The following is a 68,274-nucleotide window of genomic DNA, read 5'->3' on the forward strand; positions in this document are numbered from 1 at the left end:
CCTTGAGAGCCTTTGTCTCGGGGTCATAAATCACTGGGCACCTGTCCCCACAGTTGGCTGGGACTTCCTTTCCCTGGCTGGGTTGGCCGAGGGAGGGGCTGAGTAGGGCACAGGCCGGCTTTTCACCATTGGTTTTTAAATCTCTAATTGGGAGTCTTCCTTACTCAGCGATTCCAATGGTTCCCTTTGTAGAGGCCTCTTGTTGGCCTCAGGGCAGGCTCTCTCCCTTCCTCTCTACCCTGCTGCCAGATTAACATTCTTTAAGTGAGCAGAGCATTTTCACTAGACAAGCTGTATACAGACTTCCCCAATACTATGCCTTGACAACTAGTAGGAGTATCTGCCCGCTGGCCCAAGGCCTATGTCTCTACATGACATGTTCTGTTTATGGGGAGAAGTTTCTCTTGGTTCCAGAGCAGTTGTTGACACCCTAGGTTTCCCCAGCCTTCAGGTCCTCATCTCTTACTTTTTCTCTAGCCACCCTCCTGGACTTAATATTCCTGAAAATCCCTCCTGCCCCAGGACATTTGCTCTTGCTGTCCTCTCTGCCGGAATGTCCTTCCCTGGGCTCTTCACATGGCTTTCCCTTCTCATCATTTAAGTCTTGGCTTAACTGTCACAGAGAGTCCTTCCCTTGACCATCCCTCACTCCAGACCAAATCATGTCTCCCCATGTTAAACATCCTGATGGCATACAATGCACTTCATTCTTCAGACTTTTCGTGGTTTGTGAAGATATATTTTGTGACGGCAGATTTAACAAGTTGAATCCCTTGCCCACTCCTGACTGTCAGCCCCACAAGAAGAAAGAAGCTCACCCTTGTTTCAATGCCTCTCTTAGTGTTTGGCATATTGTAGACTCTCTTTGAGCAAAGAGGTGTGTTGACTGAACAAATGAATGAATGTGTGGATGGATGAATGAAGGAGTGAATGAATGAATGAATGAATTCCAAGGTGGTGTGCAAAGGCTTGCTTTTCCTTCTTTGATGGTCAAGGGACTGGGGATTCTCCCCAAGTCCTTCCTGCTGCCATGGGGCCAACCCTCACTCCAAACCAGTGTTTCTGAAATCTGTACTAACTCTTCCTACATAGTGATCTGCCTTCGTCTTCTTTTTCTTTTAAACTTTTTACTGTGAAAATTCCCAACATACACAAAAGTTGAGAGAATTATAATAAGCCCTTCTGCATTCCTTACCCCACCCCTTGACTGGCATACTGAAATTAAATCCTAGACATCATCTCATTCCAAGCATGAATATTTTAGGGGGTATTGCTGACACATAAGAGCTTTAAAAAAGTTTTAAACATAACCACAAGACTATTAGCATACTTAACAAAATAGAACAAACCCAGTTCCTTTAATATCTAATATTTGGTTGATGTTCAAATATCCTTGATTGTCTCAAAAGTGTCTACTTTACATTTAGTATTCAAATTACATGGTAAACAGTACATTTCATTGCTTTGTCTCTTAAGTTTCTTTGACTCTATAAAAATGTCTCCTCTTCACCCCACATTTAAAAAAAAAGTCATTTATTTCTCTCTCTTTTAAATGCCATTTGTTTCTTGATGAATCTGAGTCATTTGTCCTGCAGATTGTTTCATGTTCTGGCTGACTGCCTCCTTGCGGTGTCATCTAACCTGCTCCTCTGTCCCTTGTGTTTCCTGGAAACCAGCAGTTAGATTCAGAGGCCAGATCAGAGTCCATTCGATTCTGGCCGGAAGCCTTTGTGGAAGCTTCTGTGCCCTCCTTGTTACATCACATCCTATGTCTAGTCATCTCTCCTTTAAACATATTAGGATTGATCAATGGCTCACACTATCCTTCTTAATGACCTCCCTACTCCCATTTCTATTTCCATAGCACTATGAACTCGTTTGGCAAAACAAGTCAGTTGAGAACATTGATCATATTGAGCAGATGTAGGAACAGTAAGGTCTGATGGCAAACACACTGATTAGAGCACCAGGCCCAGATAAGAGGTTTCATCTCTCTGCATCTCAATTTCCTTGACTGCAAGAGGGGCCAATAATCAAAGCTTTGAGAACTAACATATGGGGGAAATGTTTGCTGCATAGTTGCCAACATACAGCACTAAATGCTTACTGTGTATTAGTTCTCTTAATCTTCCCAATAATCCTATGAGTAGAGGCATGATTAGTTCTATTATACCTACGGGTGAGAGGAGACACAGAGTGGTTAGGTAACTTTGCCAAGGCTGGCACAGCTAGCAAGCAGCAGAGCTGAAGTTTGAATCCAGGCAGCTGGGCTCTAGAGCCTGAGCTCTTCAGTGCAATGCTAGGTAGCCCAGACTGAATCAGTGAGAAGGTCCCTATTTTCCTCCATACTAGATGTTTGTTGAGTCATTGCAGGAAATGGGCACCTGTTAGTTCCTACACTAGGATGTATACACAGGGTGGAGTGAGGCAGCCCCCAGTGGCCGAAGCAGGTTCTCTCTTTGAGCTTTAGTCATAATTTCTGACCCTAGTGGTTCTGAGATGGGCCAGAACCAGCTCAACAAAGTGACAGGAGAAGGGTCTGGAGACTTAAGGTTCCACCCTTATTTGGGTAGGGTTTAACCTCTCCAGAAAAAAACTCTTCTGAAGCACCAATAGGTTAAGTGACTTGTCCAAGATCATGTAGTAAGTTTGCCACTGAGCTTGGATCAGAGCCCCAGACTATCTCAAGCCTTGGGCCATTGTGTCTAGATCTGCAGGTCCTTCCACGCCCACGCAGGGGGCTCTCCCTCTACTCCCCACCCCCACAGCCTCTGAGTCCTGTTCATTTGGGCAGAAGTCCTCTGGGAGTGAAAACGGACAAATGTGCTTGCCAAAGTCGCTGTAGTCATTTAGGGCTTTCCTCGCATGTCACAGACATTCCCTTCTGGGTCACTATTGGAGATATCTAGGCCTGCTAATCTCACTCTCCTACAGGAATTCTGGGAACCAACCTTTTCCTCTCCCTTGGCCTCAGTCTTGAAGAAAGAGCAAATAAACGTGCTAAGCCAGGATGTGAACCCAGTTCTTTTGAATCCGAGTTCAGAAGGGCCAGAAGGGATGCCAGCATATCTGCCATGGCTCCATCTCCTAAATAAAGGAAATGAGGCTCAGAGAGGCGCTGTCACTCAATGGGCTCACACAGCCTCGCCTATGGTGTGAGCTGGCCTGTTCCTCCTGAAACTCAGGAGGTCCCCCCAGTGGTCTCCCTGGAGGGTACCTGGTGAGCCCAAGGGTCAGAGCCAGTGGCCAGGGTGCTTTCTGAGGCTAGTGAGCCAGTCCACAGTTGGTAGGTCCAGTTTGTTTGATTACAAAGGTTGAGATAGTAATTAAAGGTGGCTTTGGATTCTCTGAGCAGGATCCAGCACTGACGCCCGGTGGCTCCACTGGCGCCGTGAGCCCTGGGCACTTGCTAATGGATGGTGACTGATCCTGGGACTGATTGGCAGCCGGCCCCACAGTCCTCAGGGGAAACCTGGAAAGAGTGGCCTCTAGTCTGGAGACACTGTGCCTTCTGGGAGACACAAAGGGGCTTCTGGTTGGCCCAAAGCTGGAGTGCCTCTGAGCCCACAGGATGAGGGGAGATAAGCTGTGTCCGCCCCCCCCGCCTCAGCCACTGGGATGGAATACTAGATGAGCCTTCCAGACTGTAAAATACAGAAAGCTGTCAGAATGCTGACTTCCCATTTCCTCTCCCTGCTGCCTCTCTGCCCTGCCCTCCTGGGCAGTCTAGCACGCCATTCGCCATCCCAGCCAGAGTGGTAGTGAGACAAGTAAGACTGCTCGAAGGTGTCCTCCGATAGCACACTGGGAGGCAGTGTGGTCCCAAGAAAAGCTAGGCCACTGTCATCCCCAAGACAGAAGAGAGAGGAATTAACCCTTTGGGAGACCTTTGAGAACACCCCTGTTTTCTATGCCTAGGGCACAGCACAGGCATGAGCATGTAGGGAACAGCATGGGGGAGCGGGAAGGTAGAGCATTAGGGTGGGAAGCTGGAGGGGTGGGCGTTGAAAACAATGCAGAAATCTCAGTCTTTACTTGGTTGGCAGTAGGGATCCATTGAAGGCTTCAAAAGGAGAAGAGAAGAGAGGAACTTGAGGTCTCCTCAGAACCACAGATCTTTCTTAAGTATGTGAGACAGGGTAAAAGGCAAATACAGAGCTAAAGCATCTGACCTTTTTCTAGGACACCCAATATTTATGCGCTTTGCTCATCACCCACATTTTATTCATTTACCCAAACAGTGTGAAAAGGCGCTTTAGGAAACTGCTATAAATCCAGTGTAAGTCACCATGGTAACCTGATTAGCAGCTAAATTAAGTTCATGATTAAGAAGAAATAAATAAAAATAACTCTCCTCTTTGGCTGGGGCTACTGCTGGGCCACTGGCGGCCAAGCAGATGCTGAGGCCTTAGAAAGCCTGGGTCTCACCCACGAGATGCTGGAATAGGGGAGGGAGGCATGGATTTGCTGCAGAGCAGCAAGCAGCCTGGTGTGAACACCGCCTGGGGGTTGATGAGGCCCCTGGCGGCCAGGCTGGGGACTGCAGGCTGCACTTCAGAAGGCCAAACCTATGGTTTTCGCAAGGGGTTCATACCCTCCAAGGATATTTTCTCTTGATGCTCTGGACCAGCCTTCATTTGTCAAAACATCCCTTCCACTTATTGCCACCCCTCCAGTTCCAGATCCCAATATTCTGGGAGCTAGGGACCCCACATGGCTCAGAGCTGGTTCTGGTTCAGGAGGGACCCCGTTTACTAGAGCAAACAGATATAACAGACACTCTGGGTATAGTGTGGTAAATGCATCGATGGAAGCCAGTATAACGTGCTTTGGAAACATGGGCCAGTCAGGGGCTTCCCAGAGGAGGTGATGCTTGAGAAAAAGATATGTGCCTTCTGGAGACTGCCTACTTCACATGAGCATTCTGTTGGGAGCTGACTGTCAAATAGGCTTTGAGGCCTCTTTCTGCCACTTGCTAGCTCTGGCCTCTAGCGAATGATTTAGTTTGTTTGAGTCTTAGCCCTCATCTATAAGATGGGGATGAGAATGACAATAACTCCTATTTCATAAGGTCACATTGGAGGACTGAGTGAGATGATGCAAGCTGCAGGTAGCACGGTCCTCACATGTCAAAACAGTACTATGCTTGCTGCTGCTAATGTCACTACTTGGGGAAGTCTGCTGTGGCTGGATGGAAGAAGGAGGGTGTGGTGGGCATGGAAATGTGCTGCTCAAGTCTTCTTTAAGAGAAACTGCTAGGGTGAGGGCAGTTGATTGACACTCCCCCAGTGCGCTCCACTGAGGCTGCATTTCCACCCAGTTGCTTTCAGCCAGGGACTGAGCACAGGGGTGGAGGGGTGCTGAGGGTGCTGGCCCATTTCCCAAGCAGTGGACTCCCAGCAGGTAACTGGCTCAGGGACTCCCACTCGCTGAGGCTTTCCTAGGATAGCGCTGCATCTGAGTATGAGGCTCCTCCCTCTCTCCCCTGGCTGCCAGGCCCACACCGTGGCCTGAAGGCCCTTCCCACCTCCTCCTGCTCTGGCCTCCTTGGTCCTTCACAGCTGCTTCCGCAGTAAACTTCTTGCATGTCTGATCTCCTCTTGGCATTTGTTCCTCAGAAGACCCAAAATAACACAGAGGGTCAGAGGAAAAGTCCCAGAGGTGGGGGCAGTGGAGGTAGAAATGAGACCCAGTAGCAAGGTACACGGGGCTAGGGGCAGGGGGGTGTCAGGGTATTCAAAGACTCTGGTCTCTCCCCATGTCCTGTGCTCAAGTGTGTGTGTAACAAGATTTGTTTCCACCAGAAGAAGATGAGTTCCTCAGTCAGGGGCCAGGACTTAGCCCTGTAGGAGGCCTCATGCACAGTAGCAGCTCAAAGTACCTGAATGCCACTGGGAACTGTATCTATCTTATATATTTCTTTTAATTTTGTCTTCATTTTCTGGTATTTTGAGTTGCATCAGGTTAGCTTATTTAAACTCTTCAGTCCTTTGTTTTTATGACAGAGACATATATGCATGGACGTATGTGTGAATCTTTACACCCATACAGAAGAGTGACAGTGGCTTTGCTTCATAGAGTCCACCTGCCAGCAGACCCTTTAGCCTGCCCCCCATCCCTGCTGAGCCCTCTGCCATTCCCTTTTTAGAAAGGAGCTTGGAGCTTCTCAGCTCAGCGGGACTAGAGGACTCTTCTCTGGACACTCTCCTCCCCACCTCTCCCCTCCAGCTACCAGCTTCTCCCCCATCTCTCCTTCCCTGCTCGGCAAGATCAGGGAAGCTGCAAACCCAACCCTTACATCAAAAGGGAACTTGAAAAATACTTGGAGCAAAAACTGCTAACTGTGCATCCTTGCTCTGTGCTGGCTCTGATATTAAATCAGGAAATGGCACTGAACAGCCGCTCCAAACACAGAAACAGGGGTTGTCAACACAGAAACCAAAAGCAATCTCTAATGGGCAGAGGTGAAAAGGACCTGGCACAAGGCCGGAATGGGGGACTGAGACCCAGGAATGGATTCCTGAGCCCAGGTTATCTGTGCTGTATCTCCAGTGCTCCAAATGGAGCCAGGCTCAGAGTCCCTGGTACTGAGTAAACCTTGTCCCTGAGAGGGATGAGAGAGAAGTTAGCCTGTTGCTTAAATACCTTTGGGAAGCTCCTTTTCATTTCTATACATATTTATTGAGCACCTACTATGTGCCTGACAGCCAAAAAATATGCCTGTCCATGTAGAGATGATCTTCTAGCTCCCAAAACAGGAGCCTGACTCTTTGGCAGAGTATTTGAGGCCCTTCAGGTGTGGGCTCCTGCAGAAGCCTGCAGCTCTGTCTCTAGCCTCTGTGAAATAGTTCCCCAGCTGCCTGACGTGGGGCCTGTGCTCCATGCCTTTGTTTGGGCTGCACTTACCACCAGGTTCTCCTTCACTTCTCTGTTCGAAAAATTTCTGCTCAGCCTTCAAAGCCTTAATCAAGGGTCACCTCTGCTCTGCGCCCTTATGGGCCAACTCTTTCCCTCACCCAACAGATTCATTAGCATTTTGGATGCATCACCATTGCACTATCTCTCCAGCTGCTAGGAAGGTTTGCAGTTCCCTGTAGGGGAGGAAAGAAACCACACCCACCTCTGTGCCTTCATCTTCAGTACTGGTCATAGAATGGACATAAATAGAATTGGCATGAAAAATGAAAAATCTTGATAAAATTCTTTGTTGGTGTGACTGTGGGGAAACATGTTACTTTCATATATTTCTGATGGGATATTAAAGAGGTACAGTTGTCTTAGATGCTAATTTGACAGTATTAACATTACAAATGTGTTCACCTTTCAATCCAACAATTTCATCTTTTGCTATTTATTTTAACACACACACACACATACACAGAAGCAGGTCAAAAGCTATTTGCTGCCGCATTGTTTGCAATAGTGAAAGATTGGAAATAGGTTAAATACCCATAAATATAAGACTGGATAAAAAACTACAGAGCATCCACTGGATGAATTGCCACGCATTAGTTAAAAAGAAAGATCTCGATGTATTGATGCAGAAGTTGCTGAGTAAAAATAAAAAGCAAGCTCTAGCTCTAGAAACAGATGTTAAAATGACATTGTTGCATTTTTTTTACAATGAGAAAGTAGGCTTGTATGCTTGTATAGTTCATTTTTAACAGAAGAAAGGAAAGAGATGGAGTGACCGCAGCACTCCTGGTTGAAGTGAGCCTGGGCTCAGGTGCAGCCACACAGCATTATTCCTCTATCCGCCCCGGGGGCCAGTCCCAGCACTGGGATGTTGCCACTCAGGTCCTCTGTACCCAGAAGCTTGCTCCCTAAGTGTGAGGAGCATGTGATGGGAAGAGGGATGTCTGGGTCCCTGACGAGCATCCGGATAGATGAGGAGGAAAGAGGGGAGGCCAGTTGGAGGGATCACTCAGCCATCTAGGTTTCCTCCGACTTCCTCCTTGCTCTGAGGAGGGAGGAAGATTTGGTTCAAGAATAATGGTTGATTAAGGGAGGGGGCGGGGCTGGAGGGCATGCCGGAAAGAAGGGTTCTGAGACAGTGTGCTGCAAGGAGGGAGGCATCAGTGGTTACCTACTTGTGAGCTTCGTTCATTCATTCTACTGTAACTGTAATTGAGTTCCTCCCATTGCACTGGCCACCAGGGACACAGAGACAATTCCATCACAGTGTCTTCCTCCGGAAATTTGTGGTCAAGGTCCACCTGGTTTCTCAGAGTATGTTACTTGGACCCCAAACATCAGAATTACCTAGGGAACTGATTAAAATGCAAATTCCCGGGCTCTTCTTAGACCTATAAAGTCAGACTGTGGCTCAGGATTCTGTGTTTGTAACACATTTTCTCAAGTGGGAAACATTTGGACTAGCTGACCAAAGCATTTCCTTGACCTTCCCTGTGGAATCTCCCAAGGCCTCTTCCAAACCTGAGGACTGCCCTGATCCCACCAGGAGAGGGAAGGGAGAGAGGCGTGAGCCCTGCCCCATGACTCCAGTGTGTGCGGTTTCCCTGGAGTGAGCAGGGCCTCACCCTGCTGAGCTCTTCTCCCTTCTCCCATCTCCATTCCCAGGTAGATGGTACATCCCTCAGAAGCCTGGGAAGAACCTTAGCCCTCCTCTTCTGTCTAAGTCCTCCAGAACCAAGAGACTGACTTGACTCATTCTAGGCAGGGAGTGGCATGTGCAAGGCTGGTGGAAGAACATAGCTGGGCTGTGGAAGGAGTTATAGAAGGCAGGGTGCTTGCAGCACCTTAAGGGAGGAAGGCAGTGAGAGATGGGGAAGGAGAGGGTGGCAGGAGCAGGTCCTTCAGGGTCTAAGGCCGTGCTGAAGAGTTTGATTCTTCCTCCAAGTATCAAAGGCATTTGTTTGCAAGCTGGGGGAAGGGGATGAAGACAGGATGATCAGATTCACGTAACATGAAAACTGGATTCACTGCTCTGTGCAGGAGAAAGTCTGATTAAGACCTCTGTAGTCATCTAAGCAAAGACCAGGGTGGCTTGGATGAGGGTGAAGGCAACAGAGGGAGACACTGGGATCTTAAGGTGGAGGGATGGACACCTGGGTGATGGTTGGGCTGTGGGGGTGACAGCCTCAGCCCTAGGGAGCAGTGATAACTTTTCAGAGTCTCTAACATTGTCCCTGGTGACCTGGGGAGGTAGTGATGGAAGGGAGACCTGCTGGTCATCCCTCGCTGGCTTTGAGTGGCAGTGAACTTCTCATCAGCACTGAGCCATCTCTCTTCCCCCTTCCTTGCTGATATATAAGAGATGTATGAACGGGGGCTGAAGGTCAAATGGGCTGAAGGCCAAAGTCAGGCCGGAGGCAGGACCAAGGATCAAGGCCAAGGTTAAAGATGAGGCTGAGGCCAAGGGTAAAGAAGAGGATGAGATGACTCTGCAAAACCTCTCTCCTTGGGCTTGCATCTTGCCGTGGTTTCTCTCCCACCCTCCAGTCCCACAGTCCTGGGAGAGGAAGGAGGAGGCGGCTGAGCATGTTTGACTGCCATCCACAAGAAGGCATGTTAATCACTGCCCTTATAACTGAGCCCTTGGCAGAGCCTTGGCACTTGGTAGATGCTCATCTGTGACCTGAATGGAACCACTAAGTCTGTGGAAAGTTGGAATTCCTGACCCAGAGAGCAGCTGGAGAACTGTGCTGACACCTGGGCCTCCTGGATGCCACCTAGTCTAGATGGAGACCCCATGCCTCGTGGTATTCAGAGTCTTGGACTTGGGGCCAGAAGCTCCAGCTCATTGCCACTGTGTAACTAAAGAAATCACAGCCTCTCAGATCTTCCTTTGTGTGAGACAGGATACCCTACCCACCTGTCATGACTGCATGAGTGGATACAACTCTTAGGATGCTGCTATATATCTGTATTTACTTACCTACCTGCCTTTGTATCTCTGTAAAGTAAGTATGGTAATATTTGCTACCTTATAGAGTTGTGACAATTGAAGAAAAAGGGATGGACAAAGACTTTGCAAATCTCTGTACAGATGGCAGTGAATGCTGTTATCACATAAACCATCCGTATTGAAAGCAATGGTGTCCAGTGGTTGTCTAATAGCCCTGTCCAATAGGAATAGAATGTAAACCACATATGTATTTTAAAAAATGTCTAGTATTCACATTGCAACATAGTAAAAAGAAGCAGGTGAAATAGTAATAACTTCCAACTCCCGTGTGCGTGTGCGTGTGTGTGTGTGTGTGTGTGTGTGGCAGGAGTGGGGGATAGGGGACTGGGAAAGGGCTCGGCAGTTGGGGTAACTGGCTCCGTACTGGGACCTGCTGAGTCCTTTGGGTGCTGAAGGCCACCAGGACCCAGAGCCCAAGAATAGCTTTTTAGAAGCACTGAGTTGGAATCTGACGACCTTGCTCACGACCTTGCGTGTGTGTGTGTGTGTGTGTGTGTGTGTGTGTGTGTGTGTGTGTGCAGCCCGTCGCGGTGAGGCCACACTTAAAGAATCTGTTACTGCTTCCCGTCCCGGCGCATTCCCCCTCGCCAACCCCTGCCCTGGCTCCCAGCCACCTCCCATACATCTCGCATCGCGCTCTTGCACGCGCAGAGACGCCCATTCGCACACCAAACACCCGCAGCTCTCAGAAACGCCCAGAGTACCGCGCCCCTTGGGGCCAAAGGCTGCTGCGGGGAGCGGCGCGCTGGGCTGGAGGCGCGCGGCATTCGAGAGCGCGCCGCGGGGCCACTCTGGGGTTAGCGGGTTGGGTGAACAGGAGAGGGCGGGAGCGGCGCAGCGAACCTCAAACTGGTCGTGGCTATGGGTCACTTACCTCCTTAAGGCAAAACTTCTTCGTCCATTCCCACCAAGTGCCCTGAGCTTCCACAATGGCTCGGACCGAGCACTCCATCTATAGCTGAAGCGCCTTAAGGTGGTGCGCCCAGGATGCATTGCCTCTGGCCCAACAAGGGATGGGTAGAGGCAGTCGTTCTGGGGTGAAAACTTCAAAATGGAATGTTGGCGTCTAGAGGCAACAAACTGTTCAGTAGCTCAGGCGCTGCCAGTCCTTCCGGGCTTCCCTTCGAATGAGGCTAGGGCCTTGGGGCACTTACTCCTGTGCCGCCTGGCCTTCTTCCCTTTGCTTTTCCTCCTCGACTTTCTCCTTCTCCCACCATCCCTTCTCTTTTCTTGCCTTCTCTCCCTTTCTGCTCCCCCCTCGCCTTACCCCGCTTGTCTTTTAGGGATGGGGTGCAGCCTCCCGGTACTGCTGCGTTCCCGTTGACCTGACCGGGAGCCAGGCACGCTGATCCCTGGAGCCCCAGGGCACGGAGAAGTGGCGACTGGCGGCGGGCTGTGGGGAGCAGGAGGCCATAGAGTTTGGGGTGCCTCAACCCTGCAGCAGAGCGCAGCAGAAGGCGGGGGGCCCGAGGTGTCCGTGCCCTGCAGCAGTCTTCAGTCTGGAGCAACCTGCGTTCTTTTACTCACCCAGTTTCCATCACCTTTTGGTGGAGGTGGTTGGGAGTTGGGTGAGGAGAGGACGGATTGGCGAGGCTGGCAGAGAGGCAAAGAAACGGGTTTTGGGGAAAGGTGGAACAGGGGATGGACAGCGATGCATCAGGCAGAGCCCAGGAGAAGGGACTGACTGCAGTGGAGACGGAGGCACAGGGACAAAGAGGAGCTTGCCCGCCCAGACAAAGCCGGAGTTCTAGAGACCGTGTGACCGCGGCAGCAGGGCGGGAGGTTTGGAACCTAGAGCCTCGATGGGCCACAACAGCGAGAGTCAGGCCGACTCGCGGGGCCGCTGGAGGGCACAGACCGGCCCGGCCGCTCGGGACGCACGCGGAAACCCACAGCGTCCAGTGTACTCTCTGAGCCCCGGGTGTCTACGGCCCGCCCGGGAAGGAGGACGCTGCCGCCTAGGGCTCAGGGGCACCGAGAGAGACCAGTGCGTCTGTCCCGCCTTGGCCAGCTCGAGCTGGAGCAATAGTCACAGACCAAAGACGGCCGACCCAGCGTGGCCTCGAAACGGTCCCGCACGGAGCCACGGTCCTGGCGTACTTTCACTGCTTGCGAACGCGACAGAGACAGGGAGGGTGCGGGGGTCCTCAGCGCCCAGCTTCCGGCAGGGGCGGGGTAGCGGCATGGCCCCGACTCTCCTGCCAGACAGCCTAATCGCTTCTGCCCGAGAGCTCGCTTCTCGCAGAAGGTTGAAGAATGAATGGGCTCTTGCAGCATCACAGTTGCTGATCCAAACCTTCAGTCCAAGTTTTAGTTAAAATATATTTATTTTATTAAAAATAGGCGGCCCAAGACCACATGCCACCCCAGCCTCACCGAGGGCGCAATAGACAGTTTTCAGATTACTTGGAGGCAAACATTTTAACTTGCAACAATAAAAACATCTGGCTGCATCCGCATTGGTTTGGCCCACCTGACCCCTGCTTTCTGCGTCGGTCATGTCGGTCCTGCCCAGCGGCGGGGACCCACTCACCCAGTGCACGCTTCTCCTCCCTTGCGCTGCGCGCGCCCAAAGCTGAAGCGCAGAGAGCGACGCGGGAAGCGGGTCGGGTCTCCGGGTACAGCGAATTTGCGATTTATGTGGTTTCTGCGCCTGGGCTGCGGTCTTGGGAACAACTTCTTATTTCGGGCCGTCCTGGATCGGAGTAGGGAGGGTCCGCAGCGCCCGAGCCATGTCGGGAAGTCTAATGTGGTGCGTTCCGGTCTCGTCTGCGCTCAAGGGTGGTTTCTCTTCAGACAACCCAGGTTTCTTTGGGCCACCTCGCCGTTTCCGCCTTAGGCCACTAGCCTAACTTGGACCAGGACTTTCCCGCGAGGGAGCTGTCGATGGGCATCACCCTCACCCCGTCCACGAGCTGGGGCTCAGAGTTTTAATGGGGGGCGATCAGCGGGGAACTCGCGACTGAGTCCGAGGACGGAATCCGAGGACCTGTGCAGAACCTGTGCGTGGCTCTAGGGGAATCTGTCCTAGGCTCCTGTGCGCAGAAAGCTCCATTCTGGGCTGGCTTGGGTTGGGCCAGTTGAAGACCCAACTGGGTCCCAGGCGTCGTCCAAGCTTTCCAGCTGCGGGCCGCGCGGTTCGGCCAGCCTTTGCGAACAGTGGCCACTTGGGGTCGCACTTTATGCCTGTTTGAGCCTCTCGGCAGCGGGATGACGCCGGGATCTGCTTAATCGTTACAAAACGTTCAAACAAAAACAGGGCCCGTTCCCCAGCAGCCAAGAGCCACCCAGAGCACTGTCCTGGTCTGGCCTCAGCCCCAAGGCTCGGGGAGCTCAAGGTTCCGTGCATCTGGCTGAGGAAAGAGATTCAGAGCCTTTTGGCAGATTCTTTCCCTGCTCCTCCCTTCATCTTGTGCATTTGTGGGTGGGGTGAACGAGGCGCGGCGGGGCCAGTGGAGTCCTAGCTCAGGACTCGGCCACTGCACCCACCTGGAGGGGAACGGCCCCTGCTAGGCCCGAGGTGGGTTCCCTGAGGCTAAGAGTTGGATTTGAACACAACTTCTGGAGCCCCAGCCCCACCCCTCAGCACACAAATATGCGTAGACCTGCAGAAACACAGGCATACTCTGCACACAGGCGGCCCGTAACCGCGCGGCGCACGGAGCGTCCCCCACTGGGCGACGGACGCTGGGGAACAAAGGGCCCGAGAGGTGTCGTACTGGCGCTTATTCTGAGCCTGTTTGGGGGTGACACGGGCTGGGGGTGAGGGAGCAAAGAGTAAAGAGGGAGGCGAACGCGCGAAGGTGTGGAGGTGGAGGCCTGGCCCTGGGGGTGGGGGGCGCACCGAAGGCGAGCCGGCGCGGGCCGGGACCTGGAGAGTGTGGGGGGCAGGGCCGGGCCGGCCGTCCCACCCGGCTCCAGTCCTCAGCCAGGCCTTGGCTGCTCGCGGGCGGCTCGGGCAGCCAGTCAGCTGACGCGGGAGGCGGAGGAGCTGTCAGGCGCGCCCCGCCCTGCGCCGCCCGGCCGCGGGGGCCGTGCAGCTATTGGCCAGCGCGCTGGGCCACCCGGGCCCCCGCGCCCCGGTGACTCAGGAAGGGATAAAAGGCTGCGGCGGCCTCGGATCCAGCACAGCTGCACCGCCGGGCTGCGAGCGGCTGCGATCAAGCGAGCCCAAGAGCAAGAGAGCTAGAGAGCGAGCGGCGGGCGCTCGCCCGGCGCCTCCCCTCTGCCCAGCCGTGCGCCCCCCTAGCTTTTCCACCCTTCCCGGCTCGGCCCGGCCCCGGCGCGGCCACAGCCCGGAGCTCTGGGGCGTCGCAGGCAGCTTCGGGACTCTCCGGCGCGCCGCCGAGTCCCCAGACAAAGGCTTGGCCGGCGGCCCCGGCCCGCTGAGTCCTCGGTTCCCCGCCTCCCGGGCTCGCGGCTCTTCGCCCCCGCTTTCGGCTGGGCGCGCTCCGGCCCGCCGCAAAGTTTCCCGGGCGGCGGCGGCTGCGCCTCGCGTCAGCGATGGCCGCGGAGCTGAGCATGGGGCCCGAGCTGCCCACCAGCCCGCTGGCCATGGAGTACGTCAACGACTTCGACCTGCTCAAGTTCGACGTAAAGAAGGAGCCTCTGGGACGCGCGGAGCGCCCGGGCCGGCCTTGCACGCGCCTGCAGCCAGCAGGCTCGGTGTCGTCCACACCGCTCAGCACGCCGTGTAGCTCGGTGCCCTCATCGCCCAGCTTCAGTCCAACAGAGCAGAAGACCCATCTTGAGGACCTGTATTGGATGGCGAGCAACTACCAGCAGATGAACCCCGAAGCGCTCAACCTGACGCCTGAGGACGCGGTGGAGGCGCTCATCGGCTCGCACCCAGTGCCACAGCCTTTGCAGAGCTTCGACGGCTTCCGCGGCGCACACCACCACCACCATCACCACCACCCACACCCGCACCACGCATACCCGGGCACTGGCGTGGCCCACGAAGAGCTGGGCCCGCACGGGCACCCGCACCATCACCACCATCACCAAGCGTCGCCGCCGCCGTCCAGCGCGGCCAGTCCCGCGCAGCAGCTGCCCACTGGTCACCCCGGGCCAGGGCCGCACGCGGCGGCCGCGGCTACCGCGGGTGGCGGTAGCGGCAGCGTGGAGGACCGCTTCTCCGACGACCAGCTCGTGTCCATGTCGGTGCGCGAGCTGAACCGCCACCTGCGGGGCTTCACTAAGGACGAGGTGATCCGCCTGAAGCAGAAGCGGCGGACCCTGAAGAACCGGGGCTACGCCCAGTCGTGCAGGTATAAACGCGTCCAGCAGAAACACCACCTGGAGAATGAGAAGACGCAGCTCATTCAGCAGGTGGAGCAGCTTAAGCAGGAGGTGTCCCGGCTGGCCCGCGAAAGAGACGCCTACAAGGTCAAGTGCGAGAAACTCGCCAACTCCGGCTTCAGGGAGGCGGGCTCCACCAGCGACAGCCCCTCCTCTCCCGAGTTCTTTCTGTGAGTTGTGGCCGGTCCCGGCCCCCGCCCCTGCCCCGGCCTGAAACTCCCTGTCCCGTGTCCCCAGCCCCGGACTCCTGGACCCTGTCCCTGCCCCAGCCCCAGCCTTGACCTGTTTGACTTGAGGGAGAGGGTGGAAGGGCGCGCGGGACGCGGGCTGCGGGAGGGTGTGCGGGCAGGCAGGGTACCTTGGCCAAGGCGAGAGTGGTGCGCGCTAGCGCCGCCTCCTAGACTCGAGCAGAGCCAGAGACAAGGGGGTGGGAAGTCCCAGAGCAACTTTTCTCCAGGCTGGAGGGCGGCAAGGCATAGTCCGGAGGAGTCGCCAAGGCCGTCTGGAGACTCCTGGCTTTCTGAACTTTGCGCTTTAAGCCGAGGCCGCTGCCTCGCAGCCAGGAGCGCAGTCCAGCCCAGGAAGAGAGCAGCGAGGAGAGGAAAGGAGAGGGACCCTGGCGTCCGACAGGCGCGAGGCGAGGCTGAGCAAAGGAAGGAAGGATAAACTGACCTATTCGTCCAAGGGTCCGGAGAACACCGGCTCTCTGCCCGGAGACGCGGGCCTCGGTTAGGACGTTTTGCGCGCAAATCTCATCAGTTTTATTGCCTGCTCGATTATATAGAAAAAATACGAAAATCTGCATTAAAAATATTAATCCTGCATGCTGGACATGTATGGTAATAATTTCTATTTTGTACCATTTTCTTGTTTAACTTTAGCATGTTGTTGATCATGGATCATAACCCCCTTGTTTATTTGAGTGAGAAGGGATTGCAGTTCGGCAACTCCAGCAGCTGCCTCCGGGGTTTCAGTCCCGGCTGCCGGCTTGTAAATACCCGCCCTTCCAAACCGCGTAGAGAACGTGGCAGCGAGCTGAGTATCTTTGTTTGGGTTTTTTATTATGGCATTTTGTTTTTTGTAAGTAAAAAAAAAAAAAGTTCTGGGCATTTTGCATCAGAAAACAACTTCGTCTTGGGGCACCCTTGAAAGTTGCATGTTTTCTTCCTCTCCCCTGCCCCCATTTAGACCTCTTTTTCCTCCCAATTTAGTTTTCAATTTTGTTGGTGCTGAGAGAAAAGAGGATGCTTCATCTTCTGAGAACCAAGGCAGGGCAGGCTCAGCTCTGCACCCCAGAGGCCCCGTGGAATGTCCTCACTCCCACCTTACTTTATGGATAAACTGATGCCTCTAACAAGAAAGGAATGGAAAACAAATTTTCTTGTTTGCTTTTTATTGCAACCAGAATCATCCCAGAATCCCTATGAAACTCTCCATTAACTGCTGGAGCTGCAGTGCTCCTAGCATGAGTGGCTTCGCCAGCTGCCACACTGGTGGTGACCTGAACTTGTGTTGAGCCAACCGCCACACTCAGAAAGTACTGGAAACCCAAACATTGGCAAGTAATTTTGCAACTTTCAAGTGTGTTCTTTAGACCAACACGTTATGTGTGTCTCTTCTCCTGCTTTTGAGATAACGGGAGAATTATTGATGGTGTTCCCTCCATCCATCTTCAGTTGTATAGTAGTTATAGGGAAGATCTGGGTGTTTTTCTTTATTATTACTTTTTTTTCCCCTGCAGGTCAGTAAAAGGATTTAAGTTGCACTGACAAAAATGCCAAAATGAAAGTGTATTTTTTAGTTCCCATTTGAAATTGCTGGCGCTGCTGGCCGGATGCATTTTTTCAGTTTGTATTAGTTGATAAATTAACCGTAATAACAAGATTGTATGAACCGCATGGTGCTTGCAGTTTTAAATATTGTGGATATTCGTCCTGCATCAGAAACAAGCTTCGGTTTTTACAGATTCAACTGTGTTGAAATCAAATTTGCTGCAACAGAAATTTGTTTTTATTTCATGTAAAATAAGGGATCAATTTCAAACCCTGCTTATGATATCAAAATATTAAAACCTAGTCTATTGTAGTTTTATTCAGACTGGTTTCTGTTTTTTGGTTATTAAAATGGTTTCCTATTTTGCTTATTAAAACCATGGAAATAGTGTTTATTTAGAGGACTCTGTGTTCGTCTGAATTTGACTTTCTTTTCTTGCTGTTTAAGAGTTGCACCGGTTTTGGGTACTCTAACTGCCCTGGCCAATGGAGAAACAGACCAGCTCTGGCAAATTTCTACATTGTGTGTGTGAGCGTTTTTGTATGTGGCCTCAAATGTGTTTTTGCTTCACTCTAGGTACAGAGCCTGGTCATGAGCTGGTTTGTGAGCATAAGGGGGCACACAGCCGCTTTTGCAGGGCTTTCAGGCTTCGCCATCAGGACTGGCCTGTTAGCCTGCCGACTCTCACGTAGAGACTGGCTGATCCCAGGAGCCAGCAGCCGCTACCCAGATAGGGAAGCAGGCAATCAGGCTTAGTCAGCGCTGTTCTCGCTGTGCTGCTGCGCCCAGGCCCTGGCCTGGGCTAGAAGGCTTTTAACTTTCTCCTGCCTGTGCATCTTGCTGGGAGCAACAGAGCTGTCTAGGGCTAGAATGCCTGCCTAGGTGGAGGCCAGACTATCCCCTCCCAACCTCAGGGCTTGTGGAAGCAGGTGGGATTCAGGACCAGGTCTTGGCATGTAAGACCCTTCAGACAGGAAGCCCCGCTTACAGACCTGTTTTCTGATGGTGGGGTACCCAGGGCACACCTGCCACTCAGGCCTGGGGCCCTCAGTCCCTCAGGAGGGCACTGCATGGCTGGACCAAGATTTCAGTGACTCCCCAAACCAGGGGATGGAGGGGATTTGGGGCACTGTTCTGGTGCAGCAGCTAAGACTGTAGCCTGGACCTCCCTCCTTGACTGGGAGGTGGTCCCAGAATCTTTCCTTTTCCAGACGCTTAGAAGAATCAAGGTCCTCTGCTTAAGTTACCCCAAACCCCTCTCAACCTCCTTGGAGTTCCGTCTATAACTCAGGATTGGCCTCAGATACCTTTGAGAATTGGAATAGGACACCCTCCCTGCAACTGCAAAAGAATTCTTTCCTTCAGCATAGCTGTTTCCAAGGGGCTTCTGACCTCCTCAGATCGAATGTCTGCTGTCCATGAGACTGAGCCTTCCAGCCCTGGGGTTCTTTAGCCCAGAGGTCCTAACATGGAATTTCAGGACCTGAATGGGGAAGTGGAGCAGATATAAGCAACAGAACACCAGCCTGGAATCAGAGTCAGAAAAAACCTGGGACAAGGAAGGGGATGGTGAAACTAGCAGGGAACAGATTTTGACCTAAGTCCTTGGAGGCCGGTGGTGGGGTGGGGGGGTAGTAGTAGGAGTCTGGCAAAGACAGGCAGAACAATCCAAAAAAAAAGGATACAAATAATACCAGCAATGATTTATGACTAATAGCACTTTGGTGTTTAGTAGGATAGAAGCCAGAGATACTAGCTCAAATTAATTCCTAAACCCAGTTCATTTCACTAACTCAAAAAGAAGCCTGGCATGGAAGGAAGGCTTTGGCTGTATTCTGGGAGGAGGATGGTGGCTGAGTCGGGCTGTGGCGTAACTGCTTGAGTTCATGTGGGTGAAGGGCCAAGGGGGCATGGTTCCTTGGGTAAGTGTGTGCACAAATGTTAACGTGCAAAGAACTTGGTAAGGGCATGCCTACATGTACAAGTGTATCCCCTTTGGGACAAAAGAGGTCTCCGCCTGGTGGAGCTCTGAAAGAAACTCTGCCACTTGGCTCAGGAGACCAGGCAGGCTATTTTCATATTTCCACCTGGTGGAGGTTTGACTCCCTTTGAATCATTCCAAGTGGACTGGCATCTTTTAACTCTAGAGTCACCTGGACTCTGCTTGAGAAGCCTCTGGGCTGGGGAGGGTCACAAACTCCCAAACGTTGGGTTTTCCTTCCCCAGAGTACATAGACAGACACCTACCCAGTGACAGACACCACCACGCTGCATCCAGAGCGACATGGTGGCCCAGGCAGATTCAGAGCCACCAATTGCGTCTCTGAGAAGCTGACGATGGACGACACCGTCCTAGTGACACACTGACACACAGAATCACAGACACCCGTACCCTGCAGCCACGCTGATGCCCTTGCAGGCACTCAGTCCCGCACCAAACTCCCAGTTGAGCACCAACCGGCCGCGGACGCATGCAGACCAGCGGCGAGCAGAGACGGCCGCACACAGGAAAGCCAGGAAAGCACTGGGGCCTCCGGAGCCTCCAGGGCGGCATTGTACAGCAGGCATGCCCCGGCCACGTCTCGGCTCGCAGCCTGTTCCCCTGACCCGCCGCGGGACGCCGCAGATCGTCTGCAAGCGAACCGGTCCGGAGGCCCTCGGCGGCTGGTCCCACCCCGGCGGCGCCCTGAAGCCCGCATGCTGGTTTGCGGTTCCCACCGCTCCCCGGAACTCGCGGGCTCCTCGTGAACCCGCAGGACCCCGGGGGTAAAATCCTTCCGGCGCCGGGAGTCTTCCACGCCGGCACCGGTGGCATCGGTCCCACGCAGACAGGCTGGCGCCTGCACCTGCACCTAGGGACAAACGCCGAGACAGACACACAGACACTGGGAACACACTGGCCCCGGGACGGTGGCTTTGCTCCAGGCCGCGCCCCTGGCTCGGGGCGGCCGGTCGGTCCCGAGCGGAGGCCCGCCCGTAAGGCCCCCGGGTCTCACGGGTGTGCCGGCTGCAGTGCAGGCTGGGTCGGCCGCCGCCGCAGCCCTAAGCGAGGTGGCCGGGGAAGGCGCTCCCCCGCTGACCAGGAGCCCCGGGTCCTCACCCCCGCGCCAGGCTGGCGGCATCAGTCGCCCTGTCCTCCTCACCGCTCCTTCTTTGCCATTTCCCTTGACTTCAGCCCTTCCTTCGTCAACTTTTCATTTCAGAAAACTTTCTCCCTGCGGTTTTCCCTCCCCTTCAGCCTTTCCTCCCGCGCTGCCCGCGAGGAAGGGCGTGGGAGCGGGTTCTGCGGGGTCCGGTGGGCGTGGGGGAGGGAAGGGATGGCGGTGGCGATCTGCGTCCCCAGAGCCACCGCGCAGCGCCGGTTCCGGGCCCAGCTGCTCCCGGGCTCTCGCCTTGGCGGCTCCCGCTACCCAGCCTTTCCCTTGCATCCTTCTGCCAGCGGCAGGGCTGGGGAGGGACGGCCGGGAGCAAGGACCCCGCCGGCGGGAGAGTGCAAACTTCCGCTCTCCGGTGAAGGGACCTCTGGGGAAGCGGGGGCTGCGTGCTAGACCCAATTCCTCTTTCGGTCACAGCCAGGCTGCCTTCAATCCGGCGCCTCTGGGCAGCTCTGCGGCAGGACGACAGCCCCCAGCTGTGCCTGTCCTGGGGCCTCCAGGACTCGGGCTCGCCGTGAGAGCTGCCAGGGACCGCAGAGACACACCAGGATTGTGACTTAGAGCTACAGCTTCTGCCACACCAGGCAAACCCCCTCCTCCCTCAGCCACCCGGAGGACTCCTCGCGTCCTTTCTCTTTAGGCCTGGCAGAACAGCTGGGTTTAGAGATTCTGGGTGTTCCTTTGCACACTTTCAGATGCAAAACGAGCTTCTGAGCCCTGTTGTTTTCGGAAAGGAAAACCGTGATCCGCTTCTTGCGTAACCCTTCCCAATGCAGCCCACTGTCGGAGGGCCTGGCCTCTCTTCCAGAGATAGTAGTGTTTGGATTTGTTATGTAAGAAAGGGAGGATTGGAGATTTGCTCTGCGCCTCCTCCCCCCACCAAAATAAAAGTCCTCGACTGGCTCATCCTGTAAATAGCGGCTTTTCCAGCAGCAGCCCTCCTGAAAGAAGTCAGTGTGGTTAGAAGAGCTGCTCCCGAGCTTGTGCCCAGGACAGCTCTCTCAGGACACACTCCAACTAGCAGGGAAGGGAGAGTCCTGTGTCCAGTGTGTACCTAGTCATGTAAGCAGCCATCATGAGGGTCCCCAGGCTGGGGCTCTCCTGGCTGAGAGGACTAGCCTCCTGTTTGGAGGAGGCAGCAACCGCTGTTTCTGGAATTTTGTCTTTTCTACAGTTCCTGTGCCTGAGAGCAAGTGTCCAGACCATGGAGAGCACCCCCTTTGAGCTGGGGAGCACACATTCTCTGTAACCTGCATTCCTTCACCATGTTCTACATGCATTTTCCCTACTTTACAAGTCTTCTTAGTGTCTTAATACCCTTCTCCATTATGCTACAGCTATTATCTTAAACGATGCATTTAGATAAGAAAATCAGAGCTAACATTTCTTACTTAGAAGAAATTAAATATATGAGATAAGTTGCCACTCCAATTTGGACAACCACCTAAATTATTAGTAAGGACTTGTTCTGAAGCAAAACTCAGTTTTAGCTGCCTCTCTACATTCTTTGCATGTGAAGTTACTTTCATGTAATATAGCAGCCTGTTGATTACCCATTCCTTTTTATTTGTATCTAAAAGGGATGATGTCCTCAGGCTGGAGGGGCAGCTGCAGAGGCAGTAAGAGGAAGCCAGGTATCTTCTGGAAAGAGGCAGTGAGAAGGGAGCTTAAGTCCACAAATCTAATATTTATATTGTTGTTTTCCTTTTCGTAGCTCTGTGCATTTTACCAAGGCTTGCATTTCTGCCAGTAAATAGGCAGGGGTGGGGTGCAGGGGGTGTTGGAAGGTAGGGGTAGGTGGGAAGCTAGAGTGTGTTTATTTCAGAGCTGAAGAGGGTGAGGCAGGCATGGAAGCCAGCCTGTGACTCCACTGGGAATCAGAAGCCTGTCCTGAGCTCACTACCAAGTCTCCTTGTTTCTTCTGGTCTGTCACTTTGACTTGCCCTGCAGGGCTACGTGTACCTGTGTCCTGCTGAGGAGACGTCAAGGGCCTGGCCTGGTCTGGGGACTCAGCTCTGCCTGTCCAGGGGGCAGTGAAGGGCTGCACTTCCACATGCAGGGCTCAGCATCTGCCTTCCTTTGTGTCCCGGGACACATGTCCCTTTCCATGGATAAGGGGCAAGCAAGTCAAGGAGCATAAGAGGTATGTCTCATGCGATCAAATGTCCCATTATGCCATTTCACTTCCCCCTAGGAAATGTGAGCCACTACTCTCCACGCAAGTCAGAGATGGATAACTAGGCCCAGAGTGATCATCTTGAAACAGTGTCACCCAGTGCAAGATTTAGAACTTGAATCCCCATGTGCCTAATGGCAAAATTTGTATTGTTGCCACCAAACACCACAAGTCCGCTATCCCTTATCTGAAACACTTGGGTATAGGGGAGAGATTGGGGAGAAAGCATGGAGGGGTGGGAAATAGCCCTTTTCAGGGACAGTTTCCCTTCTAATTCCCTTTGCAGAGGGTAGTCACTTTCTTGGGGGTATATTTAATGCTCTCCAGCCACAGGGGTCCCTATGCAGGCATGAGGATGGGCCATGGGCACTTGGAGATGCTGCGGGACAAACATGACAAGGTGGTTTGTCATGAGGGACACTGTGGCAAGGTGGTCCATTTCAGCCTCTCACTGAGAAGCCGGCAGGCAGGGTGTGACAGTTTTGAACTTGTGCTGCCAGGGACGCCCGCTTGGGCATTATTAGCTTAGGACATTGGTGCTGTTTGTAATTTATCAATAGGCCTCTCTCACCTTGCATCTGTTCTCAGTTGAACTTTTCAATAAATATCATTGTTACCAGAGCATGGGTTTATAGAAGTCACAGCTTCTAGGTGAGGCGATTTTAATAGAATCATCCATAGCTTAACCAAAGCTGATTCTGGAGTGATATTGAAACTTTTGCCCTGCACATAGGTGTGTTTACACTCTTAGGGTAGACATATGCATAAACGTGTGTAAATAATTCATACTTATACATACAGAGGCAGGCAGATAAGAGCACACACACTTAAATCTGCATGTGCTTATTTGTTATGTATCATTCTCAAAGTCTTGAGATGTGCACACACAGACATGCACATATCACGCAAGTGCCACGTGCATATATCCTTGCCCATGTGCATGCATATCCAGTTGCTTATGTGCATACATTTACAAGGTGTGCTTGATTGTGCACGTACCTGCATGGATTTATACTCACATTGAAACACAATCTAGTACACATACATGTACAAAATGCACATTGGTTCATGCTCCTCATATACTCACATGCACAAGCATACATGCATTGTATATTGAACACTGGCCTTTACATTCTTTCACATGCAAGCACCTTGTAACAAGTGAAATGTGGCACTGGTGGGGTTAATGGAGCTCCAGACTCCCATAAATATTTATACAAGCCACTCAAGCTCTCAAAGTGGGAGACAGAACCTCTCCCCACAAACCTCTGTAAATCATGCAGCTGCTGTGTGTTACCTGTCAGATCCAGGGCTGTGCAATCCCGGACTTGCTCCATGAGGGCAGCCACGTACGTGCTGGAGCACATGGCCCTCTCTATGCCTAGCCAGGCATCCCAGCAAATGTGCCAAGGTCGGTTCCCACTCCTAGGATTTCAGTGTGGCTGCAGCTGCAGAGCTGGTGGGGAGCAAAGGCATTTTGTGAATATCTGAGAGTTGGCTTTTCCAATGAAGACAGAAGTTATCCTGGAGGGCCTTGGTGAGGAGATGGGCACAAGACAGAGCTGGGGGTCCTGAGCTGACTCAGGTTTGCTGCAGCTGGGACTCGGCTTCTGGAGCTGATCGGACCTGCCAAAGTTTTGGGTTCCAAGAGCCTATTGAATGGCAGCTCTCCACAGCTGCTATAATCCTCTGTTCAGCAAATACTCTGCATCTAGTCCTGCCACCTAAGACCATTCGTTCAATCACTGAACAAATATTTGTGCATGTCTTCCATATGCCAGGCACTGTGCTAGGTGTTGGCAATACAACAGTGAGCAAAACCAGAAACAATCTTGGCAAACAAATCCTCAGGGGGTTTTACAGTCTAGTAGGGGAGAGAGATAACTATAGATATTATATTGATCAATACACAATTTCAAAAGGAGATAACTTGTTATGGAGGAAAGCAGCTTGGCTGTCTGAGAGCATCAGTATTACAATGAAGCTGACACTGACTGGGGAGAGTGGCTTCCTGGAGGAGGTAATGTTTGAGCTAAACTCTGAAAGTTGAATAGGAGTTATCCAAGTGAAATGGGTAGGGGAAGAATATTCTAGGTCTAACTTTCTTTTAGTCTTAATTTTAAAATAAGCAATGAGGATCTCTGTCTCCCCTCTGATTTTTTCCTCCTTTACTCTCTCACCTTGTTCTCTCTGCCTCTTCCTGCCAGCGTGTGCTCTGTGAGGTCAATGTCTGATGACCATTTTGTCCACTGATGTTCCTAAGCACCAGGAATGATGCCTGGCACTTAGTAGGACCTCAGTATCCCAATAATTGGTTGAATGACTATGTGTTGAGTAAAAGGTGTTTAAAGAGGAAAGGGGTAATATATGTGAAAATGTGGGTTGAAGTTCTAGCATGTTCCCTCTATAATCTATCTATCTATCTATTATCTATCTATCTATCTATCTATCTATCTATCTATCTATCTATCTATCCTCTATCTATCTATCTATCTATCTATCTATCTATCCTCTATCTATCTATCTATCTATCTATCTATCTATCTATCTATCTATCTATCTATCTATCTATCTCTCATCATCTATCTACCTACCTATCTATCCATCTTCATCATCATTGTCATCATCATCTATATATCTAGTTTTTTTGATATTGCTTAAAATACATACCACTAGAAAAAAATCTTAAAAGTGTTGTTTGTGTTTCATCCTCCAAAATCTTGTGCACTTTGGGACACATTTCGTGTCTGTGAGGAGAAAGGCTGGTATCTAATACCAGGGGCAGGTGGGGGAGCACTGGGATGGGCCAGAGAGGGAAGGGGCAGAGCAGAGCTCACTGCTTCCCCCTGGATTCTTGGTGGGTCTTTGACAAGAGAAAGGTGGGGGTGGGAGGGAAATGGCGAAGGGTCTTTGGGATTCTGCGGGCAGGGAACTAGCCCCGTCCCTACCTGTTTCTGGTCACCCTCCCTCCCTGGATTTTCCCTTTTCCTCCTAATCTCACATGGGAAAAGAAAGGCTCCTCCTCCCTGTTGCTTTCTGAGCTGAGAAGAAAGCCTCCTAAATACTTTGTCTCCTTGACAAGTTATTTTTAAAAAGAAATAATGTCTCTAAATCAAACATTTGTGATGGATTTTTTTTTAAAGAGAAAACACGCCACAAATCAACAGCTCTCTTGTTTTAAGCAATTGCTAGGGTTTGGAGAGCGGGCTGCTTGGTAAACACTTTGTAAACACCCAGAAAAGATTGTATTCACTGTCCTCAAGTCAAAATCAACCTTCCCCCAGCTCCTGCCTTCTGTTTCATTGATGCAGGAAGAGGCTCTCTAAAAGCGGGACGCAGATGAAGGGAGGCTGACGTGGTTCCCGGGGACATTTTCTTTGGCTGATTGGGGCTGGGAAATCAAAGCCCATCTGTGAGCAGCGCCCACCCCCACCCGTCTGCACCCCCACTCCCTACCCCCTTGCATTCTTCATGCAACTTTAGGCTCTTTGCCTCAGACTGGAAAAGATCAGGCATGAAGTCCATTTCACAGTTAGGTAAACAGAGTCAGGGGAGCCTGTCTCCAAGCAGAGTTGGGAGAGAATGTATCTCCAGGTTCTGCTAACACACTGGGCCTAGTGGGCTCCTTGAGATTCTTGTTCCAGTTCTTGAGAGAGAACTGATTTCTTCGGGGTGAATCTATTTCCATATCCCCTCTCAGATGCACTCGGCTGGCCTCTTCTACCACCACACCTTAGTGTGTGGAATGTCCCCACTTCTTCCCTGGTCAGTTCCCAGAATCTTATAAACTCTTCTTCCAGGCCCCACCCTACTCAGAGGCTGTGAGGATCCTTTTTCAAACACTTACCTCTGGTCATGTCATTGTTTTGTTTGCACAATCAAGGAGTCATTGATTTGTCTTTGTCCCAGAAGAGAGCAATGCTTCAAATTTTAGTTCTTCCTAAACAGTGGCTCTCACAGTCCAAGACATTGAGGCAGTTTGCGGAAGGTCAAAGGGCAGAAGTGAAGTACAGAGGCCCCTGGGAAGAGTCTGTCCCGGCCCTCAGATGACTTATAAAGAGAATCCATATTGGCCTGCCTTCACCTGTCCAACTTTTGTCTCCTTCAAAGTCAACAGAAGGTGACCTTTCTCTGAATTTTATACTTTTGCATAGTAGGAAAGGTACATATCATTTGGATTATAGGCATGATATACCTAAAAGACCTTTCTTTTGCTTGAGGTTTCGAAAAAGGATGGCTCTGTTGTGCTTTCTTGGGTGGCCCACCTCCCTCTCCCTGTTTGCAGGAGGGAGGAAGGACAGTGTACCAGGAGACCAAGGGCACAGAAGGCCTCTTCTCAGAAAGTAGAAGTGTTAGGTTGACCCTTATGAAACTTGATATGTAGTAGATTCACTCTGCAGATTATAGACCCATGAGCTTGGAGGTGGTGGTTGGGAATCTGCCAGGGTGTATTATTATAGGAATGGTTTGTGTGCAGCAAAAGAACTGATGACTACTAGGACCCAGAATGGAATCGCTCAGAACACACCACGTCAGACTCATTCCAGTTTCATCTTCGGTAGGCAGATCAGGGGCTGTGGCCTCAGAGATCTTTATTTGACAAGCACTTTCCATGTGCCTGGCACTGTTCAGACTTTGACAACTATTAACTCACATAATCCTCACAATAGCCCTGTGAAGCAAGGGGGTAGGATTATCTCCATTTTCTAGATGAGAAAATGGCATCACAGAGGGGTTAAGCAACTCGCTTAAGGATGCACAGCTAGTAAGTGGCAATGCTGGGATTCAAACCCAGGCAGTCTACATGTGGAGTCTATGTTTTCAACTATTATGCTCTTCTGAAGTCTGAAGTTGGCTGTGATAGGTGAGATAACATTTGTAACCAGCTGAAAAATGCTTCTGGGATTTTATTCTGTGGAGATCTGATTCTGAGAAGAGCAAGCCGCCCCACCCTCAGACTCTCCTGCACCCTACTCTTGATCCCTGTGTGTTACACTGGGGACATGGCTTAAACATTTTTTTTTAATTGAGGTATAATTGGCACATAACTTTATATTAGTTTCAGGTGTACAACATAATGGTTCAATACTCGTATATGTTGCAAAATGATCACCACAATGTCTAGTTAACATCCATCACCATATATAGTTACAAAATTTTTTTTCTTGTGGTGAAGAAGGACATTGCTTTTAAATTAATTTTTCAGAGATACTGGCACATAGTCCTGCTCAGAAACCATCAATGGCTTCTTATCGCCTCCAGGGCACATTCCAGATTCTTTGGTCTGGCCTTCAGGGCCCTGCAACGTGAACCTTTTGCGCCTTCATTCTTCACTCAGCATCCTGCGCTCTGAGTAGATGGACCCTAGAAGCCACCTTTGGTTCTGAGCTGTTCTCCCATGAAATTTTTAGTTCCCCATCATCCTCTCGTCTTCAGATCATCTCCTATGTCAGTCATTCCTCGGCCACCGACACCAGAAGGAAGACATTTCTTCTTTCTGAACTACTCTCTGGAGCTAGAGTGGAAGCTTAGAAGGAGTTCAGTTTGTGGAGGCAGCTAGACCTGGATGTAGACTCAGCCCCTTCCTCTTACTGGCCGTGGGAACTCAGGTAAGTCACTTCACCTCTCTGAGCCTCAAGTGCCTCTTGGCAAAATGGGGAGCATCTTGCCCACTTCCTCTGGTAGCTGGAGGGATCTGCTGAGAGACAGCCTGTCGGTCTCCCCAGGAAGATGTACATTCTGGAGAGAAGGCTGGGTCTGAGCCACCTCTGATCTTAGCAGTGTCTAGGGCCTGGCCTTACAGAAAGGAGACAGGAGCTCAGGAAATGCTCCTAGAAGCAACCTGGAAGGATTAGACTTAGCCGCAAGCCCAGACTCCTGCGTTGCAGCTGGGAGACTGTCAAGCAGGTCTAACTGGTTCTACCCTCTGGCCAGGATCTCTGGCTCAATTCGCCCTGAAATTGATTGGCCCTGGGAGGTGGTGTGCAAACCCCAGCAGGAGCTCCCAGAAGGGGATTTGCAGCTGTGAACATACTGTGGGAAAGAAGCTGGAGTTTCAGTTCTGAGCGCGAATATTCTTACCCCCACTGACTTTTTCCACATCCACAGAGGCCAGGAGCCTTGACTGACAGGGCTTGCCAGCATTTACTGGCATGGTCACAATACAAACTTGCATCTACCTTGGGAACCACTTTTTAGAGAGAGAGCATCTTGAGTCTCTAGGCCAAGGGCTGGGGTTCTGAACTGGGTGACCACATAGCTAGCTTTTGTTGGCTATGTTTCTGTAAGTCTGTGTGAGGTGGGTGTGTCCTGCTACAAACGTGTTTGTGTGCACATGAGCTTATGGAAGGGTGCATGTGCCTGTGTGTACACAGACACAGAGAAAGTGTCCCTCTGGGGTTAAGATGTCAGGCTGCCTAGGTGTGTCAGTCACCTCTGCCCTTACTGGCCTTGTCATTTTGGAGAGATGGCTTTCCCCTCGAGGGTTCAGGCTTTACCTCAGCGGAATGCAACTACGATAACGTTGACTTAAAGCTCGTGTGTGCCTCTAAAGTGCTTAGATGGTACCTGATGCATAGTAGGTGCTCAGTAAATAGTGAAAGCTAATTTCATGTAATATAAATTGAATGCAAGCAATATCATAGTAGGAGTACAGACTCTGAAATTAGTGTGCCAGTTCCAACACGCTCCAGCTATATGATTTTGAACAAGTTCCCTCACGGCTCTCTGCCTTAGTATCCTCATCTGTTAAATGGTCATGATAACATTTGTACCTGTCTCGTAGGGTTGTGGTGTAATAAAGTGCTTAGAACAGTATCTGGTGGACATATGGCACTCTGTGTGTTAACTGTTATTATTGTTGCCATCAGGGTCACCCTCATCACCAATCACCACATCATCTACATCTTCACTGCGAAGATCATTGCTTCATCAGCCATTGCTGGTGCTCACTTCTCCTCTAGAGGAAAATCTGCTGGAGAGGAGGCCTCCGAGGCCCGGAGCCCACGCTCAGACCTTAGAAAAGGGCCCAGTGCAGTCTCCAGCCATCACTCAGGATGCCACCCTGAATTCAAGTCCTGCTCAGCTGCCTCCTGCCTTGGCCTCTGTGCCCACAGAGTGGTCAGCGACAGGCTGTCACTCCGAGGCGCTCTGAGTAGCGAGCGAAGAGCTAGCCCTGCGCCCTGCAGTCTGGAAGGATGCAAGTGCCTGGCTGGCCCAGACCCCTGGGCCCTGAGCAGTGGACCCTTGTCCACTCTGGCCTTCTTGTAAAGGGTCTCCTAACCAGCCCGCAGAGGAGTAGAGGCCAGCCTTCTCCCTCTGACCCAGCTGGGGAATTCTCACTGGGGCTGGAGGTGGGGTCTCTGCCTATTGCATTGGCAAGACCTCAGCTTCTGCAGACTGGCAGCTCTGGCCTGAACCTCTGGCTCCACCACCTGGGTGGCCTGGGGAGGCCAGGTAGTCTTTCTGAGCCTCACTTCCCTCATTGGCAGCATGGGTATAATCATATTCATGTGGAAAGGCAGAAAAGGAGAGCCAAGAGTGAATGAGAAAATGTACATGAAGCGGTGAGTGCAGCGACTGGGTGAGCGCCTATCGGCAAATATGGTTGCTCTCCTTCCCCTCCAGCACCTTCCCTGTCCAGGGGCAATCCCAGGGGACAGGAGATGGGAGGGGGGGAAGGACAGGAGAGGGCAAAGGGGCTCAGACCTGCTCCCACACAGGGCCTTCTGGGAGCAGGGACAGTGTGAGTTCCCCTGGGGAAGAGGACAAGCTTGGGGGAGCCTGGTTCTGTGGAGGCCTGTCCCTGCTGCAGAGCCCACTACATGCTGTGTGTAGGAGCTTGCCACATCTACCTACGGGAAAGAGGCTATAGAGCTCCGGGTTGGGGCCACCTGCCATGCCCTTCCTGGTGTCCCCAGGAACCAAAAGGGACATGGGCAGGTACATATGGCCACTGCCCAGCAGCTGGGGGTAGAGTGTGTGTGTGATTAGTGAAAATATGTTCATCTTCAGGTGCCAACCAGCTCATTCACTCAACAAGCACTCTGGAAGTACCTGGTGCAGAGCACTTCTGCACCCCGACCCTTCCGGCTCCCGCGCAGTCCCACAGTCACTGCTGTGAGCGGCAGTGGGTCCCTGCTCCCAGGTGGCACCTCATGCAGAGACTGAGGGGTGTGCCCAAATCTCCTGCTGTGTGGCTGCGCTAGGATTTTAACTGAGGTCTGTCTGTCCCCAAGGCACAGGGTGTTGGCGCCTCGCTTCAAAGTCTCTGCCTTTCAAGAGTCTGGCACCCTGAGAGGCTTATCAGAGCCTTATTGAAACTTGTGGTGCAGGGTAGGGAAGGCGGACAAAGTACAAGAAGGAAAAATGGGAGGAGGAATAGCCCGGGTGAAATTTCTGAGGTGGCAGTAGAGGAAGTTTGCAGATCAAGTGAAACAGCAAGATGTCCTATTTGGCTAGAGATGAAGGTATAGGACATGGCTAGGATTGGAAAGAGGAAGCTTCACACAGGTCCTAAGGGGCTCAAATGATGGGATGAAGGGTTTAGTATTGCCCTGCAGTGATGGAGTCCTGTGGCCATTTTACACTCCCATGTTACACACCCATGGACACTCCTTGGACTAGAAGTGGATGCCTGACCCAACTTGGGGCAATAAGCATCTATTTCCTCACAAATTAGAGTTTGCATTCTGGGGTGTGGGAGCTTGAATGGGGAAAAGGTGGGAATAGGGAGCGGGGGCAGCTTCACCTGGCCCTTGTGCATGAGGAGCCGGAGAAGAGCTCTCTGCAGAAAGGGGAGGATGAAGCAGACATGTAGAGAAAGCTGAAGAGGTTTCAGATGGCTCAGTGAAGCTGGACATGATAGAACGAGCCAGACCATATTGCCAATTAGCCAAAGGTAGGATGCAGAAAATGAAAGTAGGATGAAAGAATGATGTTGAATCAGAAGTGACATTATGGTTTACATGGGACATAAAGTCCGTGTTGAGATGGGCCACAGAACTGGCTCTGGGCTTCCTGGTGGTCAACGGAAAGTGAAAAAACATAAACATTAAGACCCAGAATGCTTATCAAGGGAACACAAACCCATTGCTCAAGGGAAACAAAAGCATTGTTGATTCTGGAGCTGGGGAGAAATTTCTCTGGCAGACTGTCAAGTAGCTGGGTAGATCTTTGGTCAGGGAGTAGGTGAGTGGAGCTGCAGTCTGTTCCGGGAGTCAGGAGACTGGATTCTGTTACCAACTTCTTCATGCGTGCCCTTGGGTAGTTGCTTAGGCTGAGACTTATTTTCCTGTAGTGTAACAGGCCGCTCGCTGTGGAGGGCTCTCAGGGACTGGCAGATGCGATGGAAGTACCAGGCCCCCAGTCGGTCAGTAAGGCTGGTCTCCCTCCTTCCCTCTGAAAGCACTCTCCCTTTAATTAAGTTTTTATTGCTTTCCTACCCTCTCCCTGCCATGAGCTGGCTCCTCCCAAGATCTACCCAGTGCCCCTGGGACCAGGGCACAGGCACGTGGCAGCTGGCATGGCACCTCCTGGGATCATCAGGGTCCACACGTCTCCTGCTGGGTCTGCCTGCAGCGGAACAGAATGCAGAGCCTGGCTCCACCAGCCTGCATTCTGCCAGGGCCTCCTCTGTGCCTGGCCCTGGTAGGGCTGAGAACTCTGTGCTTTAGCCCAGCTCAGCCCCATCACCTGCTCCTTAGCACCCTGTCCATCTTCCCCACACAAACCCCAGGAGTAGGTAAATAATTGTCTGCACAAGAAGTTGTGCTCATATCCATTCCCCAGCTAGGACACATATGTCGTAGGCATGATGTATTTTGTCTCCACTGCTATGTTGGTGGTGGCTCTTGCTTGATGCTTGAAATATATTGGCTGAATGAGTGAATGAAACCTTGTGACGATCAGTCCCATGAGGCCAGGCTCACTATCTCTATTTGAAGGAATCTGAGTTTTCCTCTCATCTTCCGACTTCTTTACCAGGTCATTTTTTACTCATTGTTCAGGCCTCTGCCAACATGTTACTCCCCTAGGAAGGCCACAGCAAAGCTCTAGACTGCATCAGGACCCCCATCCCCCACCCCACCACTGCCACCTCTCCCAGGTTTGCTGAATCTCCTTGCCAGACACTATCTACTGGGATGCTTATTTGGTTTCATGACCCTCATAACTCCATCTGTTACATGATTTTCAGGGCCCTTTGCAAAATGAAGATGAAGGGCCTCTTGTTTAAAAATTATTGAAATGTCTAAGATGGGACTAGAACATTTAAGCCATGCTGGCCTTTGTAGTTGCAGGGTCCCTGGTGGCTACTGGCCCCATGACTAGTGTGACTAGTGAAGCAGCTTTTGGTCTGTGCCTCACAGACACTGCAGGGCTACTTTTCCGCTGCTGCCTCCTGCCCCAAGCCTGACACAGTGCCTGGTCCTCATTAGCATCTCTAAACATTGAAGAAGGAATGAACCAATGGATGAATGAAGTGGAAGCAGGTATATGAACAGAAGTTACAGAGCCTCTCTGAGCCTTAGTTTTCCCACCTGCAAAATGGGAATATCTTGCTTCTTTCCCAGGCAGGCAGCAAGGCTCCTCCAACCCTTGGGTCCATGGGGTCCTGGGGCACGTATCTTGAAACTAGTCAGGTACAGGGGATCAGAGGCCAGAGGCCAGCTCCACGTGGGGCAGAGTGAGGCTGGCCTGATAAGGCCATGGACTCTGCTCTCTTCAGGCAGCCAGCCCACTCTGATGACATACTCCTACTGAGCTGGAGCCCAGGGGTGGGGAGAGGCCATGGGACTTGCTTCTTTAGAAACCCTAGTATTGGGCACCTGCATTGGTCAGGCACTGCACCGCACACTTCATATGCATTGTCTTTTATCCTCTTTCTGCAGAAGGAGACATCAAAACTCAGAGAGTAAAAATGGCATGTCTAAAGCTACTCAGCTGGCCAGGCACAGTCAGTCATGGAAGGCAGATCTGTCACCTCCTAGACTGGTGCCTGTTGAGAACGAAGAGTACACAGCACAAGGGGGATTTGTTTGCAGAACCCTGCCTGAATGCTGAGCGTGCGCTTGTTCGAGCACACAGGGCCTGGGACAATATCCCGTGTTGTCCCAGACACTGTTGACCTTCCCTGAGGCCAAGCAGCAACCTCCCAGGCAGGCCTGCTCGCCCAGGGGCTGGAGGCAGCTTCCTGACTGGCCTTGGTTAATGCCCCCATCAGGCGCACCCGGCGGTGTGAGAGTCGGTGAGACAAACCTTGCACGTTTTCCTGGGGTACCATTTTTACACAAAAGTTTGATTATTTATTCTTTGCCTATTTTTATGATTAGAGAAATACTACTTTTTAATCTTAAAACTGTACTAAGACTTTTGGTATAAGCTTGTTTTAGAAGATTAAGGAAATGCCCAATGTGAACAGGAAAGAAAGGGCCAGAGACCCTGAAACCCTTCTTTCCTACTGTAAAACCATCATGAACTTATATACTGCTCCCCACACAAACACCAGACACACACACACACACACACACACACACACACACACACACACACACACACACATTTTCACTCCCCTCTCAAAGACTCCAGAGGCTCATTACCCACTTTGAAAACTGGGGTTTGACTACGTTTCCCTGGAGGTTACAATGTGCAGTGTAACCTGGGCCTAACTAGGGGGCTAGATGCAGACTCCCTAGAGTCTTACATCTGTCCACTTCTATCTGGTGCCTTGAAAGGATTTGTATTTCCGAAACTTGGCAAGATGGACCCTTTTTTTAAAGAACAAAAATGGGTCCAACTTATGCCCAGTGTCATGAAACGCACTTTATCTTTTGCCTAAAAATATGTTTTGGACATCTTGTCTGTACAAAGTCTGACCTCATGGTTTTAACAGTTGCCTGGTGTTCCACAGCCTGAAACATTGTTCCTTATAATAAGGCATCAGTGGACAGCTTCTGGAACAGAACACGCAAAATGGGAGGCTTCAGAGAAATTTCCTACTGGGGGCAGCTCGCTGTAGTCAGGCTCTCAGACCCCTAGCTGGCTTTGGCCTTCAGTGGAACTTGGGTGGGAGGCTCCAGGCCTGTGAGAAAGAGTCTGTGGCTTGGTCCTCCACGCAGGGAGGCACACTGACCTCCACTTCCTACACACCGATTTCCACCTCCTGCAAACGCATTCACATACTTCTTCCCCCCATCCCCACAACCTGACCTTCACATCCTGAGGATGTGGAACAGGTGTGCAGAAGCTCCGATAGGGCCCTTACTGGACGCCCAGTGCTGTCATAGCAACTTCACGGGTCATTGCGTGTGGTCCTCAGAATGCTTTGTAGGTGGGGAAACCTTGAGGCTCAGAGAGGGAGCACTGTCCCCACAGCCATGCAGTGGGTCGGTGACAGAGCCTGATGGATGACTTGCTGAACCTTTCAGAGCTGGGAGGAGTTACCCAAACCTGGCCAGATGTGGGGCCTAGGCACCTGAGCTGGGATGTTCCTGAACATGGAGACTGAAGCATGTCCACAGCCACGCCGGCTCCCTCCAGCCTCTTCCAGCGCCCAGAGCCCCAGGAGATGCAGAAGGTAGACACTCATTAATGTGATTCAACCGCAACAAATTTAGAGGCAGGAGGGCCTTTCCCCCTCCTGTGAGGCAGAATAATGGCCTCCCAACCATGTTTGTGTCCTAATCCTAGGATCCTCTGAATATGTTATCTTAATGTGGCCAAAAGGACTTTACAGCAGATTAGAGTTAATGACCCTGAGATGGGGAGATTATCCTGGATTATCTGGGTGGGGCAACCGTCATCACAAGGGCTCCTAAAGGTGGTGAGCCTCTCCTAGCCATAGGGAGGGGAGATGTGAGTGGGAAGGGGGCTAGAGAGACACAACACTGGGGCCCTGGAAGAAGGAGGAACGGGTGTGAACTGAGGAAGTCAGGGACCTCCAGGAGCCGGGAAGGGAAGGGAACAGATTCGCTTCTAGAATGCCCTACTGACGCCTTGATTTTAGCCCAGCAAGAACTGTGTGGAACCTCCAATCTGTAGAAATGTAGTTAAAACTAACATGGACTGGCCATTCATCCAGGGAGACCCATTTGTTCATCCTCAGGATAATTCTTGGTTGTAGCTTTCTCTCTCTCTCTCACACACACACACACACACACACACACATGAACACACCATCAATGCTACTTGGATTCAGTTCTTTTGGATCCCAGGATGGTTCTAAGTAATCATAATAGTCGTGGTAACACTAATACAACAGTATTGATACTAGTGGTAGTAATAATAGCAAACACTTAAATCATGCCCATCATGTATATACTCTGCTAAATGCTTTTTATTTATGAATTCCTGCATTCCTCATGACAACCCCAGGAGAAACTCCTTAGCTTGCAGGAGGCAAAGCAAGACGCAGAGAGATTAAATAACTTGCCCAGAGTTACACAGCTAAAATGAGGTGGATTTGAACCCAGGCCATGTGGCTCACATTTATTTGCTCACACATTTACAGACACACACGCATCCCCTCACATTCACAAGTAAAATCACACACACACTTCACACTGCTCTGACCAGCCTTCCTTCCTCAGCTCCTGTCACTGGCCAAAAGGGGAGTCTGGGAACCTGTTTCCAAAAGGGAGTTTCACTCCAGAAGGGATTTTCAGGGATGGTTCATATCAAAGCTTCAAATAATTCATAAGAAACAAAGTTGCCAATTCCCCCCACCCCCCTGAATTTCACATCTCCTTTTATGAAACTTCACTCATTTCAGCCAGATGATTGGTTCAGTGTGTAATTAAATGTGAGTCAGTGTGTCTGGCTTGGCAGAACTCTCCAGGCTTGTCAGCTCTCAGAAGAGGCCGCATCCTTGGTTGGCATGTTCCTGGACTGCAAGGTCTGGAAACACTGTCCCTGTATCCAGGGCCTCCTCCCCTGCCTCACCCCCCCACCCCCCCACCGGGCCGCTGAGCTGGGCTGGCTGGGCAGGCCGGGGGACTGCAGGGATAATTGGTGTTTTCTGGCAGCCAGCAGCTAGGGGCTTGCTGCCCCACTTCTTACCTGCCTCTGGGGCAGGGCTGGGTCCTCTGGAACCTGTCTGGCTGGTTTGGAGGCTGTTATTACTGGGAAGGGATGGAGACCTGGAGGTGGGTGGGAATGCGGGAAGGGGGGGAAGGGAAGCAGTGGGGAGAGGTGGGCTGGGGCTGGGATAAAGAGGAGGGGGCTGAGGAGAGGGTGGAGAGGGGAGGGTGGGAGGGGAGCAGAATGAGGCCAGCGTGGGAAGGGGTGGGCTGGGTGCTCCCTTGCTCGCCCCTGGCTTAGCTTGCAGTTTCCCCATTTCTGCCCCTCAGCAATGACTTCAAGTCACAGAAAAACCAAAGCTCAGCACAGGGCCTGGCATATAAGGAGGAGGGCAAACCACTGTGAGAATTTCCCCCAAATGCCAGGGAGCCCACCAGGCGGGGGTCAGGCCTGGTTCGGCTTCCTGAGGCTCCCTACTCAGTCCAGGGTGGGGGTTGGGGGCTCTAACTGAGGCTTAGGTGCCTTGGGAGGAGGGGCCAAACAGGACATGGGACCCACTCACTGGGGCCCCTGAGAATGATTGGGGCCATCTACACAGCAGGGTTACTGTGCAACCTGGCTGAATGCAGTCACCCTTCCTGTTCCCAGCTCTTTGGGCCTAATTACCCAAATAATTAAGGGCCAAATTGTTTTCTACTATCCATCTCTGGTGTGCAGTCCCATTATCAACCCCTAACCACCTTCTTCTGACCCACTGAATTATTTTTCCTCCTTTCCTCCTTCCAGCAAGCACCATGACAAAGCCAGAGGACATTCAGACCCTCCTAGAACTCACAGTCCAGGGGACAGAGGTGAGAGGCAGACCCAGGTCAGTCTGTCAAAACCCCATGTGTAATCCTCTAGGGACCTTCCTCCATCAGGAAGAGTGTTCCAGGCTGAGGGAACAGCATGCCCAACGGCACAGAGGATGACATGGGAGTTCGAAGAGTTGTCAGTGGTTCTGGATGGAGTGTGCTGATGTCACGTGGGAGAGCGGTTGGGAGTGGACATTATAGGGTTCGGCAAAGGCCAAGGTAGGATGGCCTTGAGAGTGAGGCCTTCTCCAGGTAGTAGGGAGGCATTGAAGAACTTAATCTGGAAAGCAGCAGGGGCCTGGTGCTTGGAGCCAGCCAGGCAGGTTTGAATCCTGACCTGGCCACTCACTGCTGTGTGACCCTGAGCAAGTCTCTTAACCCACACAGCTCCCTAATGGGGTGACGATAGTGCTTTGTGGAGTTGTTATGGGCATTGAAATAAGTATAGTGTTTAGCACAGAGCCTGGTTCACGTTAAAGCTGAAAATTATTCATGCATTCTTTCAGAAGGCTAATAGCTAGGACTGGTATGAGAGCTTGTTAGGAAGCCCCAACAGAGTGATTCTGATTTCCAAAGAAACACCCTGAGGCCGCAGGAGGCTGAAGTAGGGGGATTCCCGCAGCCCAGGGTGAGCGCGGGCCTGGCTGGCTCTGGGAGGCTGGGCTGTGGCCAGTTGCGCCCCCCATGCCCACTGTCCTTGCCCAGGAGCTGCTGAGTGATGGGGGTGGGGCTAGGGAGGGAAGATGGAGATCAGAGATGCCAAAGGTCACCCACAGGCGCCCCAGCTCCTCCCCGGGAGACAGATCCAGGAGGCTGAGGGTGAGGGCAGAGGGCAGAGGGTGGCCTGAGCATCTCTCCCTCTGCAGTGCTGGGGGGAGGTTAGAGCTGGGGCTTGAGGGCGGCTGGATTTTCCTGCTGTGTCTCTGTGTGGACAAAGTTGGCCTTGGTCTGAGTCCCCTGGCAACTGATCTGTCGGCAGAAGGCATAAAACTCCCTCAAGGAGGAGTGTCATGGTCTGGGGGATGCCTTCTGGGAGGGTCTTGCATGTACCGTGAGAATACTCCCCTGACCCACTGGGTGGCCTCCAAGGGCCGCACCCCAAAGAATGACTTTGCTTAGAGGCACAGAGATCACAGCCCTGGGGCATCTTTGCCTAAAGCCGGCCTCTCCTGCAGCACAGAGAACCCTGCCTACAACCCTTACAGGGGCCCAGGGAAATGTTTTAATTTTTGTAAAGTCAAAAGAAAAAAAGTGAAGATAATCCAGTTTAGGGTATATTTTTCTGTATATTAACAGCCATAAATTATCATTTTAAATACATTTTTATGGAGGAAGGGGTCTATTAAAGCAGAAGTTCCTGGGTCCCATGAAAGGCATGCAGTACCTTGGTCTTTGCACTTCCTTCACCTGCAGGACAAAGTCCCAAGAGACAGAGAATTTAGGGGCTAGACTCACTGAAGTGGGCTTAAGCCCTGATTTTAGCGCTTGCCAGCTTTGTGACCCTGGCTAAGCCACTGAACCTCTCTAAGGCTTAGTTTCCTCATCTGTGAAACGAGATAATGCATGAATGAAAGGCCTTTAGTACGGTTATCTCTGAGCACATAAAAAGCACCCAACATATCAAAGCTATCAAAAAATAAAATCGATCAGCTGGCATTCAAGATCATTTGCTCAATATATAATTGCTGAGCACCGGCTACGGCTCAGGATCTGTGCTGGGCACTCTGACCATTGGGCTCCTGCCTGTTCTGTGGCCTCTGCAGACCCAGGTCCCCACTCTGCCCATGTCTGTGTGTCTGTCACCCTACTCCCCACTGCTGGCTTGCAGAGAGCCATATGGTTGCCGCCTGAACCTTTTTTTCCTTCCTTCCCTTCCACTCCCTTATTTGCCATCAGATCCTTGAAATTCTCTTCCTGGTCTGGCCATACCAGTGGGTCCCTCTGGACATGAGACCCCCAGCTCCCCCTCCTCCACGGAGCCACATCCACATTCAACTCTGGAATTGTTTGCTTTAACTTTTCCCCGACAATCTGCAGAAATGTGGGTCAGGTGACCTCCTGTTTGAAATGTTGACAACTGCAACTTCTAATAAAATAAAAGCCTGTTTTCTATCTTATCCCTGCCAAAGACATCATGAATGATTGATTGATTGATTTAAAGAAATTAAAACATGTCACATATTTTATAAGCAACTTAACAGCCTGAACTGGAGTCTGGGTACCTGACATAAAGATTTCAGTTTTAAATATCGAAATCAATATAAAGAATGAAAAGATGAATAATGAGCCAAAATAATTTCTTTTCTCTTACAAGAAACTGAAAATTTCTGGAGCCCCAGATTTTCCATGGTGATATCCATGGTTTAAATTAGGAGGATAACACATGAACTAAGTATAAAAAGGACCACTGATGCAGTCAAAGACACTAGGCCTATTATGTTGAAAAACGCTTACCCCATTCCCACCTGCTCTCAGGCATTTGGAACCCTCTGGACTATGGCCCATCCCTCCAGCCTCCTTTTCCCAACTGTCCTTTCACACTTGCTCCACCCAATGAACCCCATACTCTGACTCCTTCTTCCTCTGTATGCTCTTACCTCTGCCTAAGATGCCCTCTCCCTCTCATCTTCTTGAATGTAAGTCCCACGAAGGCAGAAATCATGTCTCCTTCATTGATAGATCCAAAGCTCCTAGAAGGGTGCCAGGCACACAATAGGTGCTCATTAAATATTTGTGGAATGAGTGGTCAGCCTAGAAAACCCCTATCTATATGACAAAACTTTAATCAAATGTTCTTGCTCTCTGTGCTACTCCTGCCCCTGCTGGCAGTGCTCCCACACTACTTTGTGTTGGGCTTTTGAAGGAAGCTGACCTGGGTTCTAATCTTGCCTCTGACATGTCATTCTTTTATCACTCACTCACTCAGCAGAGATTTACTGGGCATCTGCTTCTTATGTGCCAGTACTTGGAACTGAATGGTGAGCAAAGGCAGACTGGTGCCTGCTTTGCTTGGAACTTCCCACAGGCATGCCCATCAGCCTCCCCGAGCCTCAGTTTCCTCAGCTGTGATGTGGGTAGTACCCCCTTCCTCAGGGCATTATGGGGCAGATTCGATTAGATGGCACAGCAACTCCCTCCATGAGTGGGCAGGCACTTGTGGATTTTGCCCTGGCCCCTTACCAGGCTTTGAGCTCCTGGGCAGGGGAGGGTTTACTTTCTCTTTCCTTGGGTGCAGCAGAGAAGGCAGCAGTAGACATTGGCTGGTACTCTGGGTGGCTGAGTTGTAATTTGTACGTGACTCTGTGGCTCTCTGACGCACACACACAGAGACACACACACACATGCATGGTCACATCTGGCCTGGCCTGACCTCATAGGCTCTTCCAAGGTCCAGAACTGTGCCCCACCGCTGAGTGGCTCAGTGCTATGATAAGCAAGAGTGCCAGGAACCCAGGATTCCCCAGTCTGGGAGGGTGTGGGCTTGCCCCCAGGCAGGGCATGCCCAATCTCTGACCTGAGGTGGCTGAGGCCCAAAACATGGTATACTTTCACCCAATTTCTCAGAGTCTGTGGGGGCAGTGATGGTGCAGATTATAGCACCACACCTCTCCTCCCCCTAATCCCATGCCTCTGTCCTGTCATTCACACTCCAGTGCCAGACATGTGACCAGATAGCCATCAGCCGGCCCCCTTGAGCAAACAGCAGGGCATGTGAGCAGTGTCTGGCCTCAGGTCTGGACACAGCCAGCTGGTCACTCGGGACTTCTAACCCCATTCTACAGGGTGAGGGTAGACAGAGCATTTGGAAGCCTGGGTTCCAGCCCCAATCCCAAGATCTGGTGCCTGTCCCTTCTTGTCTCTAAGCCTCCGTTCCCCTGTCTGTACTAGGGTCTGCTTGGCCGGACAGAGAGGCAAGGCTTGGAGCCTTTGGGGCCCCTTTATTTTCTCATCAAGTTCTTGGGTTTGGGTGGGCTTTTCAGATTCGGATTCTGCACCCATTCTTGTGCACCTGCCATGTGCCAGCCGGAGTCATGTCTGGAATTACCTCCAAACTCATTTCATTCTGAGTTTCCACCTGCCATACCTGCTGTCCCCCTCCAGTCCCTCCAGGACTTCTCATACACCTGGGGACCTCCTGGGTTATAGGCCCCTTACCCCAGAAAGTAGAGTCTGAGAGGGAGTGGGAAACTCCATTCTGAAACAGAACAGTGAGTCTCATATCTAGGAGATGGGGCGTCACAATCCTGATCTCTGGAAGGGCAGTTGAGAGGGCAAGGTGGAATTAAAAATGTGCATATTATATAATTGTATTTGAAATGTGCACATTGTATAATTGTATTTGAAATCGTGACATAATTTCATATCAGGAATGTTATTTTAAAACTACAAACCTCAGAAAATTATGAGCGTTAAAACTTGTTTTGCTATTTGAGACCTTGCAGAAGATATTTGAAAGGGATGATGGCGCTCAGTGAAGCTGCCTCATTACGATGCTGGGGATTTTTAGGTCAAACATGGTAACATATGACTTCGTATGGTGCATCTTAAAATTTGGGGGTTATCAGCGGAGAATTACTGGAGTGTTGTGAGGAGGGAAGGCATGCAATGGCTGGAGAAGGGGGAGGAGGACAAAGAAATGGAGAAAGGACAGTCAGAGAGGTGAGACAGCCCAGGGGCTCTGAGGAGGAGGGTGGGTAGTGGCCCAGCAGGTTGGGCAGGGGGCTGGGCAGTGCAGCCCGGTCCTGCCTCTCCCCTCACTGTCCACCTCAGGGCCTTGACTCCTGCCATGATGGCCATCTGCTGGGCCCCTGAGTCGCCCTTGTGCTCCCAACCCAGGCTTCCCCATGGGCTGTATCGCTGCCTGCAGTTCCGTCTCCTACTCTTCCACTTGGATGGGCACTGCCTCTGATGTTCAGCCCTCAGGCAGTCACCTTCGTGGGTCTTTCCTGCTACCTCTGCCACACAGTTAAATCCCGCAAGGCTGTGTGTCTCCATTTCTAACTTAAAATTACTCATCTGATGTCTGTCTCTGCCACTGGACTGTGAGCTCCTGAGGCCAGGGACTGGGTCAATTTTTGGTGTCTGAATTCCCATCCCTAGCCCAGTGCCAGTCAAAATGCAGCAATGCAACAGCCACTGAGGAACGAACAGAGAGGTCACCAAACCCCTCAGGGCTCAGCCACAGTACCTGGGCTGGATGGGACATGGTCCATGTGGAGCTTCTGACCTTGAGAATGAATGTGCCCTTCCCCTGACAACTTCAGAGCGCAGAGAAATGGGGACCCACTGTCAGATGACGCTCTGACTAATGGCTGCAGAGCAAACCATCCCCAAGCCTGCTGGTGTGAAACAGCAACGCTTTCAGTGTGTTCACAGGCGCTGGGGGTCAGGAGTTCCGGAGGGGCACAGTCCCTCTCCACCATGTCTGGGGCCTCAGCTGGGGTGACTGAGCTATCCGCATGGCCGGAGCTAGAGGATCCACTTCCAAGATGCTGGTGATGGCTGTGGGCTGGGCTCAGAAGGGACTACCACTCAGAGCACCTACATATTGTCTTGAGCATTGCGGTCTCAGGAAAGCAGGATTTCTTAGTGGCTGCCGAGGACTCTAGGGGAGATGAAATGAAGTGGGCCCCATCCAGCATGTTATGACACAGCCTGGGAAATCATATAGTACCATAAGTCCTTGGTGCCTGCTACCTTCCTGCCCTATTCACATCTTCAGTGGGGGTAGTGTCAGAGAGCTTATGGCTGTGTTTTAAAGCCACACTGGAGGGTTTATGCTATTGCAGATTTTTGGAATCAGGCCCAGGGACAGATGGTGAGCCGGGTTACCAAATATGTCTCCCACACAACTTTTAGTATTGGGAAAGCACTTTCAAGTGTGCTAGCTAGAGGAAGAAAGAGGCTCGGAGCTGCACAGGCCTGAGTTCAAATCCCAGTTCTGTCTCTCGGCATCTGTGGGGTCTTCAGCAAGTCACTTAACCTGCCTGAGTCTCAGTTTCCCCACCTGAAAAGTGGAGGCAGTAATACCTCATCAGTGAAGACTAAGTGAGCGAGTAGAGGAGGATCTAATGCATGGCAAGGGGTCAACAGCGCCCCCCTTCTGTGATTAACGCTCTCATATATCAAATGAAAGCAAGAATAATACCTTATAAATTGTCTTCCTGGCTTCTGGCTGTCCATGAACAGGGGTGAATTCAACTTGTGTTCCTTGACTAGTCACTCTGTAAGAATCTGGAGAAACAGAATAACGTGACAGAGTGGCAGGTCCCTGGAGCGCCCACAGCCGGTGGACAGGGGAACGGAGGGAGGCAGCCAGTGGGTGCCTACCCTTTAATGGAGGGTTCCTTAGGTCCAGTATTTGCCAACATGTTTATCAATGATTCAGTTAAAGTCTGGCAGCTTTCTGACTTCGCTGGGAATGATGAAAGATGAGAAAAACCCAGTGAAATGAGAGCCACTGTGAACAAGGCAGAGCTATGGCTTTTAGCCAGCTTCTCATACTACCCAATGCTTCCTCAGTACTGCATGCAGGGCTATTTGTGTACAACTCCACTGAATCGCCTGACAGCTTTACGGGGTATGGATCTGTATCGTCTCCATTATATAGATAGACACGGAGACGCAGAGAAGCCAAGTGGCTTGCCCGGGGCCACACGGTGTGGGAGCTGTCAAAGTGCTATTGTAACCTCTGACTGCAGGAACAGAAGCAGAGTGTCCTAAGCGTGGCCAAGGACACCAGCCTGGTTCTCCTATGAAGTAGTGAGCTGTCAGTTGCTGGAAAGCCTTCCCTGTCACTCTGAGTACCTCATTGGGCTGCAAGCCCTGCTGAAGGCAGACCTGCCTGGGGTGGACTTCTGTATGGGTGTACCACTTCTGGCCAGCCGCTCAGCATTGAGCAGGGGACCCTCGGGGGCTGGGATTAGGCCCGTCTTGGCTGTTCACTAAAAATCACTTTTTGGATCCAGTCAGCCTCTTGTTTGCTAAGGAGGTAAGAATTTTTTTTTAACGAAGACCAAGCATCTTGTACACATTATTCCATCTGAACCTTGTAATAGAGTTAATAATGGTGCATCCCTTATGGGATTATTATAGTTGTGGGAACTGAAGCACAGAGAGATTAAGCAACTTGCCCAAGGCTACACAGCAATTGGTAGAGCTGGGATTTCAACCCAGACATCTGACTTTGCTCACTGCTGTCCTTGTCTTAGGATCTGACAGGGATAGGATTGACCACTGGAGTCTCTGGCCAATGCTGATAATAATGAAAGGTGTTTGATATTTCTTCTTGTGGTTTTGCCTCCCGGATCTTTGGGTTTCCCAGCTGGAAGACTAAGGACACTGCTGACAGGGCCCCTGAACTACTGGTGAGCTTGGGGACCCATCCCAAGTAGGACACAGTTCTGGCTTGCTGCATGTTCCTATGTGTCAAGTATTGTGCTGGGCCCTGGAGCACAACCACACACAGGCGCTTGCGTGAAGCTCGTGGTCTGGTTGAGGAGAGAGAGGGGAAGAGGCAACTGTAGTGCTGGCTGGTGGCAGTGGGAGGGTAGAGGGGATGCTGGTGCAGGGCCTGCATCCCTTTGCATCTCAGCCTCACAGTCCTCACCACCTGACTTCCTGGGAACTTGCTCTCGGCTGCCTGAGCCCACCGTACCTGAGCTTGTGACAGGCCAGATAATTGATGTCCAGCAGGAATAGCCCAAATGATAACGGTGGGACTGGTGGATTACTACTCTGACTCCTTCCCCTAGGCCTGTGTGCTACACTGAAGCCCCAGGCTCCAGCAGAATTAACCCCCAGTTGCCCACAGTGGTAACTTGCCTGATATAGACCCTTTATTCGCGGCCTTTCTATCTCACTTCTTGCTTCTCTTTCAGTGAATGCTGATATCACCTCCTAAATTAACTGACTGCACTGGAATCTATGTTGCAGCATCTGCCTCTGGGGGAACCCCAATGACTAAGATATGGCACAGACCTGGGGGACTCTGTGAGCCCAGAAGAGGGGTACCTTGCCCAGCTGGAACAGAGATCTAGACAAATTCCTGAAGGAAGAGAAGACCAAGTTGAGAACTCCAGGGTGAGTAGGAGTTAGTCATTTAAAGGGGAGTATGCAGAGAGAGAGGGAGGGATAAGTGTGCAGGCAGAGAGACTGGCATCTGAGGAAGCTCAGAGGCAAGCAAGGGCAGAGGTGTGAGTGAATGGTGGGGAGGTGGTTGCGGCTGCCGTGGAGCAAGGCAGGGGATCATGAGAGATGAGGCAGTGTCCAGACCAGGCAGAGACTTGGAGGCCACAGGGGAGCAATTTGTATTTTGTCCTTACAGCCCTGGAGCAGCTGCAGGATTGTTGACAGGGGGAGTGCATGCTGATGGGGCCACTTAGGCCGGTCAGAGCAGGGAGGCTGTCTGAGGAGGCAGGGCCTGGGTCTGCTCTTCAAGACCCCCAGATGGGCAGGAGGCAGGAAGAGGCCCTGCTGGGAAGATTCCCGGGTCCCTTTCAAGGAACTTCGTCTTGCTGCCCTGTCCCCCATCTCTGGGGGCCCATAAAGCTGGTCACTGTGGTTAATTATAGGCTACATGAGGCCCAGGGCAGGAAGGCCGTGGACGTGTGGGGGGCAGGTGGGGTGCCGGCCTGGCTGTCAGGGAGGGAGGCTGCAGACACCAAGGCCCCCATAAAGTTGCCCAGAACAGGCTGCCTTTACGGGCTTTCTGGGTGGGGGCATGACATCACTGGGAGCAATCAGGGGCCCCTCCAGACCTTTTTTCTTTTCTGGGACCTGTCTCTGTGGTTGTTGAAGTACATTCTCAGTGAAGGGGGTGCCTTCTTTTGGAATGCTTGGACCCAGTGGGTTTCGCAGCCACTGGCTATGCCAGTCCTCTTTCAACCAAAGCCAACCAATGCCTCAGTCCTTCCAAAGCCTCCTGAGAAGACTGAATCGGCTGCCTTGCATTCCTTTCAAGCCATGATATCCAACTTTTTTGAATGAGTCAGTTTCTTTTAAAACACATCCACTTGAGAAATATAATCAACACGGGTTGAGAAACAACAACACAACAAAGGCTATGGAACAGAGCGAATTGGATGTGAGTCCTGGCTCTGTTCCTTACCACCTGTCCTGGTCGGCTCCATACACCTGAGCCTCAGTTGCCCCATCTGTAAAATGGGGATGATACCACCACTTAGCAGGGCTGTTGTGGCTGGGTATTGCAACCATTAGTCAGTAGTTTGGACAAACCCATTCTTCCTCACAGCACTTGATTCTAAGACTTAAAACGCTTTCTCAGGTCTGTCTCCTTCCCACATGACATTTATGGGACAGATGATCTTAAGGAAGACAGAAATGAGGCCCAGACAGGCCGAGGGTCTTATGAAAGCTGCACTGTCTAATTAAGCTCTGTTTGTGGTTCTTTTGTGAAGCATGATCATTTGTTATCTCCAGTTAAAAGAAACTATAAACCAATATAGAGTCCAACTGAAAATTGAGAAAACAAGGGGCAAAAATCCCTTCCCATATGGCTATCAGCCCAGCAGTGCAAGTGCAATGACCTCTTTGTTAACCCGTAGTTTGTACATATGGTCTTGATAATAAACTTGAAATGTGAACACCGCTCTCCCACCTCCTGTGACAGCCTAAAAGCACCTTGCCTGCTACAGCAGCCTTACAGATGATCAGATTAATGGCTACCTGCTATTTTATCAAATTGGTGCTGGGTACTGTTGAATTTCACTTTCAGTTTTTTCCTTGCCTAAATAATGCTTTAACGAACACTTTCTTCTTCCACAGAGTAAGTCTCTTTGTTTGTCTCATTTCCTTAGGATAAATTCCCAGAAGTGGAATCAGTAGGTCTCAGGTTAGGAACATTTTTGTGGTTTGTGATATATATTTTCCAATTCACTTTCCATAAAGGCTGTTCTAATTACTTTGCCTCCAGCAAAGTCTGCCGGTTTAGCAATTTTAGGGCAACCTCACCAGCACTAGGTATTATTGTTTATAATTCTGTTTGCTATGAGATAAAGTGTTATTCCTTTTTATTTTAATTCACTTTTCTTTGATTGCGGATTCAAAGAGGTATATATGATATGTATGAATGGATTTATATTGGTAATATTGGATAAGATGAGTCTTTTGCTACAGAATGCAAGAACACCATTCCTACACACTTGTGAAAGGCAAGTTTCTTCTTTCCCATGCCAGTAATAATTACAATAAACTGGGGCTGCCGCCAAAGTTGAAATAAACAAATGATCATAGCAGACAATAGAAGCGCAGACCTGATTCTGATTAATGAAGTTGCTAATGTGGCTTCCTGGCGTGGATGTCAGCCAAGGGCTTCCCCTGTGACTTGCATTAGGTCTTAGTGACAGAGTAAGTGGTTTAGGGATATAGGAAGTGGCTGGATGCTTGTGGCGCTGAGGAGAGGGTGTGGTTTGGAGGTAGTGGGTGGAATCTGTTTTCTACAGAAAGCAGAGAAGGACTGACCTGGAAGAACTTCACAGGGAGAGGAGTTTACCCCAGGTGCATGGATGGATACAAACAGGGAATATGCGAGGCAAGGCCATGTGGTGATTAGGTTCGCCATCCTAGTTGGAGGCCCATAACTCAGCCCAGAACTGAGCAATCTGGTGGATCTGACAGACAGAGAGATGTGAACAGCCAGACCCACGTTCTAATCTTGCTTCCACCAGCTGAGACTTGCAGAAGCTGTCACTGTGGACTGAGAGATGTCAGAGAACTCAGGTAACGCATCCTGCCCGCTTCGCTTTCCAGCCCCATTTGGCCCTCCCAGGCTGGTGTCCCCACTGTCCTTAAGTGTGCTTGGCTCCATCTCCTTGCTCATGCTCCCAAGTTCCCCTCTTGGACAGGCTTTCTGCCTTCTGGTTTGAAGGCTGACTTGTAGTCCTGCTGCCTCCAGGCTTCTTGGATTGATGTCCTCAGAGGTCCTGTGCACTTGATGGGTGATGAGCAAAACCTGCCTGGGTCCAACCGTCTCGTATCACCCAAGGCATGCTGATTCTCTAACTGTATGCTCCTCACTCAGACTTTAAAGGTGTGGCCTTGATGCGCGTTCATCTTTGCAGTTCGGATCCTTGCTCCGCTTCTGCCAGGAAGCTGGCTTTGACCTCTCCAGTTTGCTAATAACCTGTTCTTTTGCCTTCCTTTGTAGAAACCTTTACTGCTGTTCTCAGTGCCCCAGGCCTGTGATTGTCTGTTTACAGGTTGGTCCTCCCCACCGGAAGCTGCTGGAATCTGCATGCCCCCTCATCTGTCCCCAGCACCCACCAGGGTACATCACAGAGGCTCAAGGAATGTTTGCTGCAAGAGTGAGTGATAAAGAGTCCACCATCTACAAAACACTCTCCCCACATGTTATGTTATTTTGTATGACCACATTGTAAAGGCAGGCTGGTTGAGTACTGCTATATCCATTTCACTGAAGGCAATAAGGAATGACACCAGCAGACACACTGAGCGTCTCAATGTCCCAGGCACAGCGCCCAGCACTTTACAAGCAGTTTCCCTTGTAATCACCTCAACAAAACGAGGAGGTAGGGACCCTCATTATTCACTGGGACGAGGCTGAGGCTTGCCGAGGACAACTCGCTAAGGTCACACTGCTAGGACAGGACAGAGCTGGATTTTAAACCTCATTCTGTGTGTTGCCAAAGCCACCCTACTGCTAGACCAACCTCCTAATGGCATTGCTTTCCCTGTCCCCACCTCTGGACCTTGAGATCTGAAGGAAGGAAGTGTCGTATTTGTCCTTGCATCTCTAGGGCCCAGCAGAGGGCTGGGTACAGGTAGGCACCAATAAATGCTGATGAAATGGACGGATTGGTGAGTGGACAGACAGTTGGACATCTGCCCCAGCTCTGTTGCAAGTGGGGAGTTTCTGCTTTCACGCGATGCAATCAGGAGATGGGAGTTGGGTTTAACTTGGGGCTGATCTTGTACCTGAGTTGTTCTGTCATAAAATAGGAGGGTGTGTCCTCACGGGGACACAGTGAACAACGTGCCTGCCTGCCAGGGCATCAGATATGTGTTGCCAAACACTGAAGGCAAAATGAAATTTCCTAGGAGAGCAAACAGCCACCTCCTTCCTGTGCCAGGCAAGCAGGATCATTTTGCTCCATGTACATGTGTGTTCCTCTCCCTCATGATGGCCTTGGGAGATAATGTGCCCTGCATGTGTCCCAGGGTGGGGAGAGCAGCTGCTGTGACTGTGGGTGGGTGCTCTAGGAAGCCATGTGTCTGAGCTGGGTGGGCTCAGTCCCTTTCTAGGCCGCGAGAGATTGGAGGGAAGCAGGATCCTACGTTCTGGGGCCTGCTGGGGTCAGGGCTTGCCTCTCCTCCCAGCTCTGGGCAGAGCCTCAGTGTCTGCCCAGCAGACTCTGACCCACTGATGTTGGAATTGGAATTAGTCATTCTCTTCTATGCTCTGCACGTTGGGCCCACATGGCTGGACATGGAACTTAGTTCTTGATCTATACCCGAGGTCTAAGTGCAAAACACAGGGCACCAATTTCCACTTATATCTTATCTGGCTTCCTCACCAGGGCCCTCAGCTTTGCTGATGCAACCTTCTTTGGGTTCCAAGGTGGACAGAAACAAATTTGAGAGTAGCTAACATTTATTGAGCATTTGCTCTGTTAAATGAGTTTCTCACATAGGCTGTTGATACCTCAAAGTGGCCAACAGCATGGATATTCGAAGTAGCAAGTCTTGAGTTTTCATTCTGACCCTTCTGCTGGTAACTGTGTGGGGATGAGCAAGTCACTCCACCTGTCTGAGCTCTGTCTCCTTGCCTGCAGAATGTTCGCACTGGTAAGAGTCTGTACCTCACAAGTGGTTGGGGAGTTTCATGGAGACCTTGAATACATGTGCTTTTGCACAAGACCCAGCACACTGGAAAGGTGTGGTGAAGAGAGAGAAAAAGCACTGAGGGGGGCTGTGTGTAGGCCCTGGGGAAGGGGATCAGCTGGGTCCCCACTCTGTGCTGGTGGTGGTTCTGCTTAGAACTGCAGGGCAAGGCAAGACCCTTCCCTGGAAGGACGGTGGTCCAAACTCTGTCCCATGTGGCTGTACCAGAGATACATTTAGGCTTCTCTGAGCAAGAGCTCAGGCCAGGGCCTGGGAGATGGAGCTGCCTGAGGGGAAGGGCTGGTGCTGGGGCAGGCAGAGGAGAAAAGAGACCCTGCAGCCTGGCTTCCTGGGGCTCTAGAGAGTCCCAACACCTGCTTTCCATGCTTAGGTATGAATCCTGCCTGTTCCCAGGCAGGCTCTCTGCAGTTCTCTGGGCTGCTTCCGTAAACCGGGTGACTTGCCACAAAGCAGGTGACACTTAGTTCCTTCCCCACCGGTATTCCAAAGGCCACGGGTGACTCTCATCCTCTCACTGAATGTCCTAGTGAATTTTCTTTTCAAGAAAAATGTTTGTTGAATGAATTAATGAGATGGGAGAATGCTGTGGTTGCCTGGGAAAGAGACTGCTTGAAACAGGCTCATCCACCCCTGTGGGGCAGGGCGTGCAGTCAGTCCCACTGGGTGTGCGCGTGGCCTGTGTGTGTGTGTGTGTGTGTGTGCATGTGGGTGCACGTGGTGGAGGGGAAGAATGGGGCGGCTACACCCCCCCAGCCACCCGCCACCCCCAGAGCCTAAGGTTTCCCAGGCGGGGTCTCAGTCTCCGGCGTTCACCCTCGCGGCTGCCGGGCTGGGGGCTGTCAGTCTGGGGCTGTTTTCCTGGGAGGGGCACCAGTCCTCACTGGGGGATTTGTACCAGCAGCTAAGCAGATAATTGCTTGTCAGATTGATTGAAGGCTTTTCAAAATGTCTTTTCCTTGAAACGTCCCCCATCCCCCCCAATGAGCAGATTATTTGAGTTGGAACCATTTCCCCCTCAGCTTTTCTCCCTCCTTTCTCAAAGTAGTAATTACCACCCCAGTAGCCCTCCACGGCGTTTCCTGTCATTTGGAGGCCGAAGCCAGCGGCTGTTTCCTCCGCAGGGTGAACGACAAGCTGGCCAATTAGGGAAAGCCCACCCCCAGCTGGGCCCCAGGGGCTCCCGCGGGCCTAGCTGCCCCCTGTGGGAATGGTGGGTGGGAAGGAGCCGGATGGCCGAGCAGCTGAGACAGCCCGGCCCTCTTCCAGATCCCGGGGCTCCCCTCATCCTCCGAATCCCTCGTTCCTGTGCGTGTGCGTGCGCGCATGTGGGCGGCTGTGGATGCACACCTGCCAATGTACCTGTGCACTTGCGGACATGGGCTCTTTGACCCCAGTGAAGCCTTGTAACCGGGTCTCCAGCAGTGGTTCTTCCCAGGGAGCTCAGCCTCAATCACTTCTTCAGGTCTGAAGAATCTGCAGAGCGTCTGCCATTTTAAGTGGGCTGGTGGCAGGCAGGATGGGCAGCCGTGCGCTAAAGCAAGGACAGGCACTTGCTAATCGCTAACTTCAGGTGGTGTGTTTACCGGTGCTCATGGCACAATTCTCTCCATTTTTTAATATTTCCAGGTATTTCCAAACTGTTCAAAATAAAGTGTGGGTAGAAAGTTTGAAAGGCTGCTCTACCCACCCCTCTCCCACCCAGGATTCATAATGGCCAGTCGCCTTGCACTTTGTTCTGGCGCTGGTCCTCCTCCTGTTTCTCCTCTTTCCCCATCTTTTCCTCCTCCCTCTGGCTTCCCCTTCAGTTACAGAAGCCACAACTGAGCAGGACACAGCCCAAAATGGGATGAACAACTGAAGCTCATGAGTCAAGAGAGTTTGAGTCTATGCCAAGCTCCGCCTCTCTGTGACCTTGGATAAGTGACCTTAATCACTCTATGCCTCGGTTTATCCATGCAAACTGGGGAGTAGGCTGGGACCGCTTTGCTTTGATGATTAAGAGCATGGACTCTGGGATCAGAGGACTTGGTTCAAATCCCAGCCCTGCCAGTTACTAACTGTGTAACTTTGGACAAATGGCTCTTCATGCCATAATTTCTTTATCTGTAAACATGAGGATTTCCTACGTTTAACATTTCCTATGTTAGGGGGCTGAATTAACTGAGTTACTAAATACAGAGAACACAGAACAGTGCCTGACTTCCTGGCCTATGGGAAAGTATAATACATGTGTTTACTATTATTCTTACATACAGAGACAAGGGCCACACGTGATTGTCTCACATGTACACAAGTACCCATGTGTACAGGTATATCTTCAGCTATGTGATGTCTGCATCTATACGTAGGTGTGTTATGGGCATGGGGCACAGGTACTCCAGGGGGAAAGAGGCCCTCCAGTGAGAGGTGCAGTCCTTGGAGGACCCAGAAGCAGTAGGAAGTATTACTTAACAAGAGTCAGTGTACCTTCCCTGCTTGCTAGTCTCCAGTAGCTCCAGAGCCCAAGGTCTCTTACTCATTCATTCATTCATTCAGCCAACAGATGCTTCTAGAGCACCCACTAAGCACCAGGCCCTGTGCACTTGCTGCTGGCCTTGTTTAGCTTGCTCTTCCACACATGTTCCTCTTTGGCCTTCTAGAATCAAGCCCAATGGCAGTTCCTCTGTGAAGCCTTCTTGACTCAGCAGGCCATGTCGGTGGGCTCCAGGTTTTTATGCCCACAGTGAGACCAGTGACTCTCATCTTTTCACCACTGAATAGCACCAGGCACAGCCTCAGCACATTTGTTTTGAATGAATGAATGAATGAGTGAGTTGTCCACATCTTGCTGACCAATTCAACAGAGAGGCTGGGAGCTAGTCCCCCAGATTCTTTATCACTGCTGCTGTCCCTGTGCTATGTGCCACCGGCTCCCTACCAGGAAGGCAGCGGAGGCTGGAGCTGGGCTGCTCGGGAAGAGTTGAAGGAGAGTGGGCGTGGGTTGCATGGACTCACTGCACGGCTGCTGGGGGTGGTGAGCTCCTCAAGGCTGCGAACCGTGTTGGGAAGCAGGGCAGGAAAGTTGTCAGCGTCCTTCAGATAATGGGGACATTCTGACCTTGCTCAGCCCAAGGTCCTTCCCTGGAAGCCCCAGCATGCCAGGCCCTGACACCCTGGGGAGGCCACAGAAGCTGCCTTGACTGTAGCGGCACGGACATCAAGTCCCGCTTTATCTCCTCGAGCCACACGCAAGGTAGTATGGTGGGGACAGAGTGCTTGGGCAGCTTGCAGGAAGCCGGAGGAGTTTCTGTCTCTCTGTGGGTCAGAGGTGGTTGGAATTTGGCAGCCAGGGAAACAAGAACTTCCTGTGGCCACCTCAGAGCTGATATTGGCAACAGGAACCCAGACAGAGCTGGCAGCCCAGAGATGCCAAAGACATGATTTACACAGCCAGTTCCTCCTGCAAGACACATGGTGGGTCTGGATTTCACAGGATATGTGAGCACAGTGTGTGTGCATACACACACGTGTATGCATGTGTACAAGCATGGGTATGGTATATGTGCATGCATACAAGAGTACAGTGTGTGCACACAGATATGTACAGTGTGAGCATGCACACACATATAGATGTGCATTGCATGTCCAGGTGTGAGGCAAGAATGCAGGGTCTGTGTGTCCCTGGATATATCTGTGTCTGTGCCTGAGTCTGGATGTGAGTGCTCTTGGCCTAAGTGTGAAGCAGGAAAACATGGGTGGCCATGTGTGTGCTTACACATACGTCTCTCCTTCCCAATATAATGTGATACTTCTCACTCATGTATATGAGCACAGGCACTCTCTTATTAATAAGATTCCCAGTCCTGCTCAGCACAGATCATTAATCAGCAGTGGGCATTTGAAATGAGTGACAACAGAATTGGTGTTGTAAGTGAGGGGTGAGCAGGCTTCCCCTCTGCCAGGGAGGGGGCCTAGGCCTGGCGGCAAGACCAGGCCCACTGCAGCCCTGTCCCATCTGGTGCCAGAAAGGGGAAGCCTTGGGCAGAATAAGGTACTGCATCAACAGTGGACCCAAGGCCTCTGGGTAGAAAAGGAGGGCCTGACCTTGAATGACCACAGATGTGTGCTCTAAAACCAGGGGCAATGAAAGCAGAGAGGAAGGGCCACGACATGCCTTGTGGGGAAGAGGAATTTGAGCAAAATCTTTGCCTTCACAGCATTTAAGAAAGTTTGTTATTTATTGTTTTTAGGTATCTGTGTGGTATTTTTCAATGTCTGTTCCTAACACTAGACTGGGAGTCGGCAAACTCTGGCTGGTGTGCTGAATGTGGCTTGCTACCTTTTTTTTTGTAAATAAAGTTTTATTGGAATACAGCTGAGTGCATTTGTTTATGTATTTTCTATGGCTGGTTTCATGCCACAGCCTCAGAGTGGAGTAGTGGTGGCATAGACCCTGTGGCCTGTAAAACCCCTAGAATGTTTACTACCTGAGCCTTTATAGAAAAGTTTGCTGACCTATGTATTAGATTATTAATTTCATGAGGTTGGGGATTATAAGCTTGACATATAGTAAATGCTTAATAAATATTAGTTAAATGAATGAATGCCTTGATCACCTTTGGAAGGTCTGTGCAGTTTGTTGGAATTCCAGGCAGAGGGAATAGCATGCACCAAGGCACGGGGCCAAGAAATAGTGCAAGGTGTGCTGGTGATAGGGGAGTTGGTGTGGCTGGAGCACACAGGACACACCCACACACCCACACATAGTGGGGACTGTGGGGGCCCAGAGATGAACGCAGCAGGGAGAGTTTGGGGCTGAGGAGGGCTTCCTTGAGGAGGTGACACTGAGCAGAGTCCTGCAGCTGTTGTGGATAGTTTCAAGAAGATAGAGGAAGGGCATACCAGGTGGAGGGCACAGAAGAGGCAAAGGCCAAAGACCCAAGGGAGGCAGGGTTGGATAGTTGGAGTCAGGGCCCTAGATGTGCACGTGATGGGGGTCCTGGGGCTGACAGGAAGCCAGAGACGTTTTGGGGACCGGATTGGCAGGGCCTGGAAGGTATCCCTTCAAGGCGTCTGCACTTTGTTTTCTGGCCACTGGGGAATCGATGGAGGTGTCAGCAGAGGCTCCAGGGGATAGCCATGCCTGCCTTCCAGGGCTAGGCTGAGGATCACGGGAGATCAGGAACTGGAGTTTGTTCATCCCGGCTGTGCCTGGCACACAGAGTGGTTAATTAGCAGGGTTGTCAGATAAAATGCAAGAATTGCAGTTAAATCTGAATTTCAGATAAATTACAAATCGTGTTTCAGTATAAGCATGTCCCAAATATTGCATGGGACATACTTTTACTAACACAAGATTTGTTCTTTTTCAAAAATTCCAGTTTAGCTGGGCCTCTTGTATTTTTATTTGTGAAAACTACTAAGGGATGTTAGTTGAGACTGGGTCCTTGATGGTGGTTTCAGGGCTCAGAAAACCTGCCTGTGAAGCCAGAAACAGGCTGACAAACCATGAGGGGTGGACCGTGGGGCTGAGAAGCAGCACGGAGTCCAATCCTCTTGGCTTATGGGGAAGGAAATGGAGGCTCAGACTGGGGAACGGGTTGGCTCAAGGCCATCCAGCCGGAGGCAGCCCTGACATTCTGCTTTTTTCTGTGGTTGGTCAAGAGAGAGCTTTGGCTCTTGGGAGACTTCCCAAGACAGCCCAGTGACAGGTGCAAGACCTGTCAAACAGCCAGGGAGCTCTGAGTGGGGTTTCTGGATTCTTCAGCGCCATCCTTATCTTGGCAGTAGATGCAGCGTGTGATGTTTGCCACATCCCTTACCCCATCCGTGCCTCAATGCATACAGCTGTAAAATGGGGCTAATTATACCCACTTCACAGGTGAGTTGTAAGGATTAATTAATGTTTGTAAAGGCTTTGTGATCCTTGGATGAAAGACGCTCCTTACATATAAAGGGTCATTATTTTTATTATTATGACACGAGTGCCAAGTATTGTTACCTTAATTAGCCTTTCTAGATATCAAAGGCAATTAGACTGATTACTTGAACTCCATTTTGGAAACCCAAGTCAAAGAAACACTCATACTGGTCTGTCAGCTGGCGTTTTGGTGAGGGGCCTGCACAAATCCGGAAGGGAGGGCTGGGATTTGCAAAAGAAATTTGTTTATTGCTCTGGCCAAGTTTCATCCATAGAGAAATTTTTCTGGAATTTAAAATTCCCTGAAAACAGAGTTTTTTCAGTGAAAATGCTGATATAGGGAGCTTTAGGGGGAAAGAAAGCTTAGCTTAGTGGCCCAGGCAGCCTGGGCTGGTAGTAGAAATGTGTTGTTTTCTATTCTGCTCCTAGAGGCACACGCCCCAGTCTCCGGGCCGGTCCTGGTAAGGGGAAGGCAACCCACTACTTGATGGGGGCCTTCTGTGTGTCAGGCCTTAACCTAATGTGGGCATATCTTTGAGAACAATCCCATGCAGTAGGTAGACACTTTGTGATCCTCAGATGAGGATACTGTGGCTCAGAGAGGTTACGTGACCTGGGAAGGTCACACAGCTGGGAAGTACAACAAGGATGGAAGCTCAGGTCTTGCTGATTCCTTAGCCTACATCTAGGTTTAGTATAGTCTCCCCTTGTGTCACCTGCTGTCTATCTGGCTTGGATCTGGACCTGTCCATAAGCTGACAAGAGATTTGTTTGCTGAGGGAGTGGATAGGACCATATAGGACTGAGTGGGTCACTGCAGTGCTGTGGACCTACAGCCCCAAGCCTGGTCCATCGTGGCTTTGCCTGTTCAATCTTTAGAGCTGGTTCAGAATCTCAGGACTCAGGCAGAGGAGGAGCCTGTGGCCTGGATGTGCCCCATCAGGGCAGACAGGACAGGTCAGGGCAAAAATCAGCAGGGTGAGGCTTCTTCTGTACTGGCCAGTTAGCTGGGAGGGTGTGGAGATGGCTGTAATTAACTTTACCAGCGTCCTTAACAGAGGTGAGAGGGCCTTTCCCCTCTCCCCTTTCGACTCTGTCCCACTCCCTTAATGGCCTGTGGACCCTCCCAAGGCTGTGAGTGGGCAGGGGTGCTCTGGACTGAGCCACATGGCCAGCAGGTGCCAAACCAAGATTATATCCCCCATGTATGTGTTCTTCGAATCCATTTTCTCAGTGATCCACCCCGAGGGCCGGGTTGGGTCCTCTGTGAAGTCAGAGAGTGCATTGGGAAGTAGGTGATGTTGAGGGCTTAGTGGGTACAGGGCTAAGCATTGTAGGAAGAGGCTGACCTGTTGGCAGAGGGGTTGCTGGCTGGTTGGCTGGGATGGTGAGTGGGACGGTGTTGTATTACAGATGGAGGGATTGGCAGCCCATGGAAAGAGGTGATGTGCAGGCGTAGGGATAGATACGGTGGGTAGTAAATGTACTACTTTAGGGGTTGGAGATTTGGGTGGATGGCTGCAGGATTTGGAAAGAGGTAGAAGGGCTAGCGGGTGGGAAGTTGGAGGAAGGGGACAGGGTGGGCAGATGGCTGGAGGGGTGGGTGGGTGGGTTGCTGGAGGAGCTGGAAGACAACTGGAGAATGGCACACAGATGGACGGAGCACAGGTGGGGAAGGGCTTGTCAGGTGGCTAGAAGAAATGGTGGTGACCGAAGGTTTCATGGAGGTTGAAGGAACTGGTAGAGAGGAAATGGTGGCCAATAAGGGAGGGCGGGTGGATGGAAGAGGGATTGTTGGCTGGGAGGAGCTGTCGGCGGACCGATGAGGGGCGGGCTGATTGTGGCGCTTCTGTTGGGTTGATGGTTTGATGGATGGGTGGAGGTAGGTAAACGGAGGAAGGTGGGTAAGCAGAGGAGATGTCAGGAGAAGGTGCTGGCAGGTGGGGAGAAGGACTGGCCAAGAGGTTGAAAAGGTGGTACGTGGGTGACATATTCAGGGGAAGGATGAGATGTGGGTGGAAGGCAGGGTAGAAAGGCTGTCTGGATGGTGGCAGACTTGGCTCTGTGGCCCAGGCCGCAGTGGGGACAGGCCTCCTGGCGTCTCTTCTGGGCTCAGATACATTTTGTCTCTGGGAGTTTGTGGGCTCATTGCGGGCGGCAGGAACCTGCAGGGCCCAGCTCAGTGGTGGCTGTCTGCCCTCCTCCCTGCAGCCAGGCTCTCTGCGCTCATAAACCCCTAGTTGGGCTGGCTTTCTGTAATTATCTCTGGAGTATTAGTCCAAGAGGTGGGGCAGGTGGGGCCGTGAAGAAAGAGCTGACTCAGAGGCGGGTGTCTGACTTTTGGTGGGTGTCAGATGTGGCCGGGGTCCAGCGTGCCAGGCCCAGTGTCCTTAGGCACCTCCTTGCTCCCCTGGGTGTCTTGGTCTCACCCTAACTTCCCCCAAAGGACTTGGGTCCAGGAAGAAGAGCGCACATTAGGTGGGCTCCAACAGGCACCTTTCTCCCTGTCTCCCTGTCTCTCTCTCTTTGTCTCTGTCTCTCTCCTGGTTCACATTTGCTTCCTTCCCCATCATCAATTCCTCGCGACCGATTCCCCCCATTCTATCCTATTCGTTTTCTATTCTTTCTGTCTCTGACTCTGTCTCTCTCTTTTTTTTTTGAGAGGGCATCTCTCATATTTATTGATCAAATGGTTGTTAACAACAATAAAATTCTGTATAGGGGACTCAGTGCACAATCATTAAATCAACCCCAAGCCTAATTCTCATCAGTCTCCAATCTTCTGAAGCATAACGAACAAGTTCTTACATGGTGAACAAGTTCTTAGATAGTGAATAAGTTCTTACATGGTGAACAGTGCAAGGGCAGTCATATCACAGAAACTTTCGGTTTTGATCACGCATCATGAACTATAAACAATCAGGTCAGATATGATTATTCATTTGATTTTTATACTTGATTTATATGTGAATCCCACATTTCTCCCTGAAATGCTAAAGTGGTAGGTAGATGCAAGATAAAGGTAGAAAACATAGTTTCGTGCTGTAAGAGGGCAAATGTAGATGATCAGGTGTGTGCCTATGGACTCAGTATTAATCCAAGCTAGACAAGGGCAACAAAACATCCACAGATGCAGAAGATTTCTCTCAAAACAAGGGGGTGAGGTTCTAAGCCTCATCTCTGTTGATCCCCAATTTCTCACTCTTTCTCTCTTTTTATGCCTCATCCCCCTTCTCTCCCTTTTGTCTCTTGGTGACTTCTCTGGGCTGTTTTTGTCTCCCCTTTAATCTGCTTCCTTTACTGGCCCAGCGGCCACCTTTGCAGCCTCTGTTGTGGGCAGGCCTCTGCTCCTCACTGTGAGAACCTGCTCCTTAGGCAGCTCACCCTCTCATCAATGTGTCTTTTAAATGAAAGTGGAACAGTTTCCAGGGAGGTTGTCTCCTGGGCTTTGAGTTACGTTTAGAATCTTTCAAGAAAGCATTTTCCCTTCTTCTATTGATTTATGATAAGGCGGTGTAATTAACCCACAGGGAACTCTGGCCAGAGCTGGAGGGGCTGCAGAGAAGGGAAGACAGTGGCCACTCTCTGCAGACCGTGTAAGGTAAGGCTGAGTGACCGGTCCTTGCCAATGGCACGGAGTGGAAATAATGTGCATCTCTTTCTGGCCAAGGAGCTTAAGAAGAGGGTGGAGTTTCTCCGTTTGTTTCCTCATCTATTTGGGGTGGGGAATGTCAACACTCCATGGGATCCTGGAAGCCACAGGTTGACCAAGGTAGAGGCTCCAACATGTGACTTGTGAGAACAGAGTCCCCCACTCTCACCAACCAGGAGCACCTGGATTGAATGGTTAACTGACTGAGAAATAAACTTTTACTGTGATAAACTATTGATATTTTGGAGTTTGTTACAGCATCCAGCATGACCAAAACCCTCTGGTTCTCAAAGGGTGGCCTCTGGGCCAGCAATGCCAGCATCCCCTGGGAATGTGTTGTAAGTGCAAACTCTCAGGTGCCAGCCTAGATTTACTTTTATTCTGAAGATTCTTGAGTAGAGTCTAGCCACCTGTGCTTCACCAAGCCCTCAGGGGATTCCAATGCACATTCAAGTTTGAATTCTCCTGCCCCGACCTATACACTTTTCACTCAAAGCTCCCAAATGGGCAGGCACACTGAGGACCTCCCAGGTGGCTTCTCGCCCTCCTTCTCCACCATCCTTTCCCCACATCCTGCCCTTGCCTCCCAGGGGCCCCTTGCAGGACACAGGAGTGACACATGCTGTAATTCCTGCCATGAAGGCAGCACAGTAAAATGACATTCTCGTGAGATAACTCATTAATTCCTCCCTCCCTCATTGTTTCATTCTCTCAGCTGTCCCAGAGATGTGTTGGACCCTAAACTGACCAATGAACATCCCTTAGGATGTTACAAATAACAGTTTGGACCAACAGCCCAGCAGGTAGATTTCATTATCCCCATGACTTCAGATATACAAAAACTGATGGGTGGTGAGGCCAGGATTCAAGCCTGGTTCTCTCTGCCTCCTTTTTCCACATTGTTTCGGCACTGTGATTACTGCCATGTCCGCATGTTCCAGATGGTTGGTCTTTTGCAGACAGAACTCACCAATCTCTTTGCGTCTAAGGAAGAATTGTATCAGACATCCAGGCCATTCGGGGAAAATTTGCTTGTCACATTTTTCTGAGTATGTTAGATGGGCGCATATGTTCACTTTATGTCTGTGACTGTGAATTAAATACATCCTGAAACAGCGAATGAACAAGTTAATTAATTAATGGACAGCAGGGTAGCCCACTTGAACACTTCATCTAACTTTACATATCTAAAAACTTCTTGGATTCTTACACACTGAGAAAACACATTTTGTAGAGAATCTGGCCCTCAGCTGCATGCGCCACAGTTGTTTATGGAGAGCAAACAGAGACGTGGTCCTTGCAGGTTGTGAATGATGTGGTATACGCTAGAGCAGTGAGTCTTAAACTTGGAACTGTGTCAGAATCACTTCTAGGGCTTGTGAAAACAGATTGCTGGGACACCTCCTTCTCTGCTCCTCCATCCCTGAGTTTCTGATATGGTAGGTCTGGGATTGGGTCAACATTTTGAATTTCAAACAATTTTCCAGATAATGCTGATGCTGTTGGTTGGTCAGGTAACCACACGTTGAGAACTACCTGGTTAGAGTAATGTTAACTGCTGCCATAAACAAACCCCCAAATGCCAGTGGCTTAATGCTGTGCAAGTGTATTTCCCAGTCATTAGTAGGGGAATGGTCCACTCTGTTGCCATATTGCATATGGTACACTTATTGGAAAGAGTCAGGTATAAATGGAATGATCTGGAGTGTAATCTATGATCTGTTGACTGAGGAAAGCAATTTGCCAAGTAATTTATGTAGTATAATCCTATTTTGGTAAAACAAAAACAAAATAAAATGAAACAACCCATTTCCTCAAACCTCAAGCTCTCTATATGTTTTAGAAATACTGTAAAAAAGACTATAGCAGGCTATGAACATAGGGGTACTTCTGAAAATTAAGGGAAATTATTAGCTTTCTAATAGCATTCCTGTATTACTGAGAGGATGTGATTTTTAGAATAATTAAAATGCAAAAGAATAACGAAAATGACTCAGTTCATAAAGGGAGTGATTTGAATTGCTTTGTTTTTCTGCAAGTCTAGCCCCCTACAGGGGGTGGGGCATCATTTCTTCTGTCCACAGGGCACTTCCTGTTGGAACTCACCACAGTGTGGATGAATGTATGATCATATCATCAGTGACCATATGCATAAGCTGAGAATCTTGCTTCTTGGGATCTGGAAACACCCGTGGGAGCTGACCATCTGGGAAGCTCCAATGGGGGTATTTTAAGGGGGAAGCTACTCTAGGATGTCCTCCAGGATGCTGTGTCTGTAAAAGGGTGAGAATTGTCCCAGCACAATCCTCCATGTCTCTGATGGGTCCACATCTCTGGTGGATCCCAGAGGTTCATTCCTCAAGCTGATGGTGGATGCTAGGGACTCCAGCACTGATGGGCAGGGAAGTATTTCTTCCAGAGGAGGGAAGTGGAGATGAGACTCATTAGACCCCAAACTCAGAGTCCTTGGGCTGGAAGCTTCTGGTCCAAATGAAGCCAGGGCCGGATTTGAGATTCTATGCTCCTAGGTAGCAGTCTCTTCCTCATTGGTAAGTGGCCAGGCTGGTCCCAACAGAGGATTTGGAGACCTGGCTCCCCTAGAGGAAGGAGCACTATCTCCAGGCTGGAAAGGCTGCCTCTAAAGCTCATTTAGTTATATCTCTGGATGGCCTGGTGGCTCCTGGTCATGGGAGCCGAGGGCCATGTGTTGGGGTCTCCACAGCCCTCCTGGTGGCCAGAGTCTAGAGATGCTGTGTTACATTCTGTAGCCATGCCTGGGGTCTGGCCCCTTATGAGAACTTTGGAGGGCAAACCAGCCCGAAAACCACTTACGATTATCCAGTGGAGATGTGGGAGGTCAGTTCTACTTGGGGGGTGGGAGTAGGGGGAAGGGAAGGAGTTCCTTGGGGAAACTCTCTGGGGAGAGGATCCAGCCTACAAGGTTGGGACAGGAAGTCCCTTCATGGGAACCCAGATCATCAACAACTTGGTTAAGCTACTTGGCATGGGGAAGTGGGCAGTGAACAAGAAATTTGGACCACAGTTCTGCCACCTTTTATTCATGTGACCATGTGCCAGCTTTTTTGCTTAGTTCCAATATTAGAAATAGTAGCTGATTTTATCTTCACAATAGTCCTACTTAGTTGGCGTGACCACCTTTCATCATCCACATTTACAAATAGGACAACCGAGGCTCAGAGGATCTCAAAGCAAGCAATTGTTGGAGTTAGACGTGACCCCAGACGGTGTGCTGGTATTTCTTTACTGGTGTTTCCATCTCTTCTTCCTTAACTTCTCTGAACTTAAAGGAGCTTTATCTATAAAATGGGTTTGTGTTAATCAATTTCCGGCCAAGAAGTGGGAATTGCTCTAGGTCTTTTACTCAGAGGGAATTCAATGCAAGGAATTAGTCACACAGGTGACTGAAGAAGCTGAGAGGCACTGCAGATTAAAGGGCAGCTGCTACCACCCTTGGGATTGGAGGAACAATGGGAGGAGGCATTGTTCTGAGGTCCTAGGAGTCAGGGCATCAGCAGAAGCTAAAACCCTGTTGGATTATGCCCAGAGGCATAGGGGGCCTTGGAGGAAATGTGACCCCTGCCAGAGATGCCCCAGGGAGCAGAGAGAAAGGGGGAGATGTACCCTGGTTTCTCTTTTCCAGTCTTCCCCTAGTGACTCCCCTGGGTCACAGCTCCCAGGAAGCCAGAAGACAAGGGGCCCTGGGGAAGGTAGTTCCCAGAGCAGAGCAGAGGAAGGGTTTAGAACGGGTCTGACAGCAGACGGGCAGTTGGCCAGCTCAGGATTAAGCGCTGTTGGGAGCACTGCAGACCATGTGGATGGAGCATGACACGGGGTGGGGCACACTGTGTGTGTGACCAGCCCAGCTGCTTACTGGCGTCCACAGTCATTCTACTGCGGGGGCATGATGGTGGAAGACAGTGTGCTTGGTTCAGGGCTGTTAAGCCTCCTTAAGGAGTGAAAAAGCTGTTGAAACAGACATAGAAGAAAGGCAGTCAGGGCCACAGCCAGCATAGAACTTGCCCATATACCTGACCTGCTGACATAACTCAGCTGCAACCATTCTGGCTATCCCTCTGCCCTGCACGCTGCTGCCTCTGAGTGAGTTCCCAGGGCCTGCTGGAGATTTGGCTGCCTTGTCTTCTTCAGCTGGGGGTGGGTGCCAGGCTGGCACATGTTGGGGAGGAGCCACAGAGGGCATGCGCTGGAGCTAAGACTCAGATGTTCCAAACTTCCTCTGAGACTTCAGGATTGGGACAAGGTGCACGTGTTACTCTCTTTACATCTAACCTTCCTCACACTCGTCCTGACAGCAGAACTGTCCCTATGAAGTGCTTGGTCAAGCCGATCAGGGTCACCTTGCGGCTTCCCTCCATCCTTCCCGCCACCCTCCCCTCCTTTCCTCTCTTCTGCCTCCTCTTTCCCTCTTCCTTCTTGCCTTCCAACAATCCTCGAGCGTTTATTATATGCCAGGTGTTCTGCCACATAAACAATGGGATTACAATGGTGAATAATGTCATTTGAAAAAAGTGTATTATATATATATACATATATTTGAAATTAAAATACCCACTTCTAAAGTAACTCATGGCTCAAATGAGAAATCATAAAGTCATTTAATCATAAAATCATAAAATCCTATAGCTAAAATTGGAATTGAAAAAGTAATGAAAGTTCTACATCTAAAAACTTGTAGAATATACCTAAAGCGGTTCTTGGCATGACATTTATAGCTTTGAATGCTTATAATTGATAAGCATTGATAAGTGGTATTTATAACCTTGGATGCTTATGAAGCCAGGAAAAGAATAACAGGGTAAACCCAAAAAAGGTTTAGTAACAGAGAAAGGAACTAATAAAATAAGAGCAAAAGTTAATAACACAGAGAGAGAACATTGAGGACCAATGCGTAAACAGCTGACTCTCTGGAAACACAAGAATGAAAAAGAGAGCCTGATTATATATACAGCACACAGACATTACCCGTAGTGAAGGAATATGTGAATCACTTTATACCCAAATATTGGAAATCTTTTTGAAGGGGACACTTTTAAGAAAAACATGATTTACTAAAACTGACTTAAGAAAAAATAAAAAGAACTCAAATAGACCGATAGCCATTATCTTATCATTCCGGATGAGACTTATAATTCCTACTTTATGAGTAAGTTTAGAAAAGTAAAGAAAGTTGCCTGAGGTTGTGTGGGTTGGGGCCGTGGAGGCAGCCCTGGGTGTGGGCACAAGACGGTCCCTGTGGTGGGGGAGTTGATGCAGTGTGGGCTCTGCCGGGAAGCTCCGCAGGGATGCTTGCTGTTGTGGTGGTGCAATATCCAGACACTTTAATGCACCTCTAGGAGAGGCATTTGGCACCAGAATTTCCCCTGAATGTTTCGTCACCTCCAATTTGTGGATACACACAGCAAACCTCAACTGCCTCCGGATCTTTCAATACCGCCCATCCGAAAGGAGCAGAGCTGAGCAGCCTGGCCCCCGCCTGAGGCTCTTTGACTCAGCAACCTTCCCAGCCCAAGAATGCCCAGTGCCTGACTTGGTGCCCACAGCCGCAGCCCAGGCCTCAGAGCCAGGTCGCCTCTTGTAGGAAGCAAGTGGCAGCCAGCCTGGAAGTGTAGGTGGGTGACAGACTCCCACAGTCAGAGGCTGGCAAGGCTTCCAGTGATGGGAAATGACCCTTGAAATGGAAACTGTGTTGTTGGGGTGGTTGAAGACCCAGTGGCTGAACTTAACCTTGATAATCCTTGTGAAGTGGTCTCAGTCATCGGTCTGTTTTGCATCCTTTCACCCGTCTGTTGAGAGCATCACCCATCCTTCCCTCCTTGGGGCCCTGGTGGAGTCGGCAGGGGCACAGTCCTACCATCCCAGCCGCGTGACTCAGGCCAGCCGAAGCTCTTCTGTCAGGGTGATAAACGGGCCCTCCCTCTTTCTTCTGGGTTTGCTAAGAGGCATGATGTAAGCCTGGAGTTTTTAGGGACATTCCCATCTCCCTCCGCATCAAGATAGCTGGAGAAGAAAATAAGGCAGCATGCAGGCGTCATAATGCTGAGGTAAAAGTAGGGGCTCTTGATAATGTTCTTTGAGCCTTGGGTCCAAATGTGTTCACGACACTGTTCCCTGGGAGCTTGAAGGAAGTGGGGGCCGATATTGTTTCTCTGTTCTTAAGTCTGAGTTGGAATTTTGTCTCTCGAAACCCAAAGGGTCCTGACCACAGTTTGCTTTTGCTTCCCTTTCTCGCTCTGCCCCTTCTGAGTGGCGACTCATCTTCCCCACACCTTACAGCTCCCCCCAGTCCTCTCAGAAAATCGGCTGCAGTGCATTCATGCATTCACCTTGCTGCATCAAGGGGATGTTTTCCCTGATTCTGAATATTTTAGTGACAGACGCGGTGATAGGGAACGGTGAACGAGACCCTGCAGAAGGGGAAAGGCAATGAAACATATCTGCTTGGGGAAAGGACTGGTCAAAGACTAATAACTACAGCTAACACCGATTGAGTCAGAAACAGTGCTATGTGCTTGAAGTGCATTAGCTCATTTCATTTTATAGTAATGCTATTCAGGTTCTAGTTCTTCTGTTTCACAGATGAGGAAACTAAGGGTCATGGAGTTTACATAATTTGCCTAAGGTCACAGAGTTACGAAGTGGTGGAGCCCCAAATTTGAATGGAGGAACATTACTTCATAATTTATATTCTTATCCACTCTATTGACTTGTTATGTTGGTGTGGTAGAATTCAGTTGGGTCTTTTCAAAATGTTCCCCCAAATGGTCTCTAAAATGATATCTTTTATGTTGTTTATCAGTTAAAGGCACTTAAAGAAAAAAGTTGAAGTCTTTTTCATTTGTTTTGTTTTGGGGAGAGGATTCCATAAGAAATGCTACATGTTAAAGGAAGACACTAAAGCCAACAGAGAAATCCCCAAACAACCCTTTCCATCAATGCCAGAATTATCCCCCTAAAATCTAATGCTGTTCTTTTTATGGAAGGAAAAGCTTTTGTAGCTCTCTTCTGCCTGGAGGTTAAAGGCTAAATCCATCTGACTTTCAGAGCCCTTCACCACAGTCTGGCTCTATCCACTTTCCCCAAATTATCCTTCCAGAATTATTTAGATGACACCCTGTTTCCCTGAAGCAGCTTCACTGTGCACCTATCAAAGGTTCAGCTCAGGGACTTTGCTAGGGGTCCTAGCAGTGTGTGCCCATGCTCATACGTTTCTGCAAAATTTGTGAAAGTCAGGTATTTTAACTGACTGGAGAAGAAAATAAGGCAGCATGCAGGGGTCATTATGCTGAGGGAAAAGTAGGGGCTCTTGATAATGTTCTTTGAGCCTTGGTTCCAAATGTGTTCACGACACTGTCCCCTGGGAGCTTGAAGGAAGTGGGGGCCAATATTGTTTCTCTGTTCTTAAGTCTGAGGTAGGTTAAGGCCACGGCCTCTTCTCTCGGGCTCCTATCCTATCCCTGCATTTCTTAATATCAGAGTGGCTCTGGAAACCTTGGGGATCTGGCTAAGAGGAAGTTGAGTTGGGTATACACTTAATTTGGGTTTATAGTTATACGATTTGCAGTCGCTTTCATGTGTAGTTAAGTAACCACTAGTCATCCAGTGTAGAAATTGCTTCCAGGGGAACTTGTACCACCTATTGTGCCGACTCACACATGACATGTGACATGGGTCCAGAGGCTGTGTCATGACATGAACATGTCTTGTGGCATCCCAAGTATGGAGGAGAAACCAAGCAGAAATGGATGGCCAGAAGCCCCCTCTGTGGAAAATTCTCACCAGCCTCAGAGCTCAAACATGAAAAAACTTGCTAGAGATTTTGCCGAATTTTGTAGCAATCTTAAAATACATAGAGGACATTAACAGAAAGAAATGAACCTGACATTTTCTAAATTATCAATAATAAAAAACAAATTTTGACCAATCATTGATATTAAAAAAATTGTTGTGATATTATTGACCTGTGCATAGACAAGGAGAATAAAGCCAAATTCTGTAGAGGAAAAAGTGCTATGGAGGTATGTCAGGCAGTTAATAAATGTGCACCATGGCTATTTTTCTGTATATTACAATGTCTGTGGTATTTGTCTGCTTTTAAAACTTGTAACTAGTGGTGACTTCTCATTCTAAATTAATGTCCCCTTTGTACCTAAATATTTATTTATTTAAAAAATCATCTTTATTTAAGTATCATTTACATACAATGAAACACATACATTTAAAGGCACAGTTTGGGAGTTTTGACAAACGTCTACAACCATGTAACCATCACCCAAATGAGATATAGAACATTTCCAGCACCCTTGACCTTTTCTTCTTGCCCCTTCTGTCCACCTCCCTGCACGCTCCTGCCCCAGGCCGCCATTTAATTGGCTTCTTATCACTGTAGATTTTGATTGTTTTGGAACATCATGTAAATGGAATCACGCAATACACTTTTATATCTGGCTTTTTTTGGTGGGAGGCATGGTTTGGCATTCTACTTATACAACTATACAACCTATACAATTATAACTACCTACACTTATGTGCAAGTCACATAGCTACAAACCCAATTTTGTATTATTCATAATTTTATTTTTCTCTTAAATAAGGCCCCACA

General features: G+C 50.5%; 1 protein-coding gene and 1 long non-coding RNA gene across 4 annotated transcripts; both read left to right on the forward strand.

Annotated features, from left to right (window-relative positions):
- The first annotated feature begins 14,061 nt into the window (after nt 1–14,061).
- MAFB (MAF bZIP transcription factor B) lies at nt 14,062–17,396 on the forward strand. The gene is made up of 2 exons (XM_073236607.1): nt 14,062–15,399; nt 16,441–17,396. Exons 1-2 carry the CDS (start codon nt 14,432–14,434, stop codon nt 16,460–16,462), a joined length of 990 nt encoding a protein of 329 aa, XP_073092708.1. The 5' UTR covers nt 14,062–14,431; the 3' UTR covers nt 16,463–17,396.
- Nucleotides 17,397–36,171: 18,775 nt separating this feature from the next.
- On the forward strand, nt 36,172–54,608 carry LOC118971413 (uncharacterized). Of its 3 annotated transcripts, XR_012131340.1 has the most exons (5): nt 36,172–36,224; nt 37,136–37,200; nt 45,139–45,285; nt 47,892–47,943; nt 48,423–54,608. It is a non-coding gene; the product is annotated as an uncharacterized lncRNA (long non-coding RNA). The 3 variants fall into 3 exon arrangements; XR_012131338.1 differs by having other exon boundaries at nt 37,136–45,285; XR_012131337.1 differs by lacking the exon at nt 36,172–36,224 and having other exon boundaries at nt 36,691–45,285.
- Nucleotides 54,609–68,274: the final 13,666 nt, after the last annotated feature.

This window comes from Manis javanica, chromosome 5 (genome assembly GCF_040802235.1).
Source record: "Manis javanica isolate MJ-LG chromosome 5, MJ_LKY, whole genome shotgun sequence".
NCBI classification, from domain to species: Eukaryota; Metazoa; Chordata; class Mammalia; order Pholidota; family Manidae; genus Manis; species Manis javanica.

Coding starts and splice junctions, on each gene's coding strand:
- MAFB (XM_073236607.1), top strand. CDS start 14,432: ATGGCCGCGGAGCTGAGCATGGGGCCCGAGCTGCCCACCAGCCCGCTG. Junction 15,400..16,440: donor TCCTCTCCCGAGTTCTTTCT/GTGAGTTGTGGC, acceptor CTCCCAATTTAG/TTTTCAATTTTGTTGGTGCT.